Below are 72,089 nucleotides of genomic sequence, written 5' to 3' on the forward strand. Positions count from 1 at the left end.
GCTTCCTCTTTCTTTGCAAAGTCCAATTCTCAATGGAGAATATATTCCATAAATCCTGGGAGCAACCTCTATCCTCCAACAACGAGGTGGTCCATCTCCATCCGGATCAGCAACTTAATTCTGTTTAGACTGGCTCCCTGAAACAGAAACAAGTTTGAAAATAGGGGACCCACAAGATTTTGACTTCTCAGGGTGGGTATTAACAAATTATGAATATAGAAAAACATACAACATAGCAGTTGATATTAACTGTCCCAACGGGTGGGATAATCCTCGCCTCCATGTCCTTAGTAGAATCTATAATTCTTGTCGCGATATCTGGAATTTTTTTTATTCTATGTCAGGAAAAGAGGCTTTTGATTATGCTGGTTCAAAGCTCATCAATAACAATGGATGAAACATGTGAAATAGGCTTGTAATAAAACACTTTAAACATTGAATCGGATGACCAGCCAGCAGCTTTCATGATATCTTCTAAACGAGATCCTAACATGTATGCTTTAGAGGCCATGGCACCTCTAGTGGAATGAACACCATACACAGAAATATCAATGCCATCTGACCCACCTAGCTAAGGTGACAGCTTAAACCGGTCTAAAAGGTTTTTGAATCTCTGACAATAATTGACCCAAGGGTACAGACCCATGCGCAAGAGTGCATTGCTCATAAACCTTTAAACATTGCAAAACACATAATTTCACATTGTGTGGAAAAGCAGGATACTCAACCCAATGTGACATAGTTTTGGTCCGTCTCGAGATGATGAAAGAGACACCCTTTGGGGAGAACATTCTCCCTGCCAAATCCAAAGCAAGCACATCAGACACTCTGCGACATGAGATCAAACATAGCAACATTCTGAATTTGGCCAATAACTGCTTTAATGACAAATCTTTATTATCCGGCCAAGATTCAAGTAAGGACAGAACCTTAGAAACGTCCCATAATGTTGAATATCTGGGACGAGGTGGATTAGCCACCCTAATACCTTTGAGCAACCTACACACTAGGGGATGCATCCTCACAGGCTTACCATCCACAGGATTATGTCCTGCCAAAAGTGCTGATCTGAAGTTGTTAACTGACCTGTATGAAAGACCAAATTCAGCACATTCTGACTGAAAAATCAACACTTCTTTTACATCTGATCCCACCGGATCCATCAGCCATTGAAGGCACCAACCCACCCATCGCTTCAGGGAATCTGAATACCGTTTGCAGGTAGATGGAGCTCAAGCTTGTTGTATAAAGCTGTCAACCGCCGGTGAAAGGCCGTCAATGGTCTCATGTCTCCTGAGAGCGTCCACACCATGAGGGACAATTGGTTCTGCAGGACCAGCGGTTGGGGCGCTCCCACTGGGTCCTGGAGAAGCATCGGGAATACCGGGAGGTGAAAGGGTAAATCCACTGACAACTCCAAGAGTGTGGGAAACCAGGACTGAGTCTTCCATAATGGTGTCACCAACACTACTGAAGCTGCCTGTTGATGGAGCAGGGCCGCCACTCTCTGAATCAGAGCAAAGGGGGGTAAGGCATAATTCCTCTCAGACTCCCAATGCTGGAGGAACAAATCCGTTCCCATAGCCATCGGGTCCGGTCTCCAGCTGAAGACTTGCAGGAGATGGGCATTGAGACGAGAGGCAAAGAGGTCTTTCTTGCAAGGACCTCGCATACTCATGATCTCCGCAAAGAAGGAAGGATGAAGCCTCCTGTCGCTGTAATCCCTCAGGAATCTAGAGTTCCAATCCGCTACCTGATTGAGTTTGCCCAGCAGGTATTCCGCTATGACATTGATCTTGTGATCCAGGCAAATGTGCCAGAACTACTTCACAATGTTGGCCAACATACTAGATCTCGTTCCTCCTAGGTGATTTTTTGTACCTCACCGCCAACACATTGTCCGTCCAGATTAGGATGCAACAATTGCTCTTCAGAGGAGATATTGATTTTATGGCAAAGAAAACTGCTAGTAACTCGAAGCAGTTGATGTGCAACTTTAACTCGTCGGCTGACCAACGTCCACTGGTGGCAAAGTCTCCACATTGAGCACCCAAGCCCCATCGGCTGTCATCGAACTCGACAATGACATCTGGGAAAGGTGCCAAAAATTGCCCTTCCGTTCCAGGCCGCCATGTGGTCCAGCCACCAGAGAAGCTCCCCTTGAGCGTCTGGAGATAGAGGAATGAGGTGGTCATAAGAAAACCTCTTCTGCATGTAATACAGCTTGAGACGTTGTAAGGCCCGGTAGTGTAGAGTGCCTGGAAAAATAGCCTGGATGGAGGATGCCAGAAGGCCCACAATCCTTGCCAATACTCGTAATGAGATCATTTGTTTGGACAGGGTGCTCGTAATCTCTCGTTTGATAGATCTGAGTTTGGTCAATGGGAGAAGCAATTGGGCGGATACTGAGTTTATCTGAAATCCTAGGAAGTCTATCTGCTGGCTTGGAATGACCATGGATTTATGACGAACCCTAGCTCCTGTAACAGGGACATTGTCCATTCTAGATGAGTGAGGTGAAGATTTCGATCCTAAGCCCGGAGCAGCATGTCGTCGAGGTAGACAATCACGCGCACTCCCATTTCCTGAAGGTGGGTTACTACCTGTTTCAATAGTTTGGTGAAAACCCACGGGGCTGATGACATTCTGAAAGGTAGTGTGCGATAGCGGTAGCCCGGCCTTTTCATTGGATGAGAGGGGCGAATCGGAACCGTGAGATAGGCATCCTTCAGATCCAGACGGACCATCCAGTGCTGTTCTAACAGGAGATCTCTCAATAGATGGATTCCCTCCATCTTGAAATGCCTGTACATCACAAAGGGGTTGAATTCTCTGAGATTCAGAACCAGCCTTTGACCACCTCCTTTTTTTTGTACCAGGAAAATGTTGCTACAAAACCCTATGGGAATGAAGGGTCCTACAGCAATAGCCTGCTTGGCCAAAAGATCTTGAAGTTTGGAGTCTATAAAAATCTGTTCTTGAAGGGAAAAAAGGAGAGGACAAGAAGGAGTCACCTGACAAGGGGAGTCTAGAAGTTCTATCTGTTACCCCTGGACCGCGTGGAGAATCCACGCATCCATGGTCAGACGTGTCCAGTTCACTACAAAATGTAACAGCCTGCCCCAGAGGGGTATCATTTGAAACAACAATGGACTTACCAGAGGATTGGTTATGGAGGTTCTTGTACCCTCTGTTAACACCGTTGTCGAAGCAGCCTCTGAAGCCTCGAGACCTGGATGAATAGAAGCCCACTTGGTCTGGCTCTTGAGTGTAACCCCTGCGCCGGGGAGGAAAATCTCGCTGAGGACTGGGAATCAGTATAGGTGCCAGTTGAGCATCCCCTGCCATGACCGACCCAACCAGATACCTGATGGAAAACTCTCTTCAAAGAAGATTGAGATTTATCCAGGGAGGCAAAGGTACTCACACATTTGGCAATGTCTTTAACAAGGTATGCAACGTTTACAACGAAATTTTTACAACGCACTACCATTACAACGCAGGTATTACCACGCATACCATTACAACGCATTGCGCTGGGGGGCGCTCTAGGGTAAGTAATAAGTTTAATTTTCTATCCAACACCTTCCCACTTCCCACCTTCCCACCTTCTTGTGGAGACGTGTGGCTCACTGGTTAGAGGAGGTAGACCTGGAAGCAGAGGTCAGCCTGGGACCAGGGTTCAATTTCCGGCTCGGCGGGGTCTTGAGTCCTAAAATGTCCATGGACTTGACAATTCTCGCTCCGGTGCCTACTCGATTCACGGGTTCACACTCTGCGACTCTGGGCAATAGCTTGCTTAATCTCCACAACGGCCACTCGCAGCGGGATGCCTGGCTTTCACCTTGCGGATACCCTGCTGGGGTTATCTCACAGGGGAATACCAGGACGGGTTCCCTAAGCAAGCGCTTAGAAACCGCTCGGTGATTTGCGCTATATAAATTCCTTTACATTTACATTTACATTCCCTAGTGTCCACGGGGACTGGAGTTGGAATAGAAAATTATACTTACCACTATCCAGCACCTCTAAGCGCTATGCGTTGTAACGGTATTCGTTGTAAATACCGCGTTGTAAAGGTATGCGTGGTAAAAGTATGTGTTATAACGTCATACATCCCTTTAACAAACTTTTTGCCAAAAATCTGTCCTCCAGCCAGCGCGCCTGGTTCGGCCATGGCTAGCTTCACAAGCTGTGGGTCAATTCTCATGAGCAAAGACTTACGATGTTCTAAGGACAGGGCGCAATTAGCTTTACCAAGTAGGCAGATTGCCCTCTGGGTCCACCCAGCCAGGACTTTGAGATGAATAGCGAACCCCGTCACCTGCGCTTGTAGGGCTAGCTCAAGAATTTTGGCCAGGGGGCCGGCAATGCACAACACTTTATCTTGACACGCATGGAGGACGCAATCAATGCCTTTTTTTGGATCCTTTTTGTATTTCTTTAAAAAGGTGGTCATTGAAGAGTCAATGTCCGGGGTAACAGCCACCTTGTGTGCTAAATCAGTTTGTGGACATTCGGATTTAAGACAGGCTCTAACCTCTTTGTTGAAACGCTTCCTCAAATAAGTTTGCATGTATTCCGCTACAGCTGGGGGTGGTGCCCTGTCAGCTGAGCAAGGGTGGACAATGTGTGAGGGGTCAAAGGAGAAGGGCGAAGGGTGGACGGGGACAATGAATGTTTGGAATTTTTAGCGCATTAATTAACCTTGAATTTGTAAAGCGCACAGCTACCTCCAAAGTCGTTTCCCGGCGCTGGGGGCTCTCCGGAAAAATAAGCGAGCTATTGCATACAGTCACATGGTGCTGGGCTGACCTGCTGCCGGTGCCAGGGATCGAAACTGTGGTCCGGGGTCAGGCACCCTTGCCGCTGCACCACACCTCTTCCACAACTTCATTTACGAGACCTAGACTCATGGGAAGAGTCAGTGTCCGTACCAGTCAGTACCAGTGTCAGTGGTAGTGTCAGGAATTTGGATAGGGGTGGGCGGGAGAGGGAAGGGGGCTGGGCGCCTTCCTGGGCTTGCTCTTTGGAATTATAGAGCGAAGAGTAAACTTGCACATGGGGCCATGGAAGCCCGAGATGTTCAGGAGGGGGGAGGTGTGTCGGGGCTGAAGGAGCACCAGAGGGGGAAGGGTTATTAGCTACCAGAAGCTCTAATCGCTGGGAGATAGGTAATAAGGTGGAGGAGACAGAGCACCTTATCCAGCTTGGTATCTAACCTTTTATATAAAATGTCCTCCATGGACGCATCATAGTAGAATGCGTCATCATCAGGGGTATCACATGCAGCTACCTCCTCCTCGAAGACTTCGCAGTCTGACATGACTCAGCTGAATATAAAAATATTCAATCAAAAATCCTCAGTGGGAAGCAAAATTATCAGCCCACATTCTCAACAAGCTAGGGCGTCAGGTGGGAGCAAAACTGGGGCAGTGGAGCAAGAGAGATACCACCAAAATGTAAATGCACAGGACTAATGGAGGGAGATAAAACCCCACTTGCCTGCGCTGAGCAGGGGTGCCAAAAATTAATTTCCAGGCAAGCTGGAATATCAAGGGTTAATGTCCTCGAGCTACGGAGCACAAACACTGCCTTAATTATTTAAATCGGGCCCAGTATCCGCTCCGATCTGCCAGCTGTATGAAAAACCCCATCTAGCCTGGAGCAAGGCGTCTTTCCGGCTATTCAAAGAAGCTTCTCATGCACACGTGCGCGTTCAGGCTCCAGAGACGCATGCTGGCTGCCCGGCCTGGCGCCGGCGTGCATCTCGCTCCCTGTGGGTGGGGCCAGTCCCTGCCCGAACACGCGACGTGAACGGGTAAATGCCAGCGGTACTAGCGGCAGGGATCAGGTGAGGAGCAATAAGGGGGAGAAGCCTGAAGCGCAAAATGCGCTCAATGGGGAAGGAAAAAATAACTGAAAGGGCACGCGCCTGAAACGTACGAAACACCCGGTCCAGAAAAAATAATTAACGCTCTGCACAACGCTGCACATAACATCAAAGCAATCGTTACAATAAGTACGAGTCGAGCAGATAAAGCCAATTAAACATAAGAGTAATCAACCATCAAGGCAATAATGACAAAGTGGAACCAAATAGAGAGGCACTTATCTTGACTGCGGAGCAGCAAAGAAAGAGGAAGCCAGGATGTGCCTCTCTATTTTGTTCACTATGATATGTTGCCATTGGCTGTTTGAGGAGGCGTGGATCAAAGCCTCATAGGAATTGATGTTTTTTACTAAATGTAGTTTATTTTTCATTGGCTGCTGTTGAGTCAGTAAAGAAATTGAGAAAGCATAATCAGAAGCCTCCAGGCCTGACATAGAAAACCGCTTTTACCCGGCAAAGCGCCAGGCAATCATTGTAATATGTGATCGTCTTGTGCTTCCACTAGACACTAGCGATTTTTTAAAATATTCAATTTTTAAAAAAACAAACAAAGGAATAAGTGCAGGCCACTCTTGCTGAAGGCCATACTGCCACATAAAAAGTGGGTAATATAGTCTTCATGTCCCCTGGGTAGGGAGATTGGGGTTTACCCCAATTTGCACCCACAGCGATCGAAAGTCCAAATAATGAACCCCTTCCCCAAGCGCCTTGAGACCCTCTGGGTGAGTAGTGCGCTATACAAATGCCCGAACTTGAACTTGAACTAGACACCTAGGATTTGTTTACCCAACAAAATACACAAATGAGAGGAGGTAGCACACCCTGGCATAGGTTTGTGTCCCATCCAAAAAGTCTTTCTGCTCTTCCTGAGAGGTTTGGGGGTTTTCCAATAATCTGCCCCCTTCCCCCCACCCGGGGTTACAGTCTTTCTACTCCTGGGAGGCAGATATGGTGCTTTGCCCCTAATCTGCCCCATGGTGGCAGAAATCCCACTAGACACCAGGGAAATGATAAAGAGAGACCCAAGGGGATTTAGACAGCCTGCTCTGGCATAAGGCCTTGTCACCACCCAGAAAGTGGGCAATACAGTATTTTTGCCCCTTGGGGAGTCAGAGTAGGTGATATGCTCCCAACGTGCCCTTCCACAGGGGCAGAGAGCCCACTATACACCAGAAAAATGATTAAAAAATGGGTTGGCACAGCTCACTCTGGCATAGGGTCCTAGAACCATGTCACCACCCAAAAAGGTAGCAATACAGTCTTTCTGTCCTCTGGGGAGACAATTGAGGAGCTCACCTTAATCTGCCCCTGTATAGAGGTAGAAAGTCCACTGCACACCTGGGACTTATTTACCTAAAAGTAAACAAAGGGGAACAGGGAACACACCTTGGCATAGGCCCGTGCAGCCAGCCCATAAGGGGGCAATACAGTTGTTCTGCTCCTCCAGGGAGGCAGGTGGGGGAGTGTCCCCAATCTGAGCCATTGCGGTGGATTGAATCCCAATAGACACCAGGGATATTACATTTGAGCAATCCGACCTGGAATTAGGTCTTGCCTAAACCACATAGGAGGCAATAAAGTATTTCTTCTCATCCGGGGGCAGATAGGAGCATTAGAATGAATTTGTCCCAACGGGAGCAGAAAGTTGACTAGACACCAAAGATTTCAAAATGTCATCAAATCGAAAAAGATGGGTGTGGCCCACCTTGTCATGGCCCATACCCCTAACCCAGAATGAGCAATATAATGTTTTTGCCCCCCCTCCCGAGGGCAGACAGGTTTGTCCAGATTAAGCACACTGCCTCTAAACTGCCCCAGGGGAAGGGAGTAAAAATCCCATACATACGAGGGATTTTACATTCGGGCACAGAAAGAGCATACCACCCTGAGTTTGGGCTATGTCTCCAAAATAAAAGGGCCGATACAGATTTTTTGCCCCACCAGGGGAAGATAAGGGATTTTTCCTAATTGGTGGTTTGCCTGTAATTTGCCTCCCTTGAAGGTTCGAAAGCCCACTATGCACTAGGGTTTTACATCTGGGAAGAAAACAAAGGGATGGGGGCTTCCCACGCTGGCTGTGGGCCATACCCCTTTCCCACTAGATTCAAGATAGCCTGGCTGATGAGGGCTGTTAGCCCAAAACCAGTACCAGGATGCTTGTTTCTGGTCCAGGGAAGACATTGCTTGGCAGTTCGGGTTGACTGTTCCCATGAGACACAGGGTCAAGACTGATTTGCATATAGCTGTGTCTAAACTGGGTTGGCGAAGTGAGCTAAAGAACGATGATGGATTCAACCCAGATCTGTGACTGGGGGTGAGTGTCTGAAAAGTTTCAGCGCTCGGACCATCATCTCCTAGTGTTTGCTTTGCTCGCCCTAAGTTGGTATGGTATGCCCAGACGTGGGTCCCTTGCTCACTTTGCCACTGGATTCAAGCTAGCCTGGCTGATGAGGGCTGTTAGCCTGAAATCAGTCCCAGGAGGCTTGTGTCCGGTCCAGGGAAGACATGGCTTGGCAGTTCAGGCTGGACTGTTCCCATGAGGCACAGGGTCAAGACTGATGAGGGCTGGGAGCCCAAAACCGGTCCCAGGATGCTTGTTTCTAGTCCAGGAAAGACATGGCTTGGCAGTTCAGGCTGGACTGTTCGAATGAGGCACAGGGTCAAAACTGATTTGCATATAGTTGTGTCTGAACTGGGGTGGCGAAGTGAGCTAAAGAACGATGATAGATTCAACCCAGATTTATGACTGGGGGTGAGTGTCTGAAAAGTGTCAGCGCTCCATCCATCAGCTCCTTGTGTTTGCTTTGTTTGCCCAAGTTGGCAGGGTATGCCCAGACGTGGATCCCTTGTTCACTTTGCCACTGGATTCAAGCTAGCCTAGCTGATGAGGGCTGTTAACCCGAAACCGGTCCCAGGATGCTTGTTTCCGGTTCAGGGAAGACATGGCTTGCCAGGTCGGGCTGGACTGCTCCCATGAGTCATAGCGTCAAGACTGATTTGCATATAGCAGTGTCTGATCTGGTGTGGCGAAGTGAGCTAAAGAACGATGATGGATTTAACCCAGATCTGTGACTGGGGGTGAATGTCTGAAAAGCTTCAGCACTCCGTCCTTCATCTCCTTGTGTTTGCAACCCAGTCTATATACATCTCCAGAGCAGAGAGGAGGTTTTCCCCCCAGTTTGCACCAAGGGATGTAGAACCCTGCAGGCTACCAAGAATATTTTTTATAAAATAATGGGAGGGGTCCAGGCCCATCATGACATAAGGCCTCACTCACACCACTAAAGCCTTAACAGTATTTCTGGCCACCTCTTAGGTCTAAAGCATTCGCATCCCTATAGCGAGTGGGAAGAAAATTTGATTTCTTTGGGTGTTGATTTTACATATGGGCAATCAGAGGTGGGATAGATCACAATTTCATCCCACTTTCCATGCTGAATGGCTATAATTTTCGGGCTCGGGATCTGCTGCTATCAAGTAAAACCAGTGGCCCCCTTCATAAAGACATAGGGTGGCCGCGGGTGGAGCGGGTGGCAGGTTGGGGGGCAAGAAATAAAATATTAATAATAAAAAACCTACCAGCTGCTCCTTTCTGCTCCCACCTGCCTTGCTGCTTCTATCATCGGCCAGAAGGGGATGGACCCTCAGGGCACAGGCTCCACACCCAATCCAGATGCTGATCGCACATGAAAGTAGCACCACGATTGGTCTGGGAGACCTTGGTTGATGCTCAGACAGTGCATTGGAGCCTGTGCCTTTTCTCCAACTAAGCTGGAGAAACACAAGTGGGCATGTGTGTTTGGACAGCTTAGGACAGCCGTCCAAACACACATGCAATCTTATAAGTGCACTCTACTCCGCCTTGACATACTCAGCCCTGCCCTTAATTATTGGGACTCAGGCTGACAGCATAAATAAAATGATAATATAACATTGTGTTATTATCATTTTGTTTATTGTCTGCTGGTACGGGCTGTGGGGCCATGCTCCTACGCCATTACATGGGAGCCTCCCCTGAGTAAAACCTACCAAACCCAAACCCCTTGGAAAATGAAACACCCAGGGGAGTGCAAGGTAGTGTACCTTGCATGGATCCTGTGATGTTGCCTTATTCACAATGCCCTGCAAATCTCAAACATTGCCTAAAGTCACTCATATTCTTCACATTTGTGTGACCTATTCTTTCAGAATCTGCAGGGTTGCACAACATTTCTACCACCCAAAATTCCACACTTGTCCAAACAGAAAAACAGAAATGTAAGGACAATGTTGGATTTTAAGCAAAGTTTGAGGTTTGCAAAGACTTCTGTGTATGTTCTGGGTAGGAAAACATAATGGGATCCATGCAACGCACCCCACTCTGGACTCCCTAGGTGTCTAGGTTTAGAAAACATCTGGGTTTCTCTGAGTGGTGGCTGAATTCAACCCCAAAATTCACATCTACCCACAGTGCAAGATAAGTGTTGGTTTTGAGTGAAAACATGAGTTGCATTTTGGGGTCTTTCCTATCATGGGTTCTGGTCCCACACAAACAAGTGAGGTACTGTTTTACAGGAGATGTATGGGAGTCCTGGGTGGTCGGAAATTTGCTAATCCTAGCAGAGTCCAACATTTTCCTTCACAAAAATATAAGGAAAATGTGTGTTCTTAGCCAAAGTTTGAGTTTTGGAAAGGGTTTTGGGAAAATAAACGTCACAGGATCCACACTAGTCATCCGATCCTGATCTCCCGTAGATGTCTAGTTTTCATATGTCAGGATTTGGTAGGTTTCCATCGGTGCCAGCTGTGCTACGACCCAAGTTCCACAGCTACCAACATTGAAAAAGCACTGATTTTGCTGGCTGAAAAATGATATCTCCAGATTATATTTCTGGGTGATTTGTTTCATGGCCAATAGGCCAAGCAACACAAATTGGGCACTGTTTTTTTTGGGAGGAGTGCAGTAACACAGAATAGTGCAACAATTGTTATCATCCATTGGATTTCTATGCATTTTTGCCTTTCAAATGTAAGCCAGTGAGCAAGATATAAAATATTTTGCATAATGCCTGCTGATTCATGATAGTAGGGAAATCCAGAATTCATAGGTGTACAAATAACCATTGTTCCTAAATGCAGTATCTTGTGCACATTACAAAAATCCATTGATTTCCTTCATACCCATTTTTCATTCTTTGTATTTTACAATCTGAATTGCTGCATGGTGGTATAAAATAACAATCATTAAAAGCTTCAAATCGGTTTTTGGCTCTGGCAATCATGTGTTTCTGGAGCACCTACAAATCCTATATATTCCAGTGACCAGGGGCTATCAGACATGTTGGTAATTGCAACAGAAGAGTCCTCTGCATGGTTATGAATGTGTTCCCCTGGTGTAAGGGCTAAGCACAAGTGCAGTGGTAGCAGCATACTGTGTAGTAATGAGTGAACGGGCGCTTTTTCCCCATGTCACTAGAGTGAGACCTACAGGCTTACTCATCTTATTAACCCCTTCCGCGCTAATGACAAAGCCAGCTCGTCATGGGCGTTACCTGCGCTACGCGGATGACGAGCTGGCTTTGTCATAAACAAAGTAAACACAGAGAATCCAACAGGGAAGAAAGTAGGGGAAAAGAGTGATCGACAAATGTTGAAGCACTCAGTGTTTTGTAAAATACCCCTCACACACCAAAAGGCCTCTTGGTGTCATGCTTCATCATCGGGGTCTTCGCACCCCTCTATCGGGATGCGGCGTGCTACGACCTACGACTACGCGGGAGCACTAATAGTAATGACTAAGTGTGGTGTGAGGTGTTTTGGGGTATTTTAGTTATGTGTGAGTGGTGGGATGTGGTGAAAAAAGTTAAAAAGTACCTGGCGCATGAGTATGAAAGAAATTTTTTTTTATTCTGAACTCTGGCTGGTACTGTTAAAAGAAGTGCGGTCGAGGTCGGATCTGTTATATTAAAGAACAGGACCTCTGGTGTGCGTTGTCGACATGTTTCGAAGTCATGTCGACAACGCACACCAGAGGTCCTGTTCTTTAATATAACAGATCCGACCTCGACCGCACTTCTTTTAACAGTACCAGCCAGAGTTCAGAATAAAAAAAAATTCTTTCATACTCATGCGCCAGGTACTTTTTAACTTTTTTCACCACATCCCACCACTCACACATAACTAAAATACCCCAAAACACCTCACACCACACTTAGTCATTACTATTAGTGCTCCCGCGTAGTCGTAGGTCGTAGCACGCCGCATCCCGATAGAGGGGTGCGAAGACCCCGATGATGAAGCATGACACCAAGGGGCCTTTTGGTGTGTGAGGGGTATTTTACAAAACACTGAGTGCTTCAACATTTGTCGATCACTCTTTTCCCCTACTTTCTTCCCTGTTGGATTCTCTGTGTTTACTTAAGTATCCTTGTGGAGCAAGAATCCAAACATTCGCTCTACCTCCCTCTTGTGTTTTTGACTTTGTCATAAACAAGCCATTTTTAAAATTCCAGCGCACAGCGGGAAAACACGGTAGCGCGGTAGGGGGTAAAGTTCAGCTGCTGTGCTTAACTCCCTATTGACCTACATCAGTTAGTTGTGCGTGATGTATGTATGCCTGGGATGGGTACAGTGCAGAGACAGAGTAGTGCTGTGCAGTGCTTGCATGGTGAGTGTGTGTACTGGCTGGATGTGTACCAGAGTGGAATACATTACATGAGAGTTGTTGTGCAGTGCAATGCATGTGCAATGAAAGCAGGTGCTTGGTCTATGTGTGCTTGCAAGCTATACCATACATGTAGGATGAAGTGTGCAGTGCACATGTGGGGGATGGGTGTGCTAGTAATGAGTGTGTGTGCATATAGTACACAATGGGACAATAAAAAAATGATACAATACAGAGCAGTGCGCACAGAGTGATTGTTTGTACTAAATGTATGCGAACCTGTGGTGGCACAATACATGATGTGACAGTATTGGACAGTATGTGTGTTGTGTATGTACAGTGAGCGCAAGTGTACCTGCAATGGTACATTGAGGACCCTGGGTTCCGTTTTGGGAAATCCAGGACTGGTGAAGACATGAGGAGTGCAGGAATTCCCTTTGCAGCTGTGTGTACTGCTGCATTCCTGTAAGGTTAGTGGGACACACTAGAGGAGAGGGAGAGAATGACAGCCTGTACACTTCAAAGGGTACTCTTTGAATTAGTGAGAGATCACAATGGACGCGGCCTGGACACATCTCAGGAAGGATATGGGGCTAATAATGGAATCATAAATAGTAGGACTGGGAGCCTGGAATGAACCTTTAGATTCACACATCACTGTGGCTGACTAGCCGGTGTGAACTATCAGTGTTGGATTATCTCCTGCTGTGACAGACAGACTTTCAAAGGGAATAGGAGAGGAGAGTGTGCAGAAGAAGAGACCCTACATAAAGCTTCAAAGACCCACACCTAAATCACATTTGATGTCTGGAAATGGACTACAAGAAGGGGCGGTTGAGACCCCATAAATGTGTCATCTGCCAAGCAGCCAGAAGGGCTGTGTAAGAAGGGGAGGCTCTGCAAGACTTCTGCCTATGACCAGGGCTGTGGGACAATTCTGCCTAGTCTTCCTGCTGAGTGAGGGGACATCACCGAGAGAAACCAAGACTTCCTGGTCTGGACCCTGGAACACCAGCAACTGCCTGCTTTCCAAAACCAGAGTACCCTGTGAGCAAAAGGAAAATGTTGGAAAGAGTGAGGTCCAATGGGGAACCCTGCTATGAGGCTTCCGGTGAGAAGTGTAAGGAGATGGCTGGTGCACTGATCAGGTCATTTCCCATATACAGACTCCAGTTGGTGACCCTCGTATGCCAGGATGGTGGCACCATGAAGATAGCTGTGAGTGGAGTGTTATGCAGCACAAGGAAGCCTGTAGGGGCCTCCATTGGAGGTGTGCTGGCTACTAAGGGCCAAAACTGGTGCAGAGCCTAGCGACAACCCCTTATGCCACTGTGGTACAGTGTACCATGTGGTGAGGGCTGGTGCCTTGGCCGGTAGAGCTACAGCAACCCTGTATGTTAGGAAGGGCTGCTGACACCAAAGTTGTTGCAAGATCAGTGGGTTGTGCTCTTTAGGTCACCACGGAGCTTAGAGGACTGAGCCTGGTTTGCCACTGTGTACTGAGGAAGATGCAATGCTTGCATCACCAACTCCCTGGGACCCCAGCTGCCAGCATCAGAATCCAATTCCCCCCTGTTGGGGAGCACTAGGTTTGACCATGATGGAGGAGCAATGCAGAACGCTGCTGGATCCGGCAGAGTATGCTCAGGAGAGATCCCATAAGCAGTCAACCCTCCGAATAGGACAGGAGGAGCGTGAGTGCCCGCAGACGGGAGAACTCACTGAGTCATTGGAAGCCTCCGCTTTGCTGGAGTGGGTAAGGCTGGTTAATGGCTTATTGGGACTCAGGGAACTCGCTACTAAGGGCTCTTTGGAGCCAAGACAATTTTTACTATTTTATTAAAAGTCAAAGTGGGCTCTTAGGTCAAGGCCTACTAGTGAGCATTCCCTGGATGTGGCCACCAGTGAATTGGGAATGACCCCTACCACTTTGTGAAGGCTGGATGGGACAGGGATTTGTTAGAGAAACACTAAGCCGGACCTCACAGGGAAATGTGTTATTGTCTAAATCTATTGTAACTTTGCTTTAAAAGCATGCGTTAGAAATAAATTACTTCTTTTTCTTATAAAAATACGTATTTGACTGGACATTTATTTATTGATACTGCTGTGTGCTCATTCAGCTATCAATTAAGTTTGTTGGCCTGTATTCACAGTTCCCCCGAGGGAGCCTTGGACTGCTCGACAATAGCTACCACTGAGAGTCAAGGGCGGAAAGGGTACTTGGCCCAGTTGCTCAGAATCCATTGCAAGTCATGCCCTGGGACATCAGGAGTAAAAGGCCTCACGTTTGGACCCAGTAAACCCTGCATGCTCCATGGCCCTCTTTAAGGGCTTCTGATAACGGTATATTGCTTTTGTAAATGAGCCATTATGACAAAAAATGTCTGTCTCTTCGTCAATGCACTGATTGTCCACCTCAAGGGGGTCAAAGGCAACGATGCCCCAAAACTAAAAAACGAACAGGTGGTGGCATTAATGTTTGCTGACGATACTCTCCTATTGTCAAAATCGCCAATGGGAATCCAACACGCCCTAGACAGTTTTGCCAATTTTTGTCATAAAAGGGGGTTGGAGATTAACATACAAAAGACTAAGGGCCAGATGTAGGAGCCCTAATACCGGTCGGAAACGGACGATTTTGGCCGTTTCCGACCGGTATTAGGGTTTTCAGATGTAGGGCATGCATTTACAGAATCGGTATTTTACCGATTCTGTATTTACCGAATCCGTAAAATTACCGAATCGGTAAATACAGACTCGGTAAAATGACCATTCTGTAAATGCAGATGTAGCTGGCACATGTCAGAGTGCCACAGGGCTTTAAGAATCGGTATTTTACCACCCAATCCAATTGGGTGGTAAAATACCGAATCCAGGTGTGCATGCACATGTGTGCATGCACACCTGTGCCATGTGACACACAGACATGGCCTTAGGGCATGCCTGTGTGCCACATGGCACACAAGCCTGTACTTGGGGTGCTAGAGGGTGTCAAAGTGACACCCCCTGCACCCTTGCAGGATTCGGTATTTACCGATTCGGTAAATACCGAATCGGTAATGCCCATTGATTCCTATGGGCTTCAATGCCCATAGGAATTAATGCGGTACAAAAGGGGGTGGTGATGGACGGAATCAATGGGCATTACCGATTCGGTATGTACCGAATCGGTAAATACCGATTTTTACAGATTCGGTAATTCAGAAATTTGAATTATCTAAATCTGACCCCTTCTAATTTACCTACTCTTAAATACCGAATTGGTAAAATTCGGTATTTAAGAGTAGGTAAATCAGATTTACCTACATCTGGCCTTGCGTTTATGGTCTGCAATCCACCAAAGACCAGATGTGCTAATCCCTCCCTGAATGGCATTGCTTTGGACAGGGTAACTGTTTTTGAATACTTGGGTATCACCCTTACCGATAGAATGGATTGGGGCCCACAACTTGCTAAGGCTAAACTTAGACTTTCTCAGACCACAGGTGGTATTTTAAAACTCGACAGGGAATCCACCTCTAAGCCAGTTGCTTCCATCATAGAAATATATAAAGCACAAGCACGGGGAGCAATTTTATATGGGGCGGAACTGTGGGGTCATCGTCCGGTAGAAGGTATCAGTAAGACTGAAAACCTATTTTTAAGATCACTGCTGGCTCTTCCATCTAGTACCCCTCTTATCCCTATGAGAATGGACATGGGTATTAGACCAATAGAAGAAGAAGTGGTTCTACGGCCATTAACCTATTGGCGCAGACTTTGAGTAACCCCTGAGCTGATGCATTTTAGATCTGAAACTGAAGAGTTATTGGACCTCCCTGGGACTGAGAAATTGCCCTGGTTTGCTTTTATAAAATAAGAAAGTATGAGAATGAGTTTACCAGGTCTTTGGTCTAATCCTGCAGTAGCCTGTGCTGAGTTGTCGCGCGCTGATTTGGTCAATTTGTATTGCATGAATAGAATCACAGATACCCTTAGTAATTCTGGCCTGGGTTCACTTACACTTCAGTTTTTTAATATAAAAGACGAATATAAAGTGGAGCCGCTCTTAGACGAGATCCTACCCAGTGCAACGAGAATACTTTATTTGCAATTTAGATATGGCACACTCCCGCTTAGGGTCTTCTCCTATAAATGGTTGTCCAACAAGTCAGTAAAATGTCCGGCTTGTGGGGCCAAGGAAGAGACTGAGTCCCATGTTTTATTCTTCTGCCCAAAGTATAAATCCCTACGGCAACGTTGGCTTGTCCAACTTTTCAGAAATCTGGGGTTTAGATATCATAATGAAGCCCTCAGAATACTTAAGTGTAACATCTCTGCTCCTCTTGCATTCTCTGTTTCACGCTTCATCAATGCTATGTGGCGCAGGAGAAGATCCTTTTTATAAAACATTTTTTTATATATGTTCATCTCCCAGAAACTGACCAAGAATTGCAAACCTGTGTCCTTTTTAATGTTTTTATATTTCTTAAACTTTTAATATTTTTATATATTGAATGATAACTGGATTGTGCTCCTATTTTTAAGAAGTTGTAAATATTAGTAATGATATTGATTGTATGTATGTATCTTTTATGGTCTATGACCAAAATAAAGATTATTTGACTGACTGACAAAAAATTACACATGAAAACATTGTCCCCAATGGCTAGTTTGTCCTACTCATTTTCATTATTTTTTTTAATTCAACAATTTGTTGAGGGATTAATGAACTTTTGCAGAATTTTGTCTACTTTCCAGAAACGTATAGCTTTCCCGGGCTCACTCATCGGTGTCACACCTGTTTACACCACAAAAATTATGAAACAAGAAGAACCTCTTCAAAAAATGCAAAAATGGTGGTAATTTTTTTTTATTCAACTTTGCTACTCTGCCCTGGTACAGCAATCCCTCCATTGATGCTATTTTCTGGCACAGCTCTTTTTTCCATTTTTCCTCAAAAAACAAAATGTGGTTATATTTTGTGTTTTATATTCGTTCCCTCCAGCGGAATCTACAAACCCTGATATACCCAGGATGCTGGATAACAGTTGAATAGATCTGGCATGATTTACTTTAGTAGGACAAAGAGTTATGAAGTTTTAAGTGCATGCCACCCCAAACATTAAACAAGCATTAGAAATGCAATCCGGCTCGGATTTATTTGAGTTTGAGCTAATGGCATTGTAAATTGTAATGTATTTTTGCTAAGTGTTATGGAGTGTGTTAATGTGGTGGTGGTGGTAGTGGTAGTACTGGTGGTGGTGGTACTGGTAGTACTGGCGGTGGTGTTAGTACTGTTGGTGGTGGTAGTGGTAGTACTGGTGGCTGTAGTAGTGGTAGTACTGGTGGCTGTAGTAGTGGTAGTACTGGTGCTGGTAGTACTGGTAGTACTGATAGTGGTAGTACTGGTGATGGTGATGGTACTGGTAGTGGTAGTACTGGTAGTAGTGGTACTGGTACTGGTAGTGGTAGTACTGGTGGTGGTGGTACTGGTAGTACTGGTGGTGGTACTGGTAGTGGTAGTAGTGGTAGTACTGGAGGTGGTGGTACTGGTAATGGTAGTACTGTTGGTGGTAGTACTGCTGGTGGTAGTACTGGTAGTGGTGGTACTGGTGGTGGTGGTACTGGTAGCGGGAGTACTGGTGGTGGTGGTACTGGTAGCAGTAGCATTGGTGGTAGTGGTACTGCTGCCCGTAATACTTCTACCAATCTGCACTCTGCACTACCAATCTGCACTCTGCACTACCAATCTGCACTCTGCACTACCACTCTGCACTCTGCACTACCACTCTGCACTCTGCACTACCACTCTGCACTCTGCACTACCACTCTGCACTACCACTCTGCACTCTGCACTACCAATCTGCACTCTGCACTACCAATCTGCACTCTGCACTACCAATCTGCACTCTGCACTACCACTCTGCACTCTGCACTACCACTCTGCACTACCACTCTGCACTCTGCACTACCACTCTGCACTCTGCACTACCACTCTGCACTACCACTCTGCACTCTGCACTACCAATCTGCACTCTGCACTACCAATCTGCACTCTGCACTCTGCACTACCAATCTGCACTCTGCACTACCACTCTGCACTCTGCACTACCACTCTGCACTACCACTCTGCACTCTGCACTACCACTCTTCACTTTGCACTACCACTCTGCACTCTGCAATCCCACTCTGCACTCTGCACTACCACTCTGCACTACCACTCTGCACTACCACTCTGCACTACCACTCTGCACTACCACTCTGCAGTACCACTCTGCACTCTGCACTACCACTCTGCACTACCACTCTGCACTCTGCATTACCACTCTGCACTCTGCACTACCACTCTGCACTACCACTCTGCAATACCACTCTGCACTACCACTCTGCACTACCACTCTGCACTACCACTCTGCACTCTGCACTACCAATCTGCACTCTGCACTACCAATCTGCACTCTGCACTACCACTCGCACTCTCAATCTGCATTCTCACTCTGCACTCTGCACTACCACTCTGCACTACCACCCTGCACTCTGCACTACCACTCTGCACTACGACTCTGCACTACCACTCTGCACTCTGCACTACCACTCTGCACTACCACTCTGCACTCTGCACTACCACTCTGCACTCTGCACTACCACTCTGCACTCTACACTACCATTCTGCACTACCAATCTGCACTACCACTCTGCACTACCACTCTGCACTACCACTCTGCACTCTGCACTACCACTCTGCACTCTGCACTACCACTCTGCACTCTACTACCACTCTGCACTCTGCACTACCACTCTGCACTCTGCACTGCCACTCTGCACTCTGCACTACCACTCTGCACTACCACTCTGCACACTGCACTACCACTCTGCACTCTGCACTACCACTCTGCACTCTGCACTACCAATCTGCACTCTGCACTACCAATCTGCACTCTGCACTACCACTCGCACTCTCAATCTGCACTCTCACTCTGCACTCTGCACTACCACTCTGCACTACCACTCTGCACTCTGCACTACCACTCTGCACTACCACTCTGCACTCTGCACTCTGCACTACCACTCTGCACTACCACTCTACATTCTGCACTACCACTCTGCACTCTGCACTCTACACTACCACTCTGCACTACCACTCTGCACTACCACTCTGCACTACCACTCTGCACTACCAAACTGCACTCTGCACTACCAATCTGCACTCTGCACTAACACTCTGCACTCTGCACTACCACTTGCAGTCTGCACTCTGCACTCTGCACTCTGCACTACCACTCTGCACTCTGCACTACCACTGCACTCTGCACTCCCACTCTGCACTACCACTCTGCACTACCACTCTGCACTACCACTCTGCACTACCACTCTGCACTACCACTCTGCACTACCACTCTGCACTCTGCATTACCACTCTGCACTCTGCACTACCACTCTGCACTACCACTCTGCAATACCACTCTGCACTACCACTCTGCACTACCACTCTGCACTACCACTCTGCACTCTGCACTACCAATCTGCACTCTGCACTACCAATCTGCACTCTGCACTACCACTCGCACTCTCAATCTGCATTCTCACTCTGCACTCTGCACTACCACTCTGCACTACCACTCTGCACTCTGCACTACCACTCTGCACTCTGCACTACCACTCTGCACTCTGCACTACCACTCTGCACTCTGCACTACCACTCTGCACTCTGCACTACCACTCTGCACCCTGCACTACCAATCTGCACTACCACTCTGCACTACCACTCTGCACTACCACTCTGCACTCTGCACTACCACTCTGCACTACCACTCTGCACTACCACTCTGCACTCTGCACTACCACTCTGCACTCTGCACTCTGCACTACCACTCTGCACTCTGCACTACCACTCTGCACTATCACTCTGCACTACCACTCTGCACTATCACTCTGCACTACCACTCTGCACTATCACTCTGCACTACCACTCTGCACTCTGCACTACCACTCTGCACTCTGCACTACCACTCTGCACTCTACTACCACTCTGCACACTGCACTACCACTCTGCACTCTGCACTACCACTCTGCACTACCACTCTGCACTCTGCACTACCACTCTGCACTACCAATCTGCACTCTGCACTACCACTCTGCACTCTGCACTACCACTCTGCACTACCAATCTGCACTCTGCACTACCAATCTGCACTCTGCACTACCACTCGCACTCTCAATCTGCACTCTCACTCTGCACTCTGCACTACCACTCTGCACTACCACTCTGCACTCTGCACTACCACTCTGCACTACCACTCTGCACTCTGCACTACCACTCTGCACTACCACTCTGCACTCTGCACTACCACTCTGCACTACCACTCTACACTCTGCACTACCACTCTGCACTCACCACTCTACACTACCACTCTGCACTACCACTCTGCACTACCACTCTGCACTACCACTCTGCACTACCAAACTGCACTCTGCACTACCAATCTGCACTCTGCACTAACACTATGCACTACCACTCGCACTCTGCACTCTGCACTCTGCACTCTGCACTACCACTCTGCACTCTGCACTACCACTCTGCACTACCACTATGCACTACCACTCTGCACTCTGCACTCTGCACTACCACTCTGCACTCTGCACTCTGCACTACCACTCTGCACTCTGCACTACCACTCTGCACTCTGCACTACCACTCTGCACTCTGCACTACCACTCTGCACTACCACTCTGCACTGCCACTCTGCACTACCACTCTGCACTCTGCACTACCACTCTGCACTCTGCACTACCACTCTGCACTCTGCACTACCACTCTGCACTCTACTACCACTCTGCACTCTGCACTACCACTCTGCACTCTGCACTACCACTCTGCACTACCACTCTGCTTTACCACTCTGCACTCTGCACTACCACTCTGCACTACCACTCTGCACTCTGCACTACCACTCTGCACTACCACTCTGCACTCTGCACTACCAATCTGCACTCTGCACTACCAATCTGCACTCTGCACTACCACTCGCACTCTCAATCTGCACTCTCACTCTGCACTCTGCACTACCACTCTGCACTACCACTCTGCACTCTGCACTACCACTCTGCACTACCACTCTGCACTCCGCACTACCACTCTGCACTACGCACTACCACTCTGCACTACCACTCTACACTCTGCACTTCCACTCTGCACTCTATACTACCACTCTGCACTACCACTCTGCACTACCACTCTGCACTACCACTCTGCACTACCAAACTGCACTCTGCACTACCAATCTGCACTCTGCACTAACACTCTGCACTCTGCACTACCACTCGCACTCTGCACTCTGCACTCTGCACTACCACTCTGCACTCTGCACTACCACTCTGCACTCTGCACTACCACTCTGCACTCTGCACTACCACTCTGCACTACCACTCTGCACTCTGCACTACCACTCTGCACTCTGCACTACCACTCTGCACTTTGCACCACCACTCTGCACTACCACTCTGCACTCTGCACTACCACTCTGCACTCTGCACTACCACTCTGCACTACCACTCTGCACTCTGCACTACCACTCTGCACTCTGCACTACCAATCTGCACTCTGCCCTACCACTCACACTCTCAATCTGCACTCTCACTCTGCACTCTGCACTACCACTCTGCACTACCACACTGCACTCTGCACTACCACTCTGCACTACCACTCTGCACTCTGCACTACCACTCTGCACTACCCTCTGCACTCTGCACTACCACTCTGCACTACCACTCTGCACTACCACTCTGCACTACCACTCTGCACTAACACTCTGCAATACCACTCTGCACTACCACTCTGCACTACCACTCTGCACTACCACTCTGCAATACCACTCTGCACTACCACTCTGCACTACCACTCTGCACTACCACTCTGCACTACCAATCTGCACTCTGCACTACCAATCTGCACTCTGCACTACCAATCTGCACTCTGCATTACCAATCTGCACTCTGCATTACCAATCTGCACTCTACACTACCACTCGCACTCTCAAACTGCATTCTCACTCTGCACTCTGCACTACCAATCTGCACTACCACTCTGCACTACCACTCTGCACTCTGCACTACTACTCTGCACTCTGCACTACCACTCTGCACTACCACTCTGCACTCTGCACTACCACTCTGCACTCTGCACTACCACTCTGCACTCTGCACTACCACTCTGCACTACCACTCTGCACTCTACTACCACTCCGCACTCTGCACTACCACTCTGCACTCTGCACTCTGCACTACCACTCTGCACTATCACTCTGCACTCTGCACTAACACTCTGCACTCTGCACTCTGCACTACCACTCTGCACTCTGCACTACCAATCTGCACTCTGCACTACCAATCTGCACTCTGCACTACCACTCGCACTCTCAATCTGCACTCTCACTCTGCACTCTGCACTACCACTCTGCACTACCACTCTGCACTCTACACTACCACTCTGCACTACCACTCTGCACTGCCACTCTGCACTACCACTCTGCACTACCACTCTGCACTACCACTCTGCACTACCACTCTGCACTACCAAACTGCACTCTGCACTACCAATCTGCACTCTGCACTAACACTCTGCACTCTGCACTACCACTCGCACTCTGCACTCTGCACTCTGCACTCTGCACTACCACTCCGCACTCTGCACTACCACTCTGCACTACCACTCTGCACTCTGCACTACCACTCTGCACTCTGCACTACCACTCTGCACTACCACTCTGCACTCTGCACTACCACTCTGCACTACCACTCTGCACTCTGCACCACCACTCTGCACTACCACTCTGCACTCTGCACTACCACTCTTCACTCTGCACTACCACTCTGCACTACCACTCTGCACTCTGCACTACCACTCTGCACTCTGCACTACCAATCTGCACTCTGCACTACCAATCTGCACTCTGCACTACCACTCGCACTCTCAATCTGCACTCTCTCTCTGCACTCTGCACTACCACTCTGCACTACCACTCTGCACTACCACTCTGCACTCTGCACTACCACTCTGCACTACCACTCTGCACTCTGCACTACCACTCTGCACTACCACTCTGCACTACCACTCTGCACTCTGCACTACCACTCTGCAATACCACTCTGCACTACCACTCTGCACTACCACTCTGCACTACCACTCTGCAATACCACTCTGCACTACCACTCTGCACTACCACTCTGCACTCTGCACTACCAATCTGCACTCTGCACTACCAATCTGCACTCTGCACTACCACTCTGCACTCTGCACTACCACTCTGCACTCTGCACTACCACTCTGCACTCTGCACTACCACTCTGCACTACCACTATGCACTCTGCACTCTGCACTACCACTCTGCACTACCACTCTGCACTCTGCACTACCACTCTGCACTCTGCACTACCACTCTGCAATACCACTCTGCACTACCACTCTGCACTCTGCACTACCACTCTACACTCTGCACTACCACTCTGCACTCTGCACTACCACTCTGCACTCTGCACTACTACTCTGCACTACCACTCTGCACTCTGCACTACCACTCTGCACTCTGCACTACCACTCTGCACCCTGCACTACCACTCTGCACTCTGCACTACCACTCTGCACTCTGCACTACCACTCTGCACTCTGCACTACCACTCTGCACTACCACTCTGCACTCTGCACTACCACTCTGCACTACCACTCTGCACTCTGCACTACCACTCTGCACTCTGCACTACCACTCTGCAATACCACTCTGCACTACCACTCTGCACTCTGCACTACCACTCTGCAATACCACTCTGCACTACCACTCTGCACTACCACTCTGCACTACCACTCTACACTACCACTCTGCACTACCACTCTGCACTACCACTCTGCACTCTGCACTACCAATCTGCACTCTGCACTACCAATCTGCACTCTGCACTACCAATCTGCACTCTGCACTACCACTCGCACTCTCAAACTGCATTCTCACTCTGCACTCTGCACTACCACTCTGCACTACCACTCTGCACTCTGCACTCTGCACTACCACTCTGCACTCTGCACTACCACTCTGCACTCTGCACTACCACTCTGCACTACCACTCTGCACTCTGCACTACCACTCTGCACTCTGCACTACCAATCTGCACTCTGCACTACCAATCTGCACTCTGCACTACCACTCTGCACTCTGCACTACCAATCTGCACTCTGCACTACCAATCTGCACTCTGCACCACCACTCTGCACTCTGCACCACCACTCTGCACTACCACTCTGCACTCTGCACTACCACTCTGCACTCTGCACTACCACTCTGCACTACCACTCTGCACTCTGCACTACCACTCTGCACTCTGCACTACCAATCTGCACTCTGCACTACCAATCTGCACTCTGCACTACCACTCTGCCCTCTGCACTACCACTCTGCACTACCACTCTGCACTACCACTTTGCACTACCACTCTGCACTCTGCACTACCACTCTGCACTCTGCACTACCACTCTGCACTACCACTCTGCACTACCACTCTGCACTACCAAACCAGCCCGAAGCACCTACCACGTCGACCCTGAAGTATCACCTCACAGGGCTATCAGTGCTCTAAAACAAACTCGCTTTACATTCCGTGTTCAAACAAGGAGGTGCAAGCTAGCTGAAAACTGTAAACCTTTTATTCCAAACAAATATTTTAAATTTCGGTAAAAGCATTTCAGCTATTCAAACATTGAAATTAGCCGAGTAAACCTGAGATGAAAGGAGCAACAAAATAATGCATGGTGCGCGCCCACCAACACGCACTGCAGAATGGTGAACGCGCACACAGCATCTGGATTCCATTACAGCACCTCCCTGACAGCTCCTAATTGATATTTATGGACGGCCGTGCGCGAAACCGGCGAGAAAATGCCAACATGGCCGCCTAATGCCCTATGGCATCAAGACTACTACAAAAACAGCACCGCGACGACCAATCAACATTCAGATAAGAAAAAACTAAGGAATGTGTCTTTCCCGAAGCCCTAAAGAAACGTTTTTTTTTTTTTCTTTAACATTAGGATCTCGGAGCTCCGCCCCGAGCCCTAAAAAGAGGCCGATTTGTCGGGAGGTGGGATTAGCAGTCAAGAGGTGAAGATACCAATGTCGAGTGTTGGTCATGGCAATTTATTTTTATGGAGGGAAATAATTAAAGTTTCCATTAGATTTAGCTTTTCACGAGCACAAAGAATAAATTGAATCTGTCGAATTTTGCAGTAGAAAAATAAATACCCTTGCTCCCTAAAGCATTCGCAACAGCAACGCAAAAGAAAAGAAAAAGTTAGTTGGGGTAGGTTTACTATATTCAGAACTAACGGCCAGATTCATCATTGTAAAATCGTCTCGCAAAGGGCCAGATTCTGAGAATCCGGCCCTTTGCGAGAGCGCTATTTTTGCATTTGGGATTCATCATCCCAAATGCAAAAATCGCAATTACAGAAAGCGCAAAATTGCGAAGAATCGCATTTAAGGAATCTCAATTAGAGATTCCTTAAATGCTATTCATGAACCTTTTTAAAATTGCGAATTCGCAATATGGGGCCGCTATTTACCGCGAAGTGTAACTTCGTGGTAAATAGCGAAAACTTAGAAAAAATGCACTTTAGTGCATTTTTCTAAGTTGTATGTTACACACACACATGTCCTTTGGACATGTGTGTGTGCGCAACACCAGTGTACATTTGCATTTCAGGGGTGCTACAGGGTGTCCTTCGGACACCCTGGCACCCTTGAAATCGCTTCCTTATTTGCGATTCGCTAATTGCTAATGGCAAATAAGGAATGACTCCCCATTCATTCCTATGGGCCTTGAAGCCCATAGGAATGAATGGGAAATCCATTCCTTATTTGCGATTAGCAATTAGCAAATCGCAAATAAGGAGGCAGTAGAAATCGCAAAATTAATTGCGATTTCTACATGCATCCCGTTTTGCAAGTCTTTAATAGCGATTCCTTAATAATCGCTATTAAGGACTCGCAAAAGAGGACAATGATGAATCTGGCGGTTAAAGCTGTAAAAACAGAAGAAACGTGCTACTTTTCAGAATAATCGTGTCTGAAATCTGCCTGGACCAACAAACCGAATTTGAAAGTGCGTCACAAAAAAGAGTGAAATCCCCGTTTTCTTTGATTTTTTTTTATGGCAAATGTATTTACATTTTTTGAAAACTTCACATTGAAACAAATATGTTGACAGATTCCAAGTTTTGGATTCTTTGGCAAGTACTTCAGTGCGTCCTTAATTTGAATTGTATTTATAAGTCTGGCCTTTAAACAGCCCTTTAGAAACAAACAAATCTTCTGCTTTTGTTAAGTGTATTTTGCTCTGGAATGATTTGTTTTTCTGTAAGGTTCCAGGAGCTCAGTCAGAACAAACATGTTTTGATCTTCCCCAGTCTAGCCATTTTATTAGGTTCGGAGATACCCATCGTCAACTACTGTACTCTAGTTTTTCATAGCTTGGTTTGGCTTCAACATTTGACGTTTGGCTAGAAAGTCTGCAGAGTAATTATCCAGACCTTTTGTAAACTGATGTTGAAACGATGCATTGAACCGCTAACATATTTCACTTCACAACAGAGGCTTGGAGGGTGATCTTTTTTTAAAAACAACTTGCTTGCGAATTACCTGAATAGGAATACACCAGTCAGAAAGAAATTCTACAAATCGTCCTTAAGATTGGATGAAATGTTTAAAGAGACACGTGGGGCCTGATATGCTAATATTTCAAATCTCACATTGTAAATTGTGAATAATAATGATTAGCAATTTGCGAATTCTTAATAGGAATATATTAAAATTAATTCAGTAGGAGTGGTCGCAATTTGTACCTCAACTTCCACCGAATGCCCTGGTATTTTGCAAACCAACTTATGGATTAATAGGTTGAGTCTCAAAATATGGAATTGTTAATATGTGTGAGGTAGGTTGCAAATTGTGACCCACTACAATAGGCTCAAGTTACCATCCTGGAGGCATGCTGGGGTCAGCTTTTAAATAAAGCAATCTTTCTTTAATGCACCCATTAATCTAAAAAGAAAATGTGATGTGTAAAAAAACATTTTTAAGGGTAGGAAGTGGTCCCAGGGACCACTGCCTACTCAATAATATGTTTTTGTCCATATATGACAAAGAGAAGGGGTTCCTCTAGACTTCTTCCAATTTGCCAATGGTTACCAACTCCTTTGACTTGGTGGTGAAATAATAATGCTTTGACGCCTGATTTCAGTCAGAAAACATTGATACATAACTTAAGGAATCAGTAAGCGCAAGGGACACCCTTTAAACGCCTCTTCTAGATACTGATGTAATGTTTACTCGCGGACCTCTAATGAGATTCAATAGTGTTACCGAATTTCAATTTGCGTTTTTTACATTTGAAAATATTTTTTTTTTTGTTAGCTGAGACTCTGATTTGACCTTTAATATTGCAAAATTGCTTTGTACATCCACCCCATGGACATATGAAATGCACAGGGATAAGAATTACGTGTATGAGCACCTGATGAGTGCTGCCTTCCATGGATACCAGATCTGCAGTGGTTACTGCTGATCTTATCAAATACAGATTGTAAACTGTTCCTGGTGTGGGATGTTTCACACGGGTTGTATATCAGTATACCAAGAATGACAATTTCGATATACAGTATTGCCTTAACCGCTATATCACCTACTGCTACATCATAAACTGAGTATTTAATTACTATTTTTAATTCATGTATATAGGCTGAAGGTGAGAACATATGATAAGAGAAGCAGAGAACAAGGATAAGGTGTCAGATTGAAGGGCTTGAGGCAGTACATATGTGTCTAATCTTGAAAGGAAACTTTGCAGTATCCTATGGTGAAATGCTGGATGAGCCTGAAACAAATCATTGAAATTGGCCTACTGCTAAACAGGGAGCCAATGAAGTGGACTACGAGTCTCAGAAATCCAGTCAATGTTGCAGAATAAAAAAAATTAATCTGACACCATGTTCTGTAACCTCTTATAGCTGCAGGATAGTCCCTTTAAGGAGTCCTTCGTGCACTTACAGTCCAGCACAAACCCATGAAAGATATTGTTGGAGAAATGTAAGCATTTCTCCTACTTAAACATGTTTCAAAGAGGTGCTATTTTGGAACAATACCAGATCTGACAATCATTACAAATATAGCCTCATGTTCAAAACTAAGGTTGATAGTCTTGAAACGCCCAAGTCAGTGCCTGGTGATCTGCATCTAAACACCTGCATTATTAGGCACTACCACATCGAGGCGTTGTCTTCCCTTTTTTGAGCAAAGCCCTTTAATATCAAATCAATCATATCAATATACTTTAAGAATAAGATAGAACTAGCACTTCCAGGCCATCCATACAGATTAAGGTAACCAGGAATAGACCAAAATGTCACACTTGAATGAGCGTGATGCTTACAAAGATAATGCAGGCTCTCGCATTAGTTGGGTAGTGGTGCCTAAGAAAGACTTTGGGTCTTTCTTTCTTTTTTCAGGTATGCACTGGCCTAAGTACCCCCCATGGATGCCCTCTTGATTTAAAGTAGCACTACATTAACCACAACTTTGTAGCACACAAAATGTTATGCACTGGAAAGTGAATCTATAGTTTATTAACACTTTGTGTGACTTTGCAGTGCCACAACGTGTTAATGTTCTCCCTCTTGGTTTATTGCATAAAAGCTAAAGCTCCGGCCTCACCCCCTCGCTGCAGTGATTGTCAGTGTTCCACCATAATTTCGGATACACAATTTCAAGCTACCTTTAAATCGATCCAAAACTTTGTATTTGCATCAATTTTGGATTACTATTATTTTGTATCGCAAATAAGAATCAGAGAGGTAAGAATAAATCTTAACTTACGTTCAATAAAATTCCCCAGAAATTAAATAAAATAAAATGGAAAAAAAACAACCGCAAGAATCATATTATATTTAGGTGATGGAATGAGTCTCAAGCTCACGTTACAAAACCCCAAACAATCTGAAATACACCAGTTATAGTTTAATGAACTACCTATCATGCACTGCTTATGACCTCATATATAACACCACACGAGTCACCCTTTAATTCCCTTTTCATTTTCTCCAGCACTCCTCCCAGATAAAAGAGGAGAGTAAGATAGCCAGACTGAAAGCATATGTAGTTATCTACCTTACCGTAGTATTGTTATCCATAGTAACCCACTGGATAACAATCAGAAAGTCTTATTAAAGGGAATATTTTGAAAAGCAGTTGAAAGAACTGAGCATCAAGCACCTCAAATAGGCATCATAATATAGTTAGACCCTTCACCAAGCTATCCTTATTGTTAGGCTTTGAGAATAGGAGGTGTTGAATTACTAATTAGATGAGTTTAAAAAAAGAAATATGAAATGAACACCACTTTGAAGAAGAACTAAAAAAAAACTTGATCAGAGAGGACAATCAGAGATATGGTGGCTTTTGAGGGCAATGGTGTTCACTGTGCTAAGCCCTGCAATAAAACTGCGGATGGCAGCCAACACCAGTTGCACACAAAGCTTGGCCATTTACAGCAGGGTTTTCTCACACACTATAGTCTGTTGTGTGGCCCAGCACCCAGCCCACCACATGCCTTGTGCAGCAGGGACTGGCCATAGACCCTGGCCTTCAGCCAGGCTCAGCACCCAACCCAGCATGGGTAGTCAACCCCCCACAGCTCATAGGGTGTGTCCACATGATTCTGCATCCCTCATCTTTGGTGCCTTTCTCCTTTACCAGTTTTTTTGTATAGGCCTTTCCTATAAATATTTAATTTATGTTGTTTCTATTTGTTTGTTGACTTGTATTTCGAGGCATAGCCATCTGCTGCTGTCCTTTGGTCTCAATGCCTGAGAGTTGTGGGGAGCAAAGCTACTGCCCTGGTTGCATTGTGAGCTGATGACCACACAGACCCACACTATTCTAGTAATCTTATATACTATATCTTTATCCTGCCACCCAACCTCTACCTTTTCAAATTTACATTTAGCCTTTGCTGCACATACCATCTGAGAGTAAGAATATGAGAAGATCCACAAGCAGACATTACTCCACCCGAAATTTGCAGTTATTGGCCTGCAAAAGAAAGGTGTTCTCATTCCTGTCCCCATTTTTTCCTTCCTTCTCTGTTGGAGTCTCTCATAGTCATAACCTCAAAAGAGAGTCGGGGACAGCCGTGACTTTCAGATGGATGATCTGTGTCTTCAGCCAAAGCTTGACACCGCGGTACCAAGTCAGGTACCGTGGACTACGGCTGCCATTTTAGATGTTAAGGTACCATGAATCCTGAAAAGGATCTGCAGAAACTGAGACTCGTTTTAAGTTTTTTTTAATCTAAACTAGGCAGTGACCCTATCAGGGTCTCCCTGGTGAAGGCCTATGCTTCAGGGTGTACTCACCCTTCCCCCTCAAGGGGCCTTTGAAATGGTTTTTCAGGAGCCAGAGGCAGTGGCGTACATGCTGACGTGGCAGCCTCAACAGAAATGTTTCTCTTGTATTCAGCCAATGTGAGCACTTGGAGCCCTAGTTACAACAAGGCTCAATCTTCCAATTGGATTCCTTCATTGTTTTTAATTTGGGATATGCAGCTATTTATATATCAGAACCACAAATCCTTCTTGTTTAAAACAGCCACAGTATACAATAGTCTTAACGCTTTTAGCTCAATTGCCACCTATTTTAAATGCTTATATCTCTAAATCTTCTGAACAGATTTACCCCAAACCAGCAAAAGCACACTTTCTAAATAAAGTAATGCTTTCATGCCAAGGTTGGTAAAAGTTGGGTCAGCAGGCGCAAGCAAAATTTCCTAGGGGACCTAACACGGGGAAACATTTTTAAAAAAATCCTGTCTTACCTTTCTTTACCCTGCACGGCTCGGCACGCAAATTGGTATTGAGGACCTTAGCTTCTAAGTGATTGCCAAATATGTTGCATATTCCTCCATGGAAAGAAGGGTTATAGGCAAATCAAGAAAGCTTGATTTCATTGCTTAACAATCATGATAGCACAAAGAATATGCAAAATGTTAAAATGATGGTGCATTTTAAGAATCTCGCCCCCTATATCACAAAATTCTTCCTTTGACAAAGCACTTTTTTTAAAAACATGGCTGTCCTCCAGGCTATATGCTCATTTTCTAAAAACTGGAGCTTAATAAATACCGAATGCTATTTCCTCAGCCCCCCCCCCAAACTTTTAAGAGTGGAACTCTCCATGCCTTTCTTAACTCAGTGTAAAATGTACATAATAAAACTAAATGAGATGTAGATTGAACCGACTGATTATCACAAGGACATAATGGTAATTCACGTGCCCAGTCATTCATTTTTGGGAAAGAAACAAATCAGTTTAAAACCTTCTGAAGACCAATCTGCAGGCAGGATATCAAAACTGCGTCATTAGCATATAGTAGAGCAGGAATGGGACAGCGGTCTATTTAGGGAAAATCTCGAGCATCCTTTAGGAGCGCCTGCCCTAACCGATTAATGTAAAGATTAAAAAGGAAGGGGGCGGGGGGCGTGGCTTGGCGCCCGGCGAGGACGGCAGCGCAGATGTAAGCGCTCCCGGTCGCCAGGGGATTTCGCCGCTTCCAACGACACACCTGTACCTGCAACGCTCACTTTCTATAACCGGAGACTGCAGCGACATCGGGGCTCTTGTTTGCGGTCCTTTCCAGGCGGCGGTATGGCCGTTCTTTGTGTTTTTATAGCGGACGCGGCTGAGTGAAAGTCGCGCCCGCCATTTTGTGTGTTCTCAGCGCGGACTGCGGCGCTCCCGACCCACAACAATGTGCACTTGCCACGGAGCCCTACGCAGCGCCAACTCCTCATGGTGAGGTGATTTCTGCTTGTTTATGCCACTGCTGCCTGCGTATGCTGTGAGCTGCATCTAAATGACTTTTGGCAAGTTTGGTTCGCGTTTTTTTTCTCTCTGGCGGCCATTTTGAGAAAATGCTCTCCCATCTCCTCAGACACCCTGCAAAAGCATTCAGACTGATTCACTTATACATCAACTGCGCTGCTTTCTTCCTTGGCCATATGTCTAACGCTATTTACAATTTGGAGCAGTGCTGAGCACGGTTTTCTCTGCGCTCTCCTTCATTTGCTCCCCTTATACTCATGAGGTCTTCTTTTTGACGGACCTTCTCTGCTCCACAAGGTGCCATTTCTCTACACTTTGTCCCCACGATGGCTCTCTGTTCTCGTCATCTATGTCCTAACTTCTTCAATTAGAGATTTGATTGCTGTTCCATCCATTTTCCTCACTCCATGGCATACCTGCACCTTACGCAGGTTTTCAGTTAGAAGCTCCGACGCATACTCTTCACTGCCTCTGGACTAGTAGTGGACATTATTGTTCTCCGTCTTTATGGAAAAGAAGGCATTCTCTCGCACCTCCAAACCTCCACGCCGCGTCTTCATTAAAAATTCCAAAGTCTTTTCTGCACTAGCGCACCTCGAGGCCTCTCAAGGAATCATCACTCAAATGTCGCAGTCTAACACGGAGCGGCCCATCCAGCCTCCAGGGAAGGTCAGGTCGAAACGTCTTCAAAAAGATCCTCCATCGCCAACGGGGTCCACATCGGCTGTTTCCATGGAGCTGTTATTAGAAGAAATACGCGCCCTCAGACCCTTCATGGAAGAAACTAATTCTAAGTTGCAGGTTCTTACCGACAACTGGTCTCAGATGGATGCCAGAGTGACTACAGTAGAACATTCCCTAACAGCTCTACAGGAGTCATCCTCCAAAGTAACACACATGCAATCTCAAATCTCTTCTCTTCAAAAGCAGGTTGAAGAATTGGAGAATCGTAACAGGCGCAATAATCTTCGTCTCTACGGCCTGGCGGAGAATTGTGAGGGGAATGATCCCATTGCCTTCTTCAAATCATTTCTGCCCAAGCTCCTTCACCTACCTGAAGATACCACGCTTAACATCCAGCGTGCACACCGGTTGGGTCGTCTCCCTTCTACTTCCTCTCCCTCTTCACGACCAAGAGGTGTCATCATGTACTTCTTAGAATACACTGACCTCCTCAAAGTTATTTCAGCGGCCCGTGCCTCACCTCGATTGCAATGGTCAGGCTCCAACCTTTTCTTTGCACAGGATTATGCAAGAGCTACAGCTACTCGACGCAAGGCCTTTTTGGACCTGCGACCAGAACTTCGTGCCATTGGAGCCAGATACGGTCTTTTCCACCCATGCTTGTTCCGAGTGACCTACAACAACAAAACTACGACATATGAAGATCCTGTTCGCCTACGAAGCTTTTTGAATGCAACTCAGGCCTCCGATATGGACTTCTCTAGCTCCTCGTCAGCTTTCCCGCCATGATTTCTGCGTGATAAAGTTTTGAAATTTCAGTTAATCTGCATGCTTGTCGTGCATTGTTGAATGTATTTTTGCTTGTTCTTGTTATGTTTTCAGGCGGCTCCTGTTCTCATGTTCTCCTGTTCTTCCCCTCACTCCCCTTCGTTTTTCTTTTATCTTTGTTCGTTAATTAGTATTGTTCACTGCCGCCTATTTGCGTACCTTTTTGCTACTCATTATTGTCTTGCTCTCACCCTCTCTCATTCGTCTTATTCATTATTGTCTTTCCTCCCTTCTCCTTGCAGGTTTTACAATATGTTTGGCGTCATTCCCCCGACCTGTTGGTTCGTTTGCATTGGACGCTTGCTTCCTTTGCCTGGCGCTCCCCCCTCATTCATCTCCTCGCGTATCCTTCCCCTGGTGATTAACCCTCCCCATTTCTACCCTTCGTAAGTATGTTTTCCCTTTCCTCCCAGTTGTTCACTTTCCTCCTTGTATCTTTTTCGCTTTTACGTCCCCCAATTTTCTCTGTTTCACAGGTGTCTCTTTTTCTTGGTTTTCGAATACTCTTCTATTGCTGTCTTATATCTATTATTTTGACTACTTCTTGGACTACCTTATCCTCTCCTCTACACAACTCGCTTCTACTTTTCTTTTCCTCACCCTCTTTCTTCTTTCCTCATCCTTTTACTCTTTATTATACTGCGCTGCTTTTTATCATCTCTCTTATTCTTCTTGGCTTTTCTATTCTTTTGGTCTCCCTTGCACCCCCTTCTCTCTCTTTTGTTTTCTTCTTTTTCTTCGATATGATATGTCTTTGGACTATCTTCTCATTTTTTCCGCATCGGTTCCTCCTATTCTCCTTTTCCTCTTCTCTCTTCTCTCATTCTTTCATTCATTATTATATTGCGTTGTCTTTCATTGACTTTTTTACTCTCCATGGTCTCCTCACTCTTCTGGGTCTCCTTTGTACCTCTTTCTCTTTCTTTGTTCTCTCTTTCTTCCTTGAGATATTATGTCCCTAAAGGTAATCACATGGAATGTTAAGGGCGTCAACTCCCCTATCAAGCGTCAAAGGATTTTATCTCATCTTTCGCGTTTAAATGTGGACATTGCTTTTTTACAAGAAACCCATTTATCTGCCGATGAATCTGTTAAACTGAAAAGAAGTTGGGTGGGCGATGTTTATTACTCTCCTGGGGATGGTAAACGTAATGGCGTTGCAATCTTATGTCATAAAAATCTTGCTCATTCCCTGCTTGCCCAAGAATCCGATGTTGAAGGTCGATGGATATATACCAAACTTGCTATCAAGAATGTTCCAATTTCTCTCCTAAATGTTTATGCCCCTACCACTGGAGATCCCACCTTCTGGCACTCATTCTCCCAACACATCACCAGATTCATTGATGATAATTTCATTTTAGCAGGAGATTGCAATCAGCCCCTAGATCCCTTTCTCGATAGGAATTCCAGAGCACACTTCGTCCCTAACAAATCTCACAAATCCTTTTCTCAAGCCATTTCCCAACACAAACTCACTGATGCTTGGCGTCTTTGCAACCCAGAACTCCAGGAATTTACCTTCTACTCTCCTTGTCACCACTCCCAGTCTCGGATTGATTACATTTTTGTCACCCATCATATTGCCCAAACTCTCACTCATGCAGAAATCGGCCCGATTTTACTTTCTGACCATGCCCCCACACTAGTTCAATTGGATATTCTACCCAAATCAACAGGCCCTAAACGTTGGCGTTTCAACAATTCTCTTCTCCTAGACCCTAAATTTACTGCCTCCTTCACTTCCTTCTCTCATGAATTTTTCTCCCTAAATGATAATTCTCCTGTCCCCAAACACACCATTTGGGATGCCTTTAAAGCGGCGGCAAGAGATTTTATCATTGGCTTTGTGGCCAAAAAACGTAAAGCTGCTCGTGATTCTACCAAGGCTATCCTTCTGGATATCAAGAAGTTGGAGCATTCTTATTTCACTTCTCGCTCACAGCAAACTCTAACTGCCCTAGTTAATGCTAAGATGAAGTTTAATAAAAAATCTACGGACGATGCATCCCTATACTTATTAAAATCCAGTGCCAAGTTCTATGGAGGCAAAAATAAAGCTGGCAAGATCTTAGCCAATTATCTCAAGGTGAAACACAATAAATTAAACATTGAATCAATCTACGACACCGATTCAAATCTCAAACACACAGACGCAGACATTCTCACTGAATTCTCTAGCTTTTATAGGACCTTATACTCTTCTGAAACCCAGCCCTCCTCCCACTCTCTAGACACGTTTTTCTCCTCCATTCAAAAACCATCTCACTTTCCACTTGATCTCTCTCAATTAGAACTTGATATATCCCAACAAGAACTATTCAAAGCACTTCAATCCCTCCAAAAGGACAAGGCCCCCGGACCTGACGGCTTCACTGTAGAATATTTTTTGCACTTTTCGAAGCTCCTCCTTCCCCGACTCCATTCCCTTATCGGCACCTTTCTTTCCTTAGGTTCCTCCTCAGGTTCTTTCTCAGATGCCCATATTTGCCTCATACCCAAGGAGGGGAAGGATCCTCAACACTGCAAAAACTACAGGCCAATCTCTTTGGTCAATATTGATTATAAAATTTTTGCAAAATCTCTTGCGGCACGTCTTGACCTTCTTCTCCCAGACCTTTTGGGTGAGGAACAGTCGGGCTTTGTCAAGGGCCGTTTCATAACTGATAACACCAGACTCCTCTTCAATATCCTTTCCCAGTCCCGCCTTTCACCCCATCCCCTTGCGGCCATTGCCTTGGATGCCGAAAAGGCATTTGATAGGGTCGAATGGACTTATCTATTTCACACCCTTCGTTGGTTTGGTTTCGGTCCTGTTTTTATATCCTTAATTTCACTTCTTTATTCTAACCCGCGCGCAGCAGTTTGCGCTAACGGTCAAATATCTTCCTTTTTTGATTTAAAAAGAGGAGTTCGCCAAGGCTGTCCATTATCTCCCTTCCTCTTTAACCTAGCATTAGAACCCTTCCTATCCAAGCTTCGTCAAAATCCCTCCATCCATGGTTTCCAACTCTCAGACTCCCATATCAAACTAGCCGCTTATGCGGATGACATTCTGCTATTTGTCTCCGACCCCTCCGCTTCCATTCCTGCTTTTCTCACTGCAGTCCACGCTTACTCCCAAATATCTGGCTATAAACTTAATAATGATAAATGTGAGATCCTCCCCTTAACTAAATTTACGTTCAAACCCGATTTTGCTGCCTCTAATTTTACATGGAAACCCTCCAATATCAAATACCTTGGAATGCATGTCACTCCTACCATCCCAGATACCGTTTCCCTATGCATGACCAAATGCATTCAGAAATTAACAGATCTCACATCCAAGTGGCATCCCCTTTACCTATCCTGGTGGGGTCGCCTCGACACTATTAAAATGATGTTATCTCCCATTGTTCTCTACACCCTCTCCAACATTCCGGTTCCTGTCCCCTCCAAATTTTTCAAAAAGATCAACTCTATTCTAATGTCCTTTCTTTGGAATAAAAAGAAACCGCGAATGTCTCTAGCACGTCTGATTCGTCCTAAGTCAGAAGGTGGGGCCAATTTTCCTGACTTTCCAGCCTACCACAAGGCGTTTCAGCTGAGACAAGCTTCTTTTTGGCTACAAGACTCTGACACCCCATGTCCTCTATGGACCAAATTTGAACGCCTTCTTCTCTCTCCCTTCTCCTTTGCTGAGTTCCTTTCCTTCTCCAGCAAACCCACCTCCATCTCAACTCCGATTCATAAGTTTACCACTAAATTACTCCTCTCCTCTACGCACTCTCCTCCCACCACCATTGCTGATTTCCTTTCTTCTCCCATATGGCATAACACTTCCTTACTCATCCGTAACAGACCCTTTTTCTGGAAAACTTGGCATGCTCGAGGCCTACAGTGGATCTCCCAACTTTTTTCTCACTCCTCCTTTTTATCTTTTGACACCCTTCGCTCCCTCTATGACTTACCTACTTCCTTTGCACCCAAATATCAATTGCTAACGAAATACAATGATCTCTCTCAGCCCTGTCCTCCTCCTGCTCCACCCACCACCACTGCCGCACTCCATTCCTTCTTACGCACCACACCAAAAGCTACTGCTATTTACAAATTCCTCCATGCTGGTGAGACTCCGAGGCCCAAATCTAAAGTAGAAGAATCTTGGGAGCATGATTTGTCTGTCTCTTGGTCGGTCTTCTTTTGGGACAAAATCTGGACCAAACTTCGCAAATCTTCCAGAGCAGCAACCCTTACTCAGACTTTGTTCTTTATTTACAATAGACTCCTCTACACACCCTCTGACCTTCACAAACGCTTTCCTGCTACTCCCCATACATGCTGGTCTTGCTCGTCACCACAAGCCAATTTATTTCATATGTTATTTTCATGCACTCATGTTCGTAATTTTTGGACACAGGTTTGGGCTCAACTTAATTTAATTTTTCACACCTCTATCCCTTTTTCTCACACACATGTTTTTATGGGTAGTCTCTCTCCTTGTTGGCATGGCATTGATCTCAAACCTCAAATTGTTGATTTATTACTTGCCGCTGCCTTCCAACAAATTACAGTCAACTGGAAAGACTTCTCCAAAATTTCCTTCAAAGCATGGTGGTTTAATGTATGCCATAACCATAGACTGGACACTGCCCATGTTTTCCCGGCATGTATGGCTACAAAACGCATGGATTTATGGACTCCCATCACACTTTATCTGGACTCATGCAGTAAACGCTTGTTTCATCCCACGCCTCCACAACAGGAAGTTCCTAAACCTCCTTAACTGCCTGTTACATTCCACTTATCCTTCAGTGTACCAATTTTGTTTATTACTTTCCAATGTTCTCATGTATTTCATATTTTATGCTTATCGTAATTTTTCTTTACCCTTTCCCTTTTTCTCATTTTGCACCCAGAGTTATTTTATTATCATGCTTGCATTTGTATGATTGTATTATTCTGCTTAGATTCTTACATCTCGCTGTACTTTGTTTTGACACCTGGTTTTCCTTTTTTTTATTACTATTAATAAAATTTTCTTGAACTTAAAAAAGGAAGGGGGCTTGGACGGCAGGGAGAATGGCCGCCTAGTCTGTCTTCACGCTGCATGGGACCCAGATTTGCGGCGAAAACAATGTGATACAGACCCCGAAATTATGCCCTGAAGGAGATTCCAGCGACCGCATTAACTGGCACACAAGTTGTTGCGACTGTATTCACGAAATACCTGGTAATAGCGGTCTGGCCTGAAGATCGATGATGTGCCCGGATAAATCGCGGCTCGCCCGCCATCTTAGATCCGCGGGCTTCGTGCTGACATGAGCTGAGGATCCAGGCGAGGATCCAGCCTGCTATCTTCTTCCACGACAGCCATTCGCTACAGAGGTGAGCACGAGCAACAAAGCAAGGCACTGCGGCGAAGCTTGGCTCAGGCTCCGCGAGGTCGTAAGGAACACTCTGAACGCGAGCTCTGTTTGCCTGACCTCAAAATGGCGCGGCCACGTTTGTGCGAGGATAATGAGTTTCTTCCTGCAGCCCAACACCCCACACTACAGCGCTGAGTAGAGTTTACTTTCGAAGGTGGTGTCCACATCTCCACAACTCTACCATATGGAGGTAAAGACCACATTCCAGGCCCGCGGAGAGGTCCCACTATCTCTCGCTGCTACCTGGTGTTAAGATGGCGATCTGCCTACCGGATTCGATTTATCCCAGGTGGGAAAATGGCCTGATAACATCACAAACCCACCATTGAGTCACCACTAGTATAGAGGCAAGTGTGTGCAAAATCATTGGCTGCCCCTGATTTGAGTCTTCACCCACAGGGCACAAGCAGCTTCGTTGTTTACTGTTGTATACAGTGTTCCGCCGAGTGTCTCATAAAGTTCAGGTGCCCGTGCATGTAATCTGATGGCAGCCCAGCTATACATGTGAGTCTTGTCTCGTTGATGCCCTGCCGCTACCGGAGAGCTAACGGCTGCCTACTCAAGGACACTTCAAGCCATGAGACGGACATTATTATTGATGAAGCCTAAACCGACACGTTATGTTCTGATGCAGTAGCACATCTTTACGGAAGACCTTCTCTATTACCTGCAGCCCGGTCACCTACTACAATTGCTCCGTCTCCTTGGCACTAAGGGTAGGTACTAAGTGTTTTACTACATCATACATCCTGCCAAAAGTACGAACCCCCTGACTATTGAACACTATTGAACACTGTGTACTGTGAAGCGCAAGGCTGCCAATAGAAGATCTCCAGCCACTGAGTCCAAGCCCGATTCTGCAGCCGGCTGCAGCTTGATCAAGACCTTCCTAACTACAGTGTACCTACAGTGTACCACCCAAGCACCAATAATGGCGGATAGAGACTCCAAAAACACTAAGAAAGTGCGGCCAGAAACTTCCATCTCAGACTCGCCTATTAAGAACAGGGGTGAAGTTGCTGGCACTTTAGACATGATTCTGAAGAAGTTGGCCGACGTGCACGACTTAGCCAAGTCAACGATAAGTAACACCGATGCGATGCAACTTGAATTAACCGCGATCAGAGCAGACATGAATTCCTTAACTCTCCGCCTCGACGAAGCAGAGCAAAGAATTAGTGATGTCGAGGACAGGTCCACAAACAGCGATAAAATCACACAACATCTCCAAACTGCCACCAGCGACCTCAGACGCCAAGCCTCAGAATTGGAAGATCGCAACAGGAGGGGTAATGTGCGAATCTTTGGGGTTCCAGAAAATTCAGAAAAAGATGCTGATTCTTGTATATCATTTCTGGAAGCATGGATACCAGCGGTTACAGGGATAAAGTTCCAGCATGGGCTGGAATTAGATAGAGCCCATAGAGTGCCGACCTTCCCACAACGCACGTCGAGATGCCCTCGACCTCTCATATGCAAACCACTTAGATACCAGCACGCCAGAAAAAAACACCATATCACATGGGAAGGTAACCGAATCACATTTACCCAGGATTACTCCAGGGAAACGGTGGAAACAAGGAAAGGCTTCCTGTCTCTTCGAGAGAAACTACGGTCGAAAGATATCCAGTTTTCGTTTGCAGGCCCAGCGAAATTCAGGATCAAAGACCATTGTCGTTCTCATTTCTTCACTAACCCACTAGATTTGTCATGCTACCTGAGTGACAAACCAAAACTAGAAATGGACACGTCTAGTGGCCAGTCCAATAAAAGAAAAAAGGCAGTCAGGATTGACTCTAGATTAACTTCATCCACGATCTTTCTGACAGGTATGTCCAGGTGCTGATCTGTAAAATGTGAATGTGAATGACTCTGCCCCCTTACGGGTTTAATCCAAGCGGACTGCCATTCCGGTATTATCGTCCGGGCTTAAGACTCTCACTGCCTTTCAGAGACTTGACAGCCTCGGCGATTGAACTCTGTAATATGATGCATGTCAACTTTCAGTATGTCTTAAAAGGAACTTGCACCGTGTAAGGAGGGATCCAACATTGCATTACATTGCATTGCTCGACTGACTCAACTGACACGTGCCTCTCACTGTCTATTGGTTCTCGAGAGGTCTAGAGAGTGCTAGTCGCCACTGTTAGTTCCCTTGACGTGGAGCAAACCCACAGCATTCTCACAGCTCCTCGGCTAAGAGGTTGCTTCGCTTATTCCTCGGCAACTTAATTGCGCTAAATTGTTTGCATGTAGAAGATTCCTCTTCTTGCAATATTTCTAAATGTTATCTGTAAAAAAGAGGGGTTCTTAATTAAGAGGTTACGTCGCTTATCCCTCGGCGAGTTTAATGCTCTAAGTTGAATGTATGTATGTTGTATGTTGAATGTTGCTTCTTCTCGCAATGTTACCAAAGCTATCAGAACCAAAATGTTATCACACGATGTTCCAACTGTCGTTTTATTACATATGTCCCTGTGCGACCGTAGACAGCACTGCCGCCGCAGCTCTTCAGTTCGAGTTTCAGGGAGGGAGGGAGGGGAGGGGCATAGGGGGGCCTGGTGGGGGGCAGGGTAAGTTGGGGGAGTTGGGGGGTTATGGGGTAGTAAATACAGATGTTGCAGGATTATCTCTGCTATGTACTACATTTTTCCTATTCTCTATTCTCTTTCCTTCCCTTTCCTTCTTCTCCCACCCTTTCTCGTCTGTCTTTCACCACGATGTGTGCCACACATACAGGGTTCACCTTCTGCTTGCATCACCATCTATTGGGATATATATCAAATACAACCTACCTATGAGAGTGAAAGCGAATCTCACAACTAAGGCCACATTCACTCAGATGTTGGGGAGACTCCCTACCACATTGAACTCAACCCACGTCCATGGCTACAGATAAGAGTTTAGCAGCCTCTCTGCATATAGTCTCGTTAAACGTCAAGGGGCTTAATCACCCGGTCAAGCGCAAACATTTTTGGGATTATCTGGCCAAAACTAAAGGGGATATAATTCTCTTGCAGGAAACCAAATTATCTCAGACTGACGCTGATAATCTTAAACAACACTGGATCTCACTTACACTCTGTTCCCCTGCGACTCAAATGAAAAGAGGGGTGATCACCCTGGTTGCTAAAAAATCAAACTTAGCCCTGGTATCACATTTGGTAGATTCCGAGGGTAGACTAAGCATCGCAAACCTAAAAAGAGACGAAGACCATATCTATGTGGCAAATATTTATGGCCCTAATACAGACCTCCCTGAATTCTGGGCATATGTATCAAAAGAACTTGAAAATATTCCGCAAGATAAGCTACTGGTGGTTGGTGGGGATCTTAATCTACCACTAGATCCCTTGCTAGATAGGCATTCCAAGAGTGTGTACCACCCCCCCGCTCTCATGACACACTGAAACGACTGTGTGCTAAATTCCACCTACATGATTCGTGGCGCCTCCAACATCCGGATGGTCGTAACTATACTTTCTATTCCCCTCCGCACAATTCTTATTCGAGAATAGATTACTTATTGATATCTGACTCACATACACACCTTATCGACGAAACTGATATAGCCCCCATATTGGTGTCCGACCATGCATGTATCCATATGAAACTGGCGGGCTCACATTCACTTATCCCCCGGAGACGATGGCGCTTTAACGAAGAGATATTGTCGGTACCAGAGAACAAGAAAAGCATAGAACTGTCCATACGTGAATATTTTCAGATAAACTCGCAGCCAGATACAGATCCCGCCTTAGTTTGGGACGCGTTTAAGGCCACATTAAGGGGTACGTTGATAGGTATCAGGGCTCGTATGAACAAAGAATTAAACTCCGAACTAGACTCTTTAGAAAAAACAATCAAGCAGCTAGAGACACAACACTCCCTTGACTTGAACAATAATGCAACCATTGACCGCTTGACTAATTTGAAATATAAATACAACGCCGTCCTCAGTAAACGTGCAGGAGTATGGATTAATAAATTCAAGGCCTTAAGGCTTTGTGAGGGTAACAAAGCAGGGAAGCTTTTGGCTTCCTATCTGAAACACAAAAGGAAGCAATTCCATATAACATCTATTAGAGACCAATCCAATACCACCCAAACCAAACAGAAAGACATTCTTCGCACATTCCAATCCTTCTATGAGGACCTTTATAAGAACAACAACCTATTCAACATAGAGGAGTGCAGTAAATATCTAAACTCAATTCAACTCCCACGTTTATCCGAGACCGACAAAGCCAAATTAGGGGCCCCTTTGACACTGACGTAAATTTCTTCCGCCGTCAAAACACTAAAGAATAATAAAGCTCCCGGGCCTGACGGCTTCACTGCCAGTTTCTATAAGACTTTTAAGGAACAACTTAACCCACGACTCCTCAAACTGTTTCAATCCTTCTCACTATCAAACAGAATAACCTCCACGATGAGTGAGGCAACAATTATAGTGATACCTAAAGATGGGAAGGACCCATTACTTCCTAAGAATTATAGACCGATATCCCTCATAAATTTGGACTGCAAAATTTACGCGAAGGCCCTAGCATGCAGATTAAACACCGACTTACCGTCCTTAATCAATAACTCACAGGTGGGGTCACTAAAACACCGCCTATCTAACAACAACACGAGACTCCTATGTCATGTGCTCGAGAAGTCGAAAATCTCAAATGCCCCCGCAGTAGTAATCACCCTGGACGCGGAATCTCTGGACTCCATCTGGACCATCTCAGCTGGTTCTTTCCTCTTTTCCCCCTCCTCTCGATTTCTATCCTCTCGGGAGTCTATCTCAGAAATACTTCATGGATGACTGTAGTATGATCCTCAAGACCAACCCGAATGTTGTGAACACCATCATGGGACCTTACTAAGGCCTTTCTTTGCCACTTCATGTCATCTGCTCTTGTCTTTGATTAATGTATGGTCATATGCACTGGTAATTTGTACATAGCAATTTCTGATCTGTATGTTTTACAACCCTGAAATTTCCAATAAAAACTTTTGAAATAAAAATAAATAAATAAATAAATAAATAAAATTATTTAAAAAAAAAAAAAAAAAAGGAAGGGGGCAAGGACACAACCTTGCCTTACCCCCCTCCTGATGGGGAAAGAGTCAGTTCACTCTCCACCCAGGCCAAAATGCACTCGTGCCTTTGCTCCACTGTAGAGATGCTTAAGAAAATGACTAATATTATACTCAGCCCCCAGAGTTTCTAAAATCTCCCATAGTTTAGCATGCCTCACACAATCGAAAGCCGCAGTGAGATCAACAATAGCTAAAAACATTCTTCACCCTGGTGTACTTCCCCATAAAAATAGCTAAGTTTAGGCGCAGTTCTACTGTCCCTAATCCTTCATGAAATCCATATTTGATATCAGATAGGATTTGATTTTTGTCTGCCTAATCCTCAAGCGTCCCAAAATCATTCGCCCAGCTACTTTCGCCAAGGAATCCAATAACGAAATAGGCCTGTAACAGGCGGGATCCTGGCGGTCCCCTTTTTGAATATAGGAACAATGGTGGATTCCACCCACGGTGAGGGAAATGAGGCCTGGCAAATAGCATTCATAATTTGTGTGATAATGGGGGCCCAGAGGTTAATGTTGGACTTATATAAGTCCACTGGAACCCCATCTGGCTCGAGGCCTTGCCACCTGTGCTCTCTAAAAGAGCTCTATTTACTTCCTCTAGGATAAACTGAAAGTCCAGGGTATGGGTGGGGATTTCATAAGTATCACTATAACGACTAATAGGAATTTCTTGCCCATTGTACATCTTAGAGAAATGTTCAATCCATTGGTCCTCAGAGATGGCCATTTCAATAGCTGGACCCCCACCTGAAGACAAAAATTGTGTTTTTACTGCTTTCCAAAAAGCAGCACTGTCTTTAAATTGTGAGGCTGTAGTAAGGGACTCAATAAGGCAAATAAATAAATGGCTCTTGAATTGAAAATGTGACTGAACCATAATGCCACTGTGTAATATATAAATATGTATGCCTTTCATGTCCTCAGGGATATATGATATTACAACGCATGCTTTTACCACGCATGCTGTTACAACGCAGTTTTTACAACCCATGCTGTTACAACGCATAGCGCTTAGGGGTGCTGGATAGTGAATAGTTTAATTTACTATTCCAACTCCAGTCCCCGTGGATAGTAGGGAAGGTGTTGGATAGTAAATTAAATCCATTCCCTATCCTAGAGCGCCCCCCATCGCAATGAGTTGTAATGACATGCGATGTAATAGTTGAGTCGTAAAGGCACAGCGTGGTAAAAGTTGCGTTGTAAAGGATGTTTCCCGTCCTCAGGGATGGCCGCAATTATGCCATTTAACATGTCATGAGTGATGTAATGGGTGAGGTCATGAGCACAGCATTGCGGGTGTGCAAGTTATAGTTAGTTCACTAAACTATACCTGGCACATTTTGTGTGTGTTTTGGTTTATAAACTTCAGTTTTTCACCCATTCTAATGTCAGACTATAATGTCACATTTAACATTTGATTTTCTCATTGAATTTCTATTTTGTTTTAGTTAACAAAAGGTAAAATCATATTACCATAATTAACAATGGGGTATCTTTAACTTTTGTTTTTTCAGTGAATTTTTGGGAGGCTTTGATCATATTCAGCCTAAAACTCATCTGTGTATGCTTTTAGCAAAGCAAAGTGGGGGTTGGCCCAGTCCCACCCATTGCAGGTGGCCAGCCCATAGCAGCCTGCCCCCTGTGGTCAGCTTGCTGCTACTGTTGTCCTCCTGCCTGCCCTTTGTTCTCTGTATGCATGCCACTGCCGCCTCCCTCCTGGCCTCCATGGTCAGCTCACTACCCCTGCTGGCTTTAGCTCCCTGGTCAGCTTGCAGTTCCTGTCCCCTTTTCATCTGCCCCATGTTCTACGTGTCCATTGTGCTGCCCCGTCCCATGCCGACCTACTGTCTGTGGCCTGCTTGCTGCCCCTGCCCTATATTCTTTGTGTGTGTGTGTGTCTGCCCCTCCATTCTGCCCTCCACAGTCTGTTGCACTTTCCCTGCCTATGCCGGCCTGCCCTCTAACTTCAGCTTACGGCCCCTGCCTCTCTTCCCCAGGCCTCTACTTTCCATCTGTGTGTTCCTGCCCCCTCTTTCCTGCTCACTCTGGTCGGTTTGCTGCCCCTACCTGTCAGCATCCCCAATGCGATCAGCCTGCTGCCTCTGCCCTCTGTGCTCTGTTTACATGCCCCTGTCCACTCCCTCCTACCCTCCGGGGTCCACTGTGCTGCCCAATGCCGACCTTGCCTATGTGGGCAGCTTGCAGCACATGCCCTTTACCATTGATTTGCATGCCTCTGTCTCCTCCTACCTGCCCTTTGTGGTTAACTTACTGCCCCCACCTCCTTCGCCTGGCTTTCATTCTTTGTGTAAATATCCCTGCCCCTTATGTAAATATCTCTGCCTGGTATACTCAGGGCTCTGTTTGTAACCATCCTTTTAGAGCCAGCAAGGGGGTTCGACAGGGGTGTATCCTCAGCCCCTTTGTGTTGACCCTTTATATTAAGGGGCTTGAGCAAGCCCTACTTTCTGTGGCGGTAGACTGCCCGAAGGCACAAGATCGCTTCCAGTGCTGCTATATGCAGACAACGTGGTCCTGATGGCCAGGACCGTGGTAGGTTTACAGCAGTTATTGGATACATTTATAGCTTTTATGGGTGTTGTTGATCTTGCTGTTAACTTTAACTAGTCTTATGTTATGGTAGTGGTTGGTCAACGGTCTACTAGATGTAAAACATTTAATGCAGGTAATCATACCTTGGCTAAAGTCTCATCCTTTTCCTATCTTAGGGTCTTAGTTGACTCTAGTAGGAATTGGAAGACTCTGATTACCAACAAGGAAGAGGAGTTGGTTAAGGGGAATGCTGCCATAACTATCTTTGCCCACAGGCTGGGGTCCAGGCCGCCGCAAGCCCTAACCAAGGTCTACCAGGCTAAGTGTGTTTCCAAGTTCACATATTGTAGTGAGGTTTGGGGTTATATGAAGGACTGATTCTTTACAGACTGTTGAAAACATGTTTTTAAGGTACCTGTTGAGTGTTCCCCAATGTACCTCGGCATTTTGTGTGATGAAGAATTAGGAGTCAAGTATATTGAGGATATGATTGCTCTGAGGCCTTTCTTATGCTGGATCAAGGTCTGGAGAAGACCGGAGTCTCAGTTGAACAGGTTGATCATTAAGGAGAATCTATCACTGACCTTGCTGTTAAGTTTCTATGGATTGCATATGTTAAGAAGTCTTTTAAAAGGTTGGGCAGGGAGGAATTATATCACAGTCCCCAGACTATGGGCATTACAGATATGAAATGGGTGAGTGGCACATTTTTTGGAGCAAAAGCAGTTATATAGAGAGCAGACGGGACTGAGGAAACCTTCTGTACTGGGATACATGCAGCTAAAAACAGTTCAGACCATGGAGCCCTCTTTATTAATTGTTAAAAGTGATAGGGATAGGTTTTTGTTGACCAGATTAAGATTTAATATGTTGCACCATTCATTGGCCTCCCCTTGAGGATGGTGTCCGTCTGGCTGCCTGGGTCCATGTGGCTGAGACAGTGTCCCCCCCCCAAGATACCCTATATTTTGACAATGTTTAGGCAGCTATTTTAGGGTACCCTCGAAAATCTTAATTATTCCTCTGCTGAAATCCCTCAACTTTCTGCAAGTTCAACTGGCACTTATATTCTTGCAGCTTTTATCTGCTGAGCATATTATTTTTAAAGTTAACTGTTTTTTAAGAGCTGCAACAAGGTTGAAGCATTCCAGGTTACATTACTTCTGCTGCAGCTGATTGCGGATCTTTTTTAACACCTGCATTCTGTGGTGATTAACAGTGTTTTCTTGGTTGAAGTTTTAATCTTAACTGTAACATTCATCTTACTTTTTCTAGGTTATTCTTGTATTTTATGTGATATGTTTTTATTTAAAGTTTTTGTTTTGTTTACTTCTATGGTTATGATTATAACTGAATAAAGCGTTATAGAGTAAAGTAAAGACAGATGAGAAATATCTTTAACAACTCATAGAAACTGCATCCTCATTTTAGCTTTCTCTAGCACTGACCATAATTTCTATGACAAAACAAATGCCTTATTTTGATATTTCTAATCTAAATGCTTTAGGTTTTACTACTTTGAGTCTGTCAAGATGGTTTTGAGTGTGACACAATTCTTTCATAAAACAGATTGTGAACTCTCTACCTATTAATTGTAACCCTTTGAGAAGCTGCAGCCACACACTGGGGAGTTACCTGACAGAAAGCTGTTGGTGTTGAAAGTATATGTGCCAGTATGCATATTAGAATATTTAACTGACATGTATGAGAAATACTTTTGAAAACTCATAGAACATTTTTTCTCATTTAATTGTAGCTTTCTAGAGGCAGCTATGCTAGTGCTCCTGGGGAACAACCTTTACAACGCAACTTTTACAACGTAGTGCCTTTACAACGTGGTATTTACAACGCAAACCATTACAAAGCATTGCGCTGGGGGGCGCCCTAGGATAGGGAATAGATTTAATTTACTATCCAACACCTTCCCTACTATCCACGGGGACTGGAGTTGGAATAGTAAATTAAACTATTCACTATCCAGCACCCCAAAGCGCTATGCGTTGTAAATACCGCGTTGTAAAGGCTGCGTGGTAAAATCATGCATTGTAATGTCATACATCCAGTGCTCCTCGACCTGTCCGCAGCATTTGATACGGTCTCCCATGCCATATTGATAGAAAGACTGTATAGGCGTGGGATTAAGGGCACTCCCCTGGCCTGGATAAGATCCATTCTAAGCGGTCGTACCCAACAGGTCTACCTTCAACCTTTTGTCTCAGAGTAAAATCCACTTAGTTTTGGTGTCCCTCAGGGCTCCGCCCTGAGCCCACTGTTTTTTAATGTCTATCTATCACCGCTGGCTACGGTGGTTGAATCCTGTGGGGTCAGAGTGATCTCCTACGCTGATGACACACAACTTGTGTTTTCATTTAGATAGCACTCTGATGCTAGTTTCTCCAATTTCAGACGCTGCCTGAGCAACATCTTCTTTTGGATGTCACTTAACACTCTCAGGCTCAACTCAGACAAAACCGAGATGCTGTTTTTTAATCTTAAAAGTCCCCCTCTACCTGTACTTTGGTGGCCACCTGAGTTGAACCCTCCCCCTACACCGGTGATGTCTGCCAGGAATCTTGGTTTAGCATTTTGACAACAAATTGTCTTTCAAGGCTCAAATAAATAAGGTGCCTTCTGTGTGCTTTGGCAAGCTTCATGTGATCCGTAAAACTCTCCCTTTTTTCCTGTGGACACTCGTAGGACCATTATTCACGCCCTTTTTACATCACACCTGGACTATGCGAACAGCCTGTATGTTGGAGCACCTGCCTATTTGGTCAAACCATTGCAGATTGTACTGAATGCGGTGGCAAGGATGACATGTAACATCCCTCACCGTCACTCAATTTCTCGTCAATTAAAAAAGGTACACTGGCTGCCCGTGACTAGCCGCATACAGTTCAAATCCTTGGTCCTTGCATTTAGAGCAATGCAGGGTCAAGCGCCTGCCTATCTCAAAGCTAGACTTAAGCATGCCCAGTCCAATCGATCACTTAGATCAAATCATCTGTGCCTTTTACGTACTCCCCGATTTCGCTGCTCCAGAAGGGGGGCAGAGCTTTCACTGTTATCACTGCTCAATCTTGGAACAGCTTGCCACTGTCCCTCCGTCTGACTGAATCGGAATGCCTATTTCGACGCAACTTAAAAAACTGGCTGTTTTCCAACCCTTAGCCGCTCAGAGACACGTACAATTGCCTACCGTTCCACAGCGCCGGTCCACCCCTGTTGGGGGTAGCTGTGCGCTATATAAGCTTCTAAATAAATAAATATATAAATAGAGCGCTAACCATAATTTCTATGACAAAATTACCCCACTTAGGTTATTCATTTCTAAATAAAATGCTTTAAGTTTTAAAGTTTTGAATCCATCAAGATGGCTTCAGGTGTGCCACACTGTTGTGATAAATTCCGAATTTTACCTGTCTATCTGTTCAATATAACACTGTGGGATGTTGCAGTAGACCACCAGGAAATCAACTGACAGACTTGTACTTCAGTTAGAAGTACATGCTTTACTCAGAATGTCAGGCTGAGGAAGATAGTGTAAATGTATAGAACATTTGCTCTCATTTTAGTTGCTGGAGAACCTTCCATACCTCAATGAGAAAAAAATAAGAGGAAACAGTTTTATCTCACACATGGTTCGTCAAATCCCAGCAGAGGCTCAGCATTTCTCAATATGGAAAATCACATTAGAATACAACACACTTCCTAAAATGGTACCACCAACAAATTAATTATTTTATATAGTGACTAAAATCTGTTATCACCCTTTATATGTGCTCAATTTTGTGACTCTCACAACCTGCCATTTACTACAATGAATTTATTGGTTTAAATAGGTTTCTTATTATCCTTACAGATGAGTATTCGAAATACAGAAATATATTTTTTGAATAGAAAGTCCCTATTATGGGACAGAGATGCACCGATATAGTAAATAAACTGTAACTTGGTTACATTAAACAAAAATGTGTGAACAGTATCTAAAAGGTGTAGATTTACAACATCAAGTAGTTTGTGTATAAATAGTTAGACAACTTACAGCATTTCATCTTCCAGACAAAACTAGCGGACAAAGGTCACATTATGGGTAATAAATATTCCCAAATCAGTATAGCCACTTAATAGCAATGATGTTATCCCACTGGGTCGGTCTTACCAGCATGCTAGGGTGCCTTTCATCGTAAAGAGTACCTCATCTGTGGACTGTTATTCACCGACAAGAGCTGATAGAAAACGATGAACTAAGCAAGGAAAGCACTCCAGTTATTGTCAAACATTTGAACCTCATCATTCTTTCTGTATACCATGTGTTAATAAGCTGTGATTATCACCATGGCATCCATCCAGTCTGCGTGGGTGGGATGGGTAGACATTTTTCAATGTCAGAGGAGGCAAAGCTACACCACTGCCAGCGTCGAATCAATCCAATTTTCCCTATGGATATTTAGACAGTCACAGTACTAGTGTTGTGAAGGATTGCAAGTGCCTGCGACATAGCAAAGGATATTCAGCTCCTGTCCTTGGTGGCTTTCCACCAAGGACAAGTAAGTTTGGTTATGGCAGCAAGACCAAAGAATGGGCATAATGTCTCCACCATGTGCTCCGCATCACAAACATTCATCAGTTACGGACAGCCATGGTTGATGAAGCTTATGTGGTGTCCAATGCCAGTAATGCCGAATCTTGAAAAAGCTGAAATTGCTACGTGCTTCATGGAGACCTTTATCATGTGTTTGTAGTAATGGGGTCAAGTCGTTGTCATAGTTTGTAATCTGCAGCTGGTCTTCCAAATTTAGGCACAGTGAATGTTCCATTTAGCTTTTCTGGCTCTTGTATAGATTCTAGTTACAGTTGGGGAGGAGCAAATCTTTATGTCCAAGGATTCTAGGGCCAAAAGGAAAAGCTGGGGACAAGGTACATCCCTGTCTTGTGCCCATGGTAATCAAAATGGACTCCAAAATAAACCCATTAGAATTGATTTGGAACGTTGGATAGTTGAAAAGTCATTGGACCATCTTAATGAAGCTGTCTCAGATGCCAAATCAATTCGCGGTTATGAAGAGGTACTGTAATTCCCACCGATCAAATGCCTTTTTATCTAAAGAGAGTACCACTTTCTTTTCTCGAACTTACCTCATGGACCATGGAAGATGCCTAAGAGACCATATGTGATTTCAGAATGATCATTGTAGAATAAACTAAACCTGGTTTTCATGGACCAGTAAGTGTATTACTGTAACGAGCCTTGTGGCCAGTATCTTCATGTCACAGTTTTTGAGAGATATTGGTCTACAGCTGGGGTAGAAGAAGATATCTTTCCTGGGGTTAGGGATCAGAGAGATATGTGCGCTGTTAAATTCAGCACGAAAGGAGCCCATTATCATTGCATCTTGATAGAATCTTGCAAAGATTTGTAGTAGGAAGCCATCTTCCCATGAATTTTGCCAATTTCTGTAGACTTTATCGCTCCCGTAATCTCCTCTTTTGTTATTTCGAGGTCTGATTCTTCTTGATAGTACAAGGGGAGCGTAAATCATTTTATTTTACTCATAAAGACATCCTCACCTGAGGTTGTTGCTGGATAGTTTGTTGAGTACAGATTAGATTAGAAGTTGACAATTTGTTTAAGGATAGCATCTGGGTATGATGTGATTGTGCCAGTCGCAGTATGTATAACTCGGATGGCTGATTGGGACTCTGTTTGTTGCAGTTGCCATGCCAGGAGGTGTCCTGCCATCTCACCATTCTCATACATTTTCCCTTGGTGGGGGTTAGGGCCTTCTCAGCCACTATTGTCAGAATGAATGTCAGAGTGTGTAGGAGATTTGTAGTAGTTGTGTTACCACATGTGATGTGTAGCATATAAATCTCAAGCTCTAGCCCTGTCTGTTTATCTGCTACTGTTTTACATGCAATAGCTAATTCACTCATAAGAATGCCTTTAGGGTAGAACATGCCTCCTGCGCACAGCATTTGCGAGTTAGTTGAGGCCTTGTTGAGATACAAATAAGTGGGGCATTTTACTTTACATTACTTTTTGTCTTCAGTGTCTTTCAGTTTTGTGGTATTCAGTCTCAAGGCTTGAGCCTTGGGATATATATTTTAGTTGGAGGTCGAGCAGAAGATTGAGAGGCGGTTCGGCAGAAATACTGCTGACACCAATCCTGCATGAGCAGATGTGAGGGAGGGACATCAAAGTCAACAGTTAGTTAGTTAGTTAATTCTTTATTGCACGATTAATAAAAATCTTTGCAATTGGTCTACAAGTACTTAGTTGAGCACTTTGCAAAGCACATAAAAAGCAAGAGACAAAAGGAAGACATTTCATTAAAGTCACATTCGTAAAAAAACATTTCAAGATTGGCTGTGTTAATAAATATGAAAAAATAAGGATCACTGACATAATATCGAGGGACATAATTTCGACTAGCAAAAATATCGGCGACAAAATATCGACAGACAGAATATCGACTTTGTATCTACAAACAGGTAAGTACAAAAATATCAAGTAAAAAATATCATTTACAAAAATATAGTTTCTAAAAATATCGACTTTATTAAAAACAATATTACATTAAATTAATATTAACAATTAATTACTAAAATATACTTAAAAATACTTAAATTCCCTTACAATAATTAAATAATTAATGAAAGTTATAAAAAAAATTACAATCATATTTGTTAAAACATATATATATTTAGTAACCTAATATAATTAAATAATATCCAATATTATTACCATACAATAGCGGAAGTGTAAAAATTACTATTCCCACTCCAGAGAGTGCAACAGTAGGGAAAGCGTTGGATAGCGTAGGGGTAGAAACTACTATTCCCACTCCAAAGAGTGCAACAGTAGGGAAAGCAATTGATAGCGTAGGGGTAAAAACCTAATTTTCCCACTCCAGAAAGTGCAACAGTAGGTAAGGCGTTGGATAGCGTAGAGGTAAAAATTACTATTCCCACTCCAGAGAGTGCAACAGTAGGGAAAGCGTTGGATAGCGTAGGGGTACAAATTACTATTCCCATTCCAGAGAATGCAACAGTAGGGAAAGCGTTGGATAGCATAGGGGTAAAAATTACTATTCCCACTCCAGAGAGTTCAACAGTAGGGAAAGCGTTGGGTAGCGTAGGGGTACAAATTACTATTCCCACTCCAGGGAGTGCAACAGTAGGGAAAGCGTTGAATAGCGTAGGGGTACAATTTACTATTCCCACTCCAGAGAGTGCAACAGTAGGGAAAGCGTTGGAGAGCGTGTGGTACAAATTACTATTCCCACTCCAGAGAGTGCAACAGTAGGGAAAGCGTTGGATAGCGTAGGGGTACAAATTACTATTCCCACTCCAGAGAGTGCAACAATAGGGAAAGCGTTGGATAGTGTAGGGTTACAAATTACTATTCCCACTCCAGAGAGTGCAACAGTATGGAAAGCGTTGGATAGCGTAGGGGTAAAAATTACTATTCCCACTCCAGAGAGTACAACAGTAGGGAAAGCGTTGGATAGCCTAAGGGTAAAAATTACTATTCCCACTCCAGAAAGTGCAACAGTAGGTAAGGCGTTGGATAGCGTAGAGGTAAAAATTACTATTCTCACTCCAGAGAGTGCAACAGTAGGGAAAGGGTTGGATAGCGTAGGGGTAAAAATTACTATTCCCACTCCAGAGAATGCAACAGTAGGAAAAGGGTTGGATAGCGTAGGGGTAAAAATTACTATTCCCACTCCAGAGAGTGCAACAGTAAGGAAAGCGTTGGATAGCTTAGGGGTACAAATTACTATTCCCACTCCAGAGAGTGCAACAGTAGGGAAAGGGTTGGATATCGTAGGGGTACAAATTACTATTCCCACTCCAGAGGGTGCAACAGTAGGGAAAGCGTTGGATAGCGTAGGGGTAAAAATTACTATTCCCACTCCAGTGAGTGCAACAGTAGGGAAAGTATATACTTCATATATTATTTAAAAAAAATATATATTAATATCTATAAAAAATGTATTAAAAGTAATTACCAATTTAATATAATATAATAATTAATTAATTACAAATACTAATTTAAATTAATCATTACAATTAGTTATCTATTAATACTAATAAATTACAAATTAACAATTAATTAATTAGTAATTAAAAAGTTACTTAACAATTAAAATCTAATAAATACCAAAAAAATAACATATGTAATTAGTTATAATTAAATTACTTGCCACCCTATTCCCTCATAAACCCACAACCCACTACAGAAAATAAATAAGTAACATTAACATAATTATCAATTAACCAATTTAATACAATTAATTCTCAATTAAAAGTTAATCAATTACCAATTAACAATTATTTAAGTATTAGTTATAAATAAATAACACTACATAAATTAACATATTTAATTAATTATAATTAAATTACTTCCTACCCTATTCCCCTAGAAACCCACAACCCGCTACAGAAATTAAATTAGTTAAATTAACATATTTATCAATTAATCAATTAATCAATTAAATAAAAATAATTGGCAATTAAAATTTAAATAACTACAAAATAAAATGTAATTAACAATTAATTATAAACACATACTAATAAATAAATTAACATAATTATCAATTAATTAAATAAATTAATTGGCAATAAAATTTAAATAATTACAAAATAAAAATTAATTAACAATGAATTATAAACAAATACCAATAAATAAATTTACATATTTAATTAATTATAATTAAATTACTTCCCACCCTATTCCCCTATAAACCCACAACCCGCTACAGAATTAAATTACGCAAAATTTAAATAACTTTAAATTCATTAATTAAACTACATTACAACATAAATAAACACTTTTAACACATAAAATACACTATAAAAAATTCGATATTATTAAATGTTCGATATTTTTATTAACCTATATTATGTACTTCGATATTTTGACTATCTATATCTTAAAATGCGATATTACATTACTTACCTTCAAAACGATATTTTTGATGTCTATATTCTGTCCATTCGATATTTTGTCCAGCCTATATTTTGTACTCGATATTATGTCCATTCGATATTTTGTAGTCGATATTATGTCTATTTACCAAAAAATAAATATGTGCAAAATGAATCTTGTGCTATCTTAAAAATAGGAAAAGGTTAAAAACCCAGGGATACCTATGAAGCGCTTTCAGTGTATGATTTTTTGTACTTGCAAAAAGTGAAAGTTTTTTACTTGTAAGGGATTTTCACAGGTCATAGTTTTTTCCAGTTCATGGGCTAACGGCTGGGTCTAGCACGTTGTTTGCTAACTTCATAAAGCGAACCAGTCTGCAGGCTAGTTTAATATCCTCCCCGTTAAAACAGGCCAACAATGCCTGTCGGCGATTTCGCAGACGTCTTTGGTTCCACAGCTGTGTTAGTTGTCTTCTTCGTTCAGTATCTAGAGCTTTACAGCTGCATAGCAAGTGCAAAACGTCCTCCTTTGGATATTCGCAGAGTCTGCACTTTCTGTTGGATTCCGAGCGTCTCCACGGGGGAAGATGATCTTTTGATGGTATTACCCCCATCCTCAACTGCAAAAAAGATTCCTTCGCCGCCCTTGCGAAGCCAGTACCTAAGTAGACCTGTGGTTGGGGCCTGATGTAGCTCTGGATCACGAACCACCCGTGGGTCCTCCCGGTTAGTACTGCTTTATCTTCTTCCAGGGATTGAATCTTCACAGATTTGTTGACAAGCCGTTTAAAGCATTTGTGTGTACAGCTTGCTTCCCAAAGGTCTTTTAGCGCAAGGGTGCTTATTGCTGCTTGGAGATAGATCATTGCAGGGCTGTCCGTGTTTCTTTCCTTAAGTAAGTATTCAGGGTGCCTATCTTAGCACTCTTTACTTTGTGCCAGCATTTTACATAAGCACCCTTACGTGCTATTTGTTGTTTCTGTAGGCCGAACTCAAGCCTTAGTTGGGCTGGCGAAGTGTACGGTGGGAGACTGAAGAGTATTTGCATCGATTTTGCTACTGCTTTGTCTAATGTGAGCTCGTCTCTCCCTCTCATACATTCGCTACCTCTAGGTTATCGATGGCAATAGTCTTGCTTGTAGGACGTCTAGCAGAGGGATTAGGTTTGGTCCCGATATTTTGTTCTTAATGCTCGACAGTGCAATGGCAAATGATGTCCCTCTGTTCTTAATTGCCATTTTTTGTTGTTTGAAAGAGCCTTTCGAATCGAAAATTATACCAAAATATTTATATTCTTTGACTGTTTCCATCTTCTGGTCATGCAGAAACCACTGTGAGTGCGGCTTTTAAAATTTTTGATTTAATATCATCACCTTTGTTTTCCCTAAGTTTATACTTAATCCGTTCTTGTCTGAGAAATTGCTTGTTGTGTTAATGAGGTGTTGAAGGCCAACAGGGGTTTGGCTTATTAATATTAAATCATCCGCGTACAGTAGGTTCGACAAAGTGAAGCCTCCTAGCCTTGGGGCGTGATGATTGCATTTATCAAGGTCATCGGAGAGGTCGGACATAAAAATGTTGTACAGGGACGGTGCGAGGACGCACAACTGCTAAACCTTTTGTTGTTTTTATTTTTCTTGATAGACAATTACCTGCCCCCAGTTTTATTTGGATCCAGGTTTCTGTGTTCAATAAGATCAGTAGGTTCAGCAGTTTGGGGTCAGCGTCCCAGCTTGAGAGCTTGGCCCAGAATTTTCCTCTCTCTATGCTGTCAAATGCCGCTGAATAGTCAATGAAGCAAAAGTACAGCGGTTTTTTGTGTTTGATTATAGAATCTATTAGCAGGGAGAGGGCCAGAATGTTTGTTGTTGTCCCTGTGTTTTTTTAGAAGCCGGTCTGATTGATGGGGATTAAGGTTTTCTTTGATGCCCAAGCTGTTAGCTCCTCTAGTAGGAGCCACGAAAAATATTTGGCATCTATGTCAATAAGGGCAATGAGTCTATAATTCTTTGCTTCGCTCCTGTTGCCTTTTATATGAATCGGGCGAATGATTGATCCCTTCCAGGAGCTCGGGATTTGCTCTGCCATCCAGATTTTCTCGAAGAGGGGGAGCATTTGCTCAGCCCAGTAATTTTCTTCTTGATTGTAGAGGGCAGGGGGGATTCCGTTTGGCCCTGAGGCTCCCTCTTTCCGGCCTTTCGCAACTCTTCCCTTGATCTGTATTATTGATCCTGGGAAGATGGTCTCCTTGGTTGGTGGCTTTTGGCACTTCGTATTCTCCTCCCGGTCTTCTGGGTCTTGTGTTACAATGTCGGTTTCATTGTGGAAGTGGTTAGTTAGATGCTTTACCCAGGACTCCTCCGTTATATGGGAATTTATTCCAGGGGCTTTGGGATTCTCGATTTTATTAACGGTGTACCAGAATCTCGCGCTGTTGTTATTTCTTGCGTCGTAAAGCAGTTTCGCCCATGTTTTTTCTGTGGAGTCCTGTTTTATTCACCACACGATCTTATTCTTGTTGGTATTTAATGTCCTCAATTCGGTCAATAAGTATTTGTTGCTCCCGTTTTTCCGCAGACCGGTGTCTGAGTGTAAGTTTTTGGGTTACTTGTCCGCCAGGCATGTTGTTCTTTTTGCTTCATTGGTGTGTGGATTTCTTATGAGGAATTGCTCTTTGAGTTAGCTAGGCCGAAAGATTTCAGAAAGGTTTCCCAAGCGGTTATGTTGTTACCATGGTGTGGTTTAACACTTTCACAGCAGATCTTGGCATCTTTCGCATGTTTTTCTGGGTCGCTTGTTTTGCATTTGATTCTTTTACATTTTGACGTGATCAGTAAATTTTGCATTTCGGTTGGAATTGTTAATGCTGTCCCCTATGCCATCAGTGTCAGTTCTTGCCGGAGATGATCACTGCAGTCGGATGTACAAATTTTAAAGTCGTTTACTAATGAAAAAAGCGAATAGGATAAAAAGGTGTAGTCTATCGCTGTGCTGGAGTTGAAGTTGTGAAAGGTTGCGGCTTCGGGTCGATCCCCCATAGATCGGCCATTTACCGAAATGAGGCCCAGATTTGTTAGGTCGTTTAATAGGTTTTTAGATAACATTGTTTGTTTTCCCCATGGACATTCTTCCAATAGAGGGGTCCCCCTTACATGTAGTTGGTCTTCTATTAGGTGGTTGTTACCTTTGCTCTTTGAGAGGAACATGTTAAAATCACCTGTAACAGTAAGGTTCGGAGTTTCACCTTCAGTTATAAGTTTTGTCAATTCTGACACCAAGGACTTTGCGCTGAAAATTCCAGCTGTACTGCGTTTATTCCATTATCTATTCCCGATGTATTTTTGCTCAGCAGTTCTTTTACTGTGTTTATTGTTTTTATCGAGGTGCATGTAGTTGGTCCTCCTTTCTGGTGACCGAACTTTGCGATTCTGTTGGCTGGGAGATGGTAGGTTTTATAGCCCTGGAGGTGATACGGCTCTACCAACCACGTTTCTTGTAGTAAAATTAGATCGTACTGCTGGAAGTATAACAATAGATCTTTATTTGTGGTTTTTGGACCTAGTCCGTTTATGTTCCAAGAGCACATTTTTAGCGACGTCTTTATTTTTGACACTTTCTTGAATCGTTCTTCGGACTGTCATGGACCGATGTGTCTGGTGTTGATGGTTATTGCTACCCAATCCCAGTCTTGTCTTTGGTCCGGATCTCCTTTGTTTCTGCACCACAGGAGATCACTGTCTTTTCGTTCAACTGCGCTTCCTCTGGCTCCTCTTAGTATTGATTTTTTGGGTACCCTAGGACAATAATTCTCCTGTATTTGGTTAATGTGTTCCTGAAAATTGCGGAGTAGAGGTTCAGGGTAGCCAGGATTCTGATGTGGTTTTATTCGAATCCCCCATGCCTCAAGTTGCCTTTCCTCCTTTAGAATTGTTTCTGCCAGGTCTCCTGTAATCCAGGTAGTTTTTGTTATTTCCTGATCCGACAGGTGCTTGTGGTAGATAAATTCTACAGCCTCCAGGTCTTGGGTGTTTACTCTACCCAAATTTGTGATTGAATTTAGTAGTCGAAGAATGTTGCTTCTATTTAGAATGTCCTCTCGGCCCTTGGATTTTTACTCTGGGATAAATAGTATTGATTTATGGTTGGCCAGATTGGTATTATCCAGAGGGTGTTCAGGTTTTATTTCGAGTTCTGGTCTATGGGGCATTCTGGGAACTTGGGGGACTTGCCCTGTCTGGTTCGGAGATTTTGTACTGAGAATTGGGTTATGGTTGACGTAATTAGTGCTATCCAATGATTGTTCAGATTTTGTTTCCTGTTCTGTTCTTTGAAGTTTTCCGGTGGTTTGTGGGGCTAGCCCTCTCCAGTTCAATGATTCAATATTAAGCTTTACCTAGGGTTCTTTTTTCCTTGTTATAGGGGCCATATTGGTGGCGAGTTCCCGGTCGTCTGAGCCCCCTATGTTTTGTGGGGCCGTGTTTCCAGCTGTTTTTTTCCCCACTTTTTGCACTCCTAAGGAGTTTGTTGCACTCTTATTTTTTGTCTCTGGACATTCTTGCTTGTCCACCTCTGATCTTTTGGTCTTGTTGGCTTGCGAAGGTTTGGTCTATGGGGACGTTATTTCTAGTCCTGTTAGTTAATGCCTGGAATGATCTACTTGATGTGGATGTTCTACGCAATAGTAGGAGATTCTGGGACATTATAAATAACCAATTCTTCTCGGGTGAGATCAATACAATCTCAGATTGCATTATCAGTGATGAGAAATGGGTTGACCATTTTAAAAATATATATGGCAGTAATGACACTCTGGATGAAAATGGCATGGGGTTAGGCATGGGGCTTTCGGTAGTAGAATTCACCGAGGAGGAGGTGTACAAGGCAATAATGGACTCCACCAAAAATAAAGCTCCTGGCCCAGATGGAGTCCCGGTAGACTTTTTTAGATATGCCCCAACCACGTGGTCCAAAGTCCTCACCAATGTGTTTAGGGCAACAAACGATGGATGCTTCCCAGAAACCTGGACAACATCTGTCATAGTGCCCATTTTTAAAAAAGGAGATAGGGAGGATCCGGGATGCTACCGACCAATTTCTTTAATAGACTCTGCCTTTAAGATCTTGGGCAGAGTACTATTGACTAAACTGAGAGCAAACCTGGAGCTCTCTGGGGGCCTTGCAGAGATACAATACGGTTTCAGGGAGAAACGGGGTACACTAGAGCAATGCTCGAACTTACATCTACTAATATCCAAGTATACAGTGGCCGGGGAGGGTTCACTATATTTAGCTTTTATGGACCTCTCCTCGGCCTTTGACTTGGTCAATAGGAGCAAGCTCTGGGTTATACTCCGTGAGCTCGGCATTGAGGACTCATTGGTGGCCCTTATAGCTAGTTTACACCAGGGGCTTTTTGCGAAGGTCCGGGTTACCAGGGAAGGGCGTTGCTCAGATAGCTTCAGGTCAAAGAAAGGGGTTCGCCAAGGTTGCATCCTGGCCCCTCTTTTATTTACTATTTATATAAATGACCTAGGGAAGTTTTTGTCAACAGGCAATGCAGATGTACCGCGGGCAGGTGGGAAACAGATTCCGGCTCTCCTTTATGCGGACGATGCCGTTCTCATCGCCCGCACGGGCATTGGTCTACAGACCCTTTTAGAGCTTTTTGGCTCATTTATGGTTAACTTAGACCTAAAAATTAATGCAACTAAATCACACACAATGATTGTGGGCCCACGGAAAAATAAATCATATACTAAAATCTTTACTTGTAGGGGTAAGGTTCTCTCCAGGGTCCCTGTTTTCCCGTATTTAGGGGTCCTGTTCAATGAGAAAGGTTCTTGGGCTCCGCAGATTAAGGCCAAGAACATTTCCTTAGCTCGGTCCACAGCAGCCCTGATGGCCTTTATGAAAAGATTAGGGGCTAAACCAATGGAGGCTGTGTTAAAAGTTTATAAAAGTAAATGCGTTTCCATTGCTTCATATGGTGCAGCTCTGTGGGGATATGCTAACTTGGATAGCATACAGAGGGTTGAAAACAAGCTTATTAGAAGAATTTTATCGGTCCCAAATTCTACCCCTACCTATTCCATACATGAAGAAGTTGGCCTACCCTATATTACAGATGGACTGAAATTGGCCCCTTTACTTTTCTGGGCCAATACCTGGTTAAACACAGAGTTGTCTTTAAACCATATAATTCTTAAAGACGTGATTGCAAGGGAGGGGGCAATGAAAATATTATGGTTGAAATATATAAAGTCATCTTTCACTGCCCTCGGGAGACCAGACCTATATACAACACCTTCAAACATCAGGAAAAGGGACATTGCTTGGATTAAGAAAGAATTCCAGGGGAGGATACGTTTAGATAGAGAGGAGTTCGAAGTCAAGAAACCATTAGTAAGAGCACATTTGGTCTTGTCCTCTTCCCCCGCTATGGAACCATATCTGCAATTTGTTACCAAACCCCTGCATAGATTTTTATTAACCAGATTTAGAATGAACTTGATCCACTACTCACTAGGCTGTTTCCCCGTATGGGGAAAACCCGAGCATGCACCACCTTGTGAGTGTGATCAGTTCTCTAACCAGGATACTCTCCATTTTATGTTTTTTTGTGGGCTTTACAATTTGGAGAGGGGAAAATATCTACTACCTCTCCTGAAAACCATGGGCTTTATACAAGTGAGACCAGCCTTGCTTTTCCTTCAACGGTTACCAGACGCACATGTCACTTTCTGTGTTGCTAGTTTTTTAACAGCCGCTTATAGAGGAAAAAACAAAAGAAGCCCGAGAACTGTATTGTTCTAAACTAAAAGTGAACCTCTATATATTAATTTTAACTTTAACTAAGTGACCTTTTTTATGATGCTGTGTGAAATAAATGTTTTGTGGGTATTTGTAAAATGTTTTAAATGTTTTAAATGTATGTATTATTCCTGCCTTTTATGATTTTAACAAAAATCGAATAAAGTGTATTTTGACTGACTGACTGACTAGTCCTGTTAGTCCTTGATCATTAAAGGAACTCTGATTGAGAATTGAGTTTGGTTCGTCGGTAGTGTTTCCTTGGACCGACTCGGGTTCTACCACCGTCTTGTTCGCCTGTTGGAAGAAGGATTTTATGGTGGATGTTTTGTTTCTTTCTTTTCTCTTCAATTTACGTCGCTGTTTTGAAATTTGCATTCTGCCTAGCCATTGATCTCCTTCTTCTGGGATGATTGGCAGCTCTGTAGAATTAGTCAGCTGCTGTTGTTCTTTTTGGGGCGAGTGTAAGGAACCCACTTGCTCCGGTCTTGAACTTTTGGTCCTTTGTGGTTTTTGTCCGTCCTGAACGCCCTCTTGGACTGTACTCAATTCGTGCCTATCAATAGAGTGGGTTTTTATGCTGTTTGATTCCTTGGTTGTTTCGCTGTGGTTCGATTCCTCAATTGTTTGCTTTGGGGCGTGTTCCACATTTTTTCTTTGTTCACTTTCGATTACCTTTGCTGCTTCTTCACTTTGAGTGTAGTTTACATTCTTTATGTCTGTTAGAAGCTCACTCATTACGGCCGGAAGGGTGGCTAGTTTATCGATAATTGAGTGACCCACGTGCAGCTTGGAGGGTTAATCGTAGTTTCTGATTGGGCTCTTTTAATCAGTTCATTCAGATCTAGTAACTTGTTGTCGATGTTGATGACATGTGTGGTTAGGCGAGTTGGAATGGTTAGTTGGATATCCATCTTGTCCGAATGGTATTCCATTGCTTTTGTCGAAAGATTCATGGTGTTTAGGAGGGACGCCCATAATCCGCTCTCCTCTACAGTGAGAGCCTTTGGTACTTTATGTATCTTGTTTTCCCTGTCCTGCGGTGAAGTGTGACACTTCCCTTGGAATAGGTATCGACCATTTTTTCCCATTCTTCCGTTGTCAGGAAGGATGAATTAATTCCAGCTGTACACGATGACTGATCCTGCAGGTTGTTAGAGTTCTTGGGTTCTGAGGATGATGTTTTGGCTTGGTCCCAATTGCCGTTTGTTTTGGTTATTGAGGATGTATCTGTTAGCTTGTCTGCTGCTGGATGTTGAGATCTTCGGTCTCCTTCTCTTTCTTGTTCGAAAATATCATTGCGTCCCTCCTGGAATCAGTCAATTCTGGATTGTGAGCAGTACAGGGGAGAGGAAGGTGTATTACTTACCAGTTGGGTGTGCTGGCACCAAAAATCCAATAGCCATTATATCATAGAAAATGCCCCTATCCTTATCCCCCCCTGTGGGACCAGCCACCAGCTTTGTCCAGAATCAGCTCCAGAACTGTGTTCCATTTCAATGTGGACCATGGACCATGACCTAGAGCCCTGTAATGGCTACCAAAACCTGTTGTCCATGTCGTGTCCAGTCAGTCAAGAGGGAGAACCATTGGGGAGCTCTACCCTCACCTTGCCACTTGCCACTTGGCGTCAGGGTGTGTTCACTCTGCACCCTTATATGAATTTTTTTAATTCATTAGCAGGACAGAGGGACTATTATCTAGACTCCTGTAGCGGTGACACAAAATAATGTTGACAGTTTTGCAGTGATCCACCAAGCGTGGCCCAAGAAAAAAGAGGGTCCCAAAACATCACCTAACAATGTTAATTCCCACAGGAAAATCTGCTCTCCAATACAGAAAGAAATGACTGCAAGAAATAACACCAAATGTGGTATAAAGTAAGAACTTTACCTAGAAAGCATGCTGTTTATTATTTGGTATAAATCACTTTAGCTGTTTGCTAGAAATTTGCATTTAAAGATGTGCTCTTAGTAGTTATGAAGGGGTTAGCCTCTCGGAAATGTTAGTGATATCTGTATCGTTATGTACAGTGAGAGTGCCACAGTAATGACAATTTAAAAAATACTTGAAACTCATTGGCTGAGGGATCCTTTTCTACAGCAAGCTAATAAAATAACATGTGTATTTGTAAAGCGCATGTTCACGCAGAGGTATCTTGGCGCTGAATAACAGATGTTTATTGTTACCCAACTAAATGGTACTCATTTTATCGACCTCAGATGGATGAAAGGCTGAGTGGACCCGCCGGGATTTAAACCTGCAAGCTTCACCAAGAAATCGTGCATGGTACCACTAGGTAGATGCTTGCGAGGCGGGTACTGCAAAAGTACCCAAAACAAATGACAAAATAGGTAGAAAACTATTAGGGTTTGTGCACAAGGCAGTGGTACCTCACAATCTGATTGGCGTGCTGTAATAACTCAAGAAAATTTTGTGATGGCCATTACAGGACTTGTTACTCGGAAGCTGTTTGCTGAAAACGTTTTTTATAAGGGGACAGGCTAGGGACACCTTAACCCTTGAGGCACTGGTGTAGGGGGGAACCCACAGTATTACCTCCCATGATTTAAAATTAAAATACATATTTTCTGTGTCGTGGGTGCAGCTGTACTCTTCCAGGACAAAATCTGCTCTTCCATGAGGTACCGCAGTACCTCCACCACATGATATTGTGGTACCATGTAAGGTTCACTGAGGAAGCCTGCACTGTTCTGCTGTACCATCAGGTGGAAGCTTGCGAGGAGGTACTGCAAGAGTACTGTGGCATCCACACGAAAAATTAATAAATGGGAACAAGCGATGCTGCTGGCAAAAGGCCTTGCGCAGCAGGGGTTTGCTGTAAAAGTGGAAGTTGTCCTTTGATCCAATTTAGAATATGATAACAAAAACCAAGATATTCATTTCACAAAAAAAAAAGGTTAAGGTGGCGTTGTAGTTAGATTAGATGCTTTTACATTAAATACATTTAAATTAACTGAAAAATGCAACGGTTAAAGTAATGTTATGGTTTGGTGTTCAAATGAGACATGGGCTGACATTAATAACCAAAAAACTACTGAAAAACACCAATTACAGTTTAGTCCAACATCTATACCTTCTATCTTTATTATGCACTGCTTCTGACCTCACATATTGTATCACTTATGACATGTTTAAAGTAAAAGTGACAAAAATGTGGGTGGGTCGTTTCCACAAGAATGGGTGCATGGCCTGGCCAAAGGCCAGTGCACACTGCGGACTATCAGGGGCAGCTCCTCAGTTTGAGCAGAGGAGTGTCGCCTGCATGCTGCGAGCACGGCAAAGCAAAACTAAAGGGGATGATGGACGGAGTGTTGAACATTACAAGCACTCACCCCAGTCACCTGATCTGGGTTTAATCCATCATCATTCTTTAGCTCACTCCGCCACCCCAGTTGGCCATATGCAAATCAGTCTGACCCTGTGCCTCATGGGAACAATCCAGCCCAAACTGCCAAGCCATGTCTTCACTGGACCGGAAACAAGCATTCTGGGACCGGTTTCTGGCTAATCTGCTGTCATCAGCCAGGCTAACTTGAATCCAGTGGCAAAGTGAGAAAGGGATCCAAGTCTGGGCATACCCTGCCAACTTAGGCAAACAAAGCAAAAGCAAAGGGGATGATGGACTGAGTGTTGAACATTGCAAGCACTCACCCCCAGTCAACTGATCTGGGTTTAATCCATCTTCATTCTTTAGCTCACTCTGCCACCCCAGTTCAGACATGGCCATATGGAAGTCAGTCTGACCCTGTCACTCATAGGAACAGTCCAGCCCGAACTGCCAAGCCATGTCTTCCCTGGACCGGAAACAAGCATCCTGGGACCGGTTTCTAGCTAATCAGCCATCATCAGCCAGGCTAGCTTGAATCCAGTGGCAAAGTGAGCAAGGGACCCACGTCTGGTCATACCCTGCCAACTTAGGGCGAACAAAGCAAAACCAAAGGGGATGATGGACGGAGAGCACAGCAAGGCACACGAATAAGTAAAATGGCAAGTCAATGCCATTTTACTTAAACGTCACAGTGCGAGGGCATGGGCCAGTGCTGAATCCCGCAATTTCAGGATGCTCCTGCAATGCGCATGTCGGGTTGGCCGGCTTTATTGCTTCGACCAGCCTGACATGCGCACTGTAAATTCGTTAATTCACAGCCAGGGGATTGCTGGCACAGGCCTGAAAATGAACTGGCACAGGCCTCAAAATGAGCGCTGCGTTAGCCTGCTCCCACCAATCCTGGAACAGCTCTCAGGATTCGTTGTATTGGTGTCCACTGAGCAGGAAGGAAGTCCTTCTCTTTCCTGCTCGTGGAGAGAGGTGCACACTCTGGGAGCAGTATATGGTGAGTTTGGCACTATAATCCTCACCATATTTTTATAGTAGTAGCCGCCACTGGGGGTGGAAGTTATTGTTTTTTCACTTAACTATAACTGGTGTATTTCAGTATTTTCTTGTTTAACGTTAACGCATGTCTCATTCCAACACTTAACTATACCATTACTGTGACCTTTGTTTTTCAATGAATACATATATATGTATGCTGTACTGAAAACTAAGGGTATGATGGGATCGTATGGCAACCCTCCTTACCTCCCTTTTCTTAGCATTTAGAGCAACTTCGGTTGCGGGTCTTTTTCTATATACCAACGGGTTCTGACCAATCAGGTCATCACCCAATAGGCTCGCCCAGGTGATTTGTTATTTTTGACTCTCCTCCATTTTGGCCATGGCTGACTTTGCTGGGTTGGCATTTGATAATGACTTTCTAAATTCCATTTTATTGGATAATCCATGCATTTTGGACTCTCTACCAGAGACCACAGGCACTGGCAAAGACGATTGGTTAACATTGCTTAACTTAAAGAAAACACATTCACGTATTACTGTACATGGGTTAACAATGGCAGAATACTTGCGGGGCAAATGTGCGCCCACAGGCCTCATTGTCACAAATACACCAAGACTGTTTCTTACTGATAAAGACTTCCTTCGAGACTGGTCTTTAATAGCGTGGAGATGCACGCGAGACTGGCTCCTCCTAATCATTAGTTCTGCTAAGAGAATAGCAGATACCATACTGATAGAGGTTCAGGTATTAGAAGGTCAAATAAAAGCTACCTGTAATACACTTTTCAAAAAACGTATGGATGAAACTAATAAGACCAATAAGGATTATAAGGACAACATCTTGGTCAACAAGATCGATAAATTCAAGAAAGATCTAGCCCGCTTCTTACTTGTTAAAATGTACCCTTACACTAGTGACAACTTTGTGGCACCTGAATATAATAGTAAAGGTAGACGCTACGGATCCAACTATTCAACTTCAGGATCCGATTCGGCTTCAAGTGATTCAGATACCACCAATCCAACTGGCGCCCAGTTTAGAGGGAGTGGTCAACAGCGCCGATTTTACAAGAGGGGGGGAGGCAGAGAGGGGGAATGCAAGGTAATTACCAAGGCAACTACCAAAATCCTGGCCCATGTTGGCCCCCAGTACCTTGGGGTTTTCAGCCACCACCCTACGCACAACAAATGCACCCATGTTCACAACACCCTCAATTCTTTGCGTATCCGTCTTTTTTAGGACGGGACCGAGGACAGAACCGCGGAAGAAGAAGAGGACAACAAACCGTCCAGTGGGAGACGGATCCCACATTTCCCAATACACGGAGCAGGAGGGCAGCGCAACAAAGCATCAGCACGGAAGCGACCGGAACCTAACGGTCAACCTGCGCTCTCGCATGTTGACACTTGATGAGGAAGCTGTTCTAGAGAAAGGACTGGGCTTTGTCCCTACAAACAAAGGTGACCCCTTTGAAACTAGACTTGAGCTAGAAAAATTCTTCAGGAAGGTACGTCTTCATTTCTTTTTTAAGAACAAGGACCAAGACGATAAGACATTGGACGAGAGCCCTACCAATACTGGGCTACGTCCAAAATCTACATTTACTCCGCTAAGTCATCAGGTTCCTTCGCAAGTGCTCACTTTTGAGAAAGCGGTTACACATGACATCATGGCCCTACAAGACACTAACTGCCAAAGTTTCCAAAACCTCTCTATCAGAGAAAGGAATGCCCTCCAGAGTCTATCCAAAGATCCATCCATAATTATAAAACCAGCGGACAAGGGAGGAGCAACAGTGATTCTGGACATGGACATGTATCGTGAAGAATGCCTTAGACAATTTAACAATTCTCAGTTTTATCGTAGGTTGGCCATAGATCCGACGCCACGATTACTTACAGAAATCCAGGCTTTGGTAGAGAAGGGAAGTACAGAAGGATGGATAACACCTCATGAGGCCAGATTTTTGGTGACATTGAACCCAGTTACTCCTGGCTTCTACTGTCTCCCCAAGATACACAAAACCACTAGACCACCCCCGGGACGTCCTATCATCTCAGGGATTGGTTCCCTTTTGGAACCACTCTCTACATTTGTGGACTTCTTTCTCCGATCACTTGTCAAAGAAATGCCTACCTATTTACAGGACACAACAGATGTCCTTAGACTCCTACCTGACGTGGAGTTCAACGTCGAGACTGACCTATTGGTCAGTTTCGACGTAGAATCCCTTTACACCTGTATCCCGCAGGAGGAAACCCTTGAAACCATTCGACATCTCCTCTCCTCGTGTGATCTGGACAGCATCACCCCTGTCAATTTTATCAGGGATTGTGCAAAACTAGCCATGATGGAAAACTTTTTTAAATTTGAGGACCAGTTTTTTCTCCAAATCTCCGGAACATCTATGGGGAGAATTTTTGCCCCGAGCCTCGCCAACCTCTATGTCCATCAATTTGAACAGGAGCATGTTCTCAACCATAGCAACCCTTATCTCCATAAGGTGTTGCTATGGAAGAGATACATTGATGACATCCTCCTGGTTTGGCGAGGCTCTCCTTCAGAGATTCAATCATTCCATCGGTGGCTCAATGATCAGAATCAATACCTTAAGTTCACAGTTGAGTTCAGTCATGACCAACTTCCCTTCCTGGATGTTTTAATCTTTCCAGTAGAAGGTAGATTACAATGTGAACTGTACACAAAACTGATGGCAAGGAACTCTCTTCTTGTGTTTAATAGCCATCACCCACGAGCATTACATGAGAATCTTCCCGTGGGTCAGTTCCTCCGGCTAAGAAGGAACTGTTCCTCTAGAGAGCTGTTTGAGAAACATGCGACCAAGCTTTCCTCACAGCTACAGGAGCGATATTATCTGAAACATCTTATCAGGAAAGCATGGAAACGCGCATCCAATAACAACTGGGAGGCGCTTCTGGATAGGCGACCTGAGAAACCACCATTAGGCAGGCTTACTTTCGTCAGTACTTTCAGTGTCCTCTCTAACAAGATCCAAAAAACAGTACGGAGACATTGGCAGATATTAAACATAGCGGATACCAACGTTCCATTTCCTCTGTTTTCCTTCAAAAGAGCACCAAACCTACGGGATAGCTTAGTCCATACAAGACCAAGAGTGCAAATTATGGACAGAATGACCACACTTTTGAACTTACCTCCGATGCAGGGCCACTATCCTTGTGGATCCTGTAGTGTCTGTCCGCAGACGTACAAAACAGACAGAGTGGACTTTGGTATAGAAAAAACATGGCTTCTTAAAAGCCATACAAATTGCAACTCAGAGAGAGTCATTTATATGATCACCTGCCCTTGTTCACTAAGATACATCGGATACACCACCCGTAAATTCAAAATAAGGATTGGTGAACACAAAAGCAGTATTCGATGTCACAAGCAATCTACAAGACTGACTAATCATTTTCTGTCCCAGAAACACAGCGCTGAAGACATGAGGTGGGTGATTCTTGAACACCCTTACATTCCACCTTACATCAGCGATGTATCTAGATTTCTATTTGTGAAGGAACAGAAATTGATTTTTAAGCTTAAAAGTGACAGTAAGGGATTGAATGATGACATACCTTGAACGTCATTATAATTCTCATTCTACCTATACATGAGCTGTGTCACATCACCACTCTCTGAATGGTATGATGGTAACAATAATTTTTCTGCTAGACATTATAATCATTAATGTTTTACCTATTTTTGAACTGTACAGTTACATTCACATCTTACAAATTATGCAAGTTCTTATGGCTGGAGAATTAGTCTTTTCCTAAGCGCACTGTGGGGAGGATACCATCTTACATCTGCCTTCATGTAGGTATCTTTGGGCATGATATGTGAAATAGTGTTACACTTGGGCCAAGTTATAGTACACCAAGTAATACTTTGGCTGACCAGTCGTTTTGTTGGGTCCTGCGGTCTCCTCATAACACCACACATTGAGACATTGTAATCAGGCTTATTTACAGGCTTTATTGCCTGTTATACTACGGGCCTCAAATCTATTTTTATTGGGTTTAGCTAAACAGCGCTTTTTTTAGCACATACCAGCATAATATGCGTGCCTTATCCAAGCGCGCACGCCCTTGCAAAGCGCGAGCCGAGATCAATATACTCTCGCGCATGCGCGGGTTGCAATATGTGAGCCGAGCTCACTACACTTTCTCGCACGCGCGGATGAATCATACACTGCCAAAGCGGTGGACCACGCATGCACGAGTTGAATAGCAGCCGGCCCTTCACACAACCGCAGCTATCTTCTCGCGGCCGGCGCCTGTTGCCAATTAGAAGTCCAATTAAGCTTATTTTCCAATTAAGCACGCTATAAATAGCAGGTTGACGCTCTTTCCGGTACCTCCCCTTCTTCTCGGACGTCGGAGTGGGGTACCGACGGTCAGGTAGACTCTTCATTTTCTCTCTGGGATCAGGATCGGCACCCAGAGATTTTCAGAGCTCCTTCCATCGACTGACTTTTTAAATAATGCTCCTTTAACTTTGGAATCGAGGATATTCATTACCTTAACTCCTTGTTTCCACTTGACATGTTTTCTGAGAGTTGTTACATGCCCCTGGTGAAGTCACAGCCCTGTGGTCCGTGGGGGAGAGAGTCTTGGTTGTAACATCTGGGTTTTTCATATATTTCAAACAATATAGAAATGACTGTACAATACAGCTTGACACAGCAAATGCAATATTGACTGTGACCTCATTTTTCATTTCTATACAACAGAGCGGGGCCTCATTTTTCCCAAGCAGTTGCTGGATGAGGTGAGGTATTCTCCCACCCAATGCTGGGTGAGTACTATATTAACAGAATTACCATTCTAATAATATTAGATATCAGAAGGATTTGTGTCTTCTGTTAGACGAAGAGACTTCTCTTCGTTACTCTTGTGTTGTCTGTACTGTTTAGGGCTCGCCTGCTGTGCGCATGCGCATA

Source organism: Lissotriton helveticus, chromosome 10 (genome assembly GCF_964261635.1).
Source record: "Lissotriton helveticus chromosome 10, aLisHel1.1, whole genome shotgun sequence".
Classification (NCBI taxonomy): Eukaryota; Metazoa; Chordata; class Amphibia; order Caudata; family Salamandridae; genus Lissotriton; species Lissotriton helveticus.